Source organism: Ambystoma mexicanum, chromosome 10 (genome assembly GCF_040938575.1).
Source record: "Ambystoma mexicanum isolate Mex_15411 chromosome 10, UKY_AmexF1_1, whole genome shotgun sequence".
Lineage (NCBI taxonomy): Eukaryota > Metazoa > Chordata > Amphibia > Caudata > Ambystomatidae > Ambystoma > Ambystoma mexicanum.
The window spans coordinates 1,393,855,190-1,393,927,278 of NC_090932.1; positions in this window are offsets into that span (position 1 = coordinate 1,393,855,190).

Below are 72,089 nucleotides of genomic sequence, written 5' to 3' on the forward strand. Positions count from 1 at the left end.
GAAGATTTGGGTACCCCTCCACCCTTGGCCTCCCCTCTCCCGGATTAGGTTGTCTGGACTCAGGGAATTGGGGAAAGAAGGATGGATGATTTTGGGGCTGGAAATTGGGTGGATACCTGGGGAAAAAGTTCTGCCCAGGATTTGGTGAATTTTTGCCCTCCTGGGGGAAGTTAGGAGGGAAGTTCCCCGGGTCAGGTGCTTGGCTGGATCCGCCCCTTTGGCTGGAGGAGTCCACACATAACCCAGGGTTGGTTGATTTCCCTTGTAGCGGGGACTTACATAGTCAGGGGAGCGGGGGACCCCATTTGTGGGACTACCTCCTCGACTCACTGTCTGTGACTGGGCCGAGGGCCTTCTGGGCTGTGAATTATTTGGTGCAGGCAGGTTTTTAGGCCCCCCCATCTCCAAATCTAAAACGGGGGCAACCTTTACTTCCGCCACCTTGGCAACAGCAGGGGTGCTGTTGGTTTTGGGGTTTTTCTGCGCATTATTTTTATTTTTGATGGGCTTCTGCACCTCATAGATCCAGGTAGCCTGTTCAATGACCCAGTCTAAAGATCTTTTCTCATGAAAATCTCTCACGAGCTGGGTCATTATGTATTTGGGTAAGGCATGGAAAAACGTATTGAAAAATTCTCTGCTATCCGTGCGCACCCTTCTGGTGGTCAGCGCAAAAGCACGCTTTAATTCTTGCACAAACTCTTGTGGGGCCTGATCCTCCCCACATTGCAAATTGCAGGCTGCCTTGCGAGCCTCTTGAGAATTTCTGTGCACAGAAAAATGTTTCAAGATGGCCGCCCTGTATGTGGACCACCTTGAATGGTTTTGATCCTCCAGCCCTGCAAAGAAACTGGAGTATTCTGGTGAGAAGGTCCATTTGACGTACTGGATGCAGCTACTGCTCTCCTTCAAATGGAAAGTCTTCATCATTTGCTCATAGAGCTCCAAGTGTTCCCAAACTGAATACTTGTCGTTCTTATGATAAGGCGTGATGACTCTCCTTATTGCTTTTATTTGTTTCAATGGGTCCTTAAGCAAGGCGTTTTTTGCCTCATTGGCCTTTTTGGTTCAGGTCACCCTGGTCCATTCATCCTCTGACTCCGAAGCACTGCTCCCAGAGGTGCTCGTCTGATCTTCCAGGTTTTCCCGGATTCTGCGAGCCTGGGAATGGCTGGCAGAATGTGGGGACCTGGTCTCCTGTGTCCTGTAACGCTCAGAGGAGTCTTCAGATCCCTCCTTGCTGCCAAGATTTGATGGGTATCCCCCCCACTGACCTAACTGGGCAGAGGTTTTCAGGATGCCCTTAATGGGCCTGCTCTCCTGGGGTTCCCCACTAAATTGCACTGTGCTTGGGTGCCCATACCCGGATGCCCGTCTCTCCATTCCTGGGTGGTACTGGCCTATGAGCCCCATACTTTTGGCTTGATAGTAATCTGCCATTCCTGTGGCCCTGTGCTCATGCGCGCCAGGGGACATGGGGGTGGCAGAGTCCAGGGACTGGGAGAGATGAAGGCCTCTGGTACCAGGGCTCCTGAGGTTATGCTCAGGCGTTTCCCTTTCCCAGCGAACCTCGTCTCTATCAGCCCCTGCTCCCTGTTGCAATGCAAGAGCCTGCACTTTCAGTTCCTCAGTTAAGGCCTTACTAGACTCTATCAGTCTCTCCTGCATGGCTACCTGTTGCTGGAGCCTATCATTGTGCTGACAGAGAGCCTCATTTTCTCCCTGTGCCTCCTGGAGTACTGGGCCAGTCTCTGCTGCAGGAGGGTTACCTCCTCAGTCCCATCCCTACTGGCCTGCTCCTTTCTTGCCAGAGCCTCCTCCACCCTCCTGGTGTGATCTAGCAAGCCCTGATGCTCTTTTTGGAGGTCACCCAGCCCCTGGAGGGCCAAGTGATTTTCTTCAATTTTTCTTTTTAAATGGCAGACTTCCTGGCCTAAGGTATCCCTTTCCTGACCAAGAGCCTGCATTTGTGACGCCTTGTCGTCCCTCTGCCTTTGAAAGGCACCAGCTTTCTGGCGTTCTTCATCAAACCCTGCCTGGGTATCCAGGTCTTTCAAAATCAATTTATTGCTTTCCTCTTTCTCTCTGTCTAGTTGGATTTGCAGGGTGGCTACCTGCTCTGTGCATGCCCTGTTGAAATTGATCTGTTGCTCCAGCTTTTTCTGGCTCTGCAGTAAGGAGTCCAAGCTGTCTTGGTGCTCATTCTGCAAAGCCACAATTCTGGTATCCTGGTCTGTCTTTTCCTGTTGCAGTATATCCATGTCCTCTTTTATTTTACTGATATACTGCCTACTACCATTTTCTGACTCCTGGCTCCTCTGCAGCCTCTGCTCAGAAGAGACCAGGTCAGATTGGGCCTTTTCTAACGCCATCTGTTGCCTATTTGCCAGGTCTTGGCCTTCAGCACATTTGTCCTGCATGGCTCCCATATACAGATACAAATATGCCGCTATCCTGGCAATCTTATTGTGTTCATCTTTGGCCTTAGAAGCCATATATAATTCACTCAGGGCCACATGTAATGGACCCTGATCTCTCCATATATCTGACCCTGTTTCAGTGACCTGTTGCGCGATTGCCTGCAACCAGACCGTTTGGTCCTGATGAGTCCACTCACCTCTCACAAATAGCTTATGTAAGAAGTGCTCTCTGGCTATTTTCATATCTACCAAGGTCGTCATTCTGGAATTTGAGTTCCTTCCTGACTTACAGAAGTTTGTATTTTATTTTGCAAAACAGACTGTTTCCTTAGAGCGTTCCTTTGAGGGATGCTTTCACAGTGTAAAACAGCGTGGTGATCTAACCGGATATGTGTATCTGGTCAGGTGGCACACTGTATTAATCTGCACAAGTGGTAAATCTAACCCAGAAAATCCCAGACGAGCCCCCACTTTTGTAAGCGAAATTCAATCAATACTACAGCTAAGTCAATGCCTAGTCTGGGATGCTGAGGAAAACCCTTATTGATGTATTTTTATATCCAGTTCAGTACTCTGGATGACAACCGTTGTATAACACCCCCCTCTTAGAATCCTGCTGACCCCACTGAGCCAAGAAGTAGGTTTGTTTTGCAAATTAAAAGGTTTATTTGAAAATTTAAACAATATATATATATCCCACTTCTATAAATAAATTGATAATGGATATTACACTTGTGAATATGAGCAGTAGTCAGCAAGAGGTAACTTATGAATAGGAACAGAAGAATAAGGTGGGAAGGAATGCTTTATATGGTTCAAGGAAACACAAGGTGGAATAAAATGCAGTACAGAAATAACTTGTTATGATTTTAGCAAAAGGTAATATGATCACTTTTTCTTTTCACAATTCACTCCCGCCCTATGCAATACAAGAAATGGAAGGAGAGCACACAGTCTTCAAGAATCCCAACAAATCACACTTTATAATGCAATACACAGTTCCAGTTCCCCCAGCAAGCTTAGAGAAAACAGAGATGAGTTTTAAACACAGGCGAATTACTTTAATGTGGTTTGCAAGGAAGTGAAAAGGTGCTAAAATTGCTTTTAATTCCCTCTAGAGATTCAGGGTGAGTGAGAGATGCTTGTTGGTATTAGTTCAGGCTCACTTTAGCAATGCTCTATGAGTTATTACCAGGTTGCAAACGGATTTTAACAAAGGAAAGAATGGAGCTGCTATTTTGACAAGTGGAGAAATTGAGCCAAATCGCAAATCGCGGTAAATTTCGTGAGTGCGTAAATCGCGATTGCGGAAAAAGTATAGGGAGTAGGAAGTCGGTTCTAGGTTCATTGGAAAGCCTAGATTCTAAGCTTTCAGATGAAAGTTAAACGGTTCCGGAGATACGGAGGATTTAATAAATGTAGATTTTCGGATTTAAAGTAAAACTCAAAATGACAGGTGACAGCTTGCAGCTGCAGAATTGACAGGTGACTGTTGTGCAGCTTTAAAAATGACAGATGACACGATTTCTAGGAGGCTGTTCTAATTAGGTTAAAATAGCTTGAATTAGATTATTTTAACTAAGAGATTGGGTTCTGCACAGTTCTGGCGGATACTCACTCCTAATTTTGAAATGAATGGGCCTCGTCACGGATCTGGTCAACTGGACTGGACTTCGGTTCTCTCTGCTCGGCGGGTCAATCAGGCACCGGTTCTGCTCACAGCGGTCTGGGTCTCTCTGGATCTCTGGTCTAGTCTCTGGCAATTGTTCTTGGCAAAGAATTCAAACAGCTCGCCCGGCTTTGCAATAGTTTGCAAATTATTTTAAGGATGCTGAGGCCTGCTCAGAAGAGTTCTCAGTTTGTGGGCTTAGGCCCTTGCTTTAAGTTCTGAAGTAAAGTTCTGGTCTTTGGAGATTGATGGATGTGAAGTCTGGAGTCTCCCGGCATAGCGTCCCGCAGAAAATGGAATTGAATGTCCCTACCTGTCCCAGCAGTCTCTTTTTATGTGTTTTAAAAAGTGGGTGGAGAGGCTAGCATCCCTAAGCCTGCCCCTCTCTTGATTTGATAGGTCAATAGATTATTTGGTCCCTGATTTGGGAAGGGATAGTGTGTCAGAGTGATGTCATTTTTATGACCTGCAGAAATGACACTCCCCTGGTCAATGTGCACACAAATCTATTCCTGATCCAAATACATATTTCCCAGGTACACAGTTGTTTGACATCAGATACACACATCATATATTACTAAAGATAGTCCCTGTCCCGACTCTGGCGTTTCTAGGAGCTTGCATTCAAAAATGGCAACTTATTTTCGATTTTAGTGGGTTTTGCAACATTGGTTTTTCATCACAAATTATACAAAGGTACATTTCCCTTCCACATATATCCCAGTAACTTTCCATGTCTCTAGCTTAAACACATTGTCTACAATAATCATAATTAGCGGGGTTTCGCCCCAGAACATGGTACAAATTGGAGTTTGGACTCAAATCGGGAGGGCATTTTTCAAACTAAGACTCTCAAAGTTGTACATTCCTGTCATTTGGTTACAATAAGTTATCACTATTTCTATAAAATATATATTTGTTGCAATTCAACTCCCCAAAGTGTTTGGGTCTGCCTCCAGAAGTCTGGGTGGGTCAGTGATCACATGTCTCTCCTTGCTGGCAGAGGGCTGTTGACAAGAAACACTCAAAATTAACATACCCCATTCAACAGAAAGAGCCTTTTGTGTGGGCTCCAGCAGGCTGCCTGGAAGTCTCTCCTCAATCAATCAACAGGGTCATGTGATATCCTGCCTCCTGGTGTGGGAATCTCTGAGGTGTTAAGGTTTCCCAGCCTCTTGGCCTCTGGGAACAGCAGGTGGCTAAGATTTGAAATTAACCAACAAGCTTTGAAGTCCCTGCCCCTCTTGCAACTCCTAAATACAGTTTCCCTGTCAGAGTTTAGACCGCTAGCACCACCTTGGGGAATTTGTCGGTACTGCATCCATTTTTGAGTTGTCTTGAATTACTGCATTTCAATAGAGTGGTCTTTTGCTTGATAGTATTGGACCCTTGCTTAACATTGTTTTGATGGCATCCTTACAGTAGAGTGGTGATGTGGAACCCCCCACAAGAAGGTTGTATCTTTGGAATGGTCTCGTGCCAGATGCGCAGTTCTCCTATTCTGGCGTGAATGTGGGCGGCGATAGCTCATCCCCACATCCACCCAGTCTATTGATTTAGTTTGTTCTGGGATAGAATAATGGGCGGCGACAGCTCATCCCCACATCTACCCAGTCTATTGATTCAACATGGGTCAAAACCCTTGACAGTTATCAACCGTATGTGTGGATCCACAAGCAGTATGATTGAGTAGCAGGAACACTAAATGCGGAGGACACCATAAGTACCGAAAGATGTGCACATGTGAGAGAGAAACACAGAGACCCGTTTTCTACTTCTTTTACAGTCATCAGCTATACCGACGATGAAGGCCAATGTCTTTACGTTCTTTACATTCTTTGAGTCCTTAGAAATATTTTAAGATTTCGGAACTGATGGTTGGCCTGGATGGCAGCATGGAGCTGAGTTCCTAAGCTTGCTTTTCAATGAATCTTTCAAAAAATCTTTTATTGTGTCTAGTTAAAAGAACTTTTCACAAATAGTTAATAAAAACAATTAAAGCAAAATACATGAACAAATTTACATCCAAACAATGTAACTACTATTTAAACTACACACTAAAAGACTACACTGATCATTCATTAAAAACAGTCTAAGATTATATGTTTCTAAAAATTGTACATTCTTAGTGCCCGATTCATGGAATATTTGCCCGGTTCAAAGTGAATTTGCACTGCCGACACAAACCCTGATTCATGGAACTGTGCAAAATTTATTTTTGCCGTGCAAAGTCCGGGAAAAATCATTTTATACTGCAAAAATGACTATGCACTGACTTTTCCCGGACTTTGCACTGCAAGAATACACTTTAAACGGTTCCATGAATCAGGCTTTGTGTCGGCAGTGCAAAGTCACTTTTCAGCAGCGCAAATTCACTTTGAACCGGGCAAATATTCCATCAATCTGGCCCTTAAAATGTAAACTCGAACTCATATTCGTATAATACAGTGCCCCTCTCCTTTTTAAAGCCATGCCTCAAAGGCATATCAGACCCAACTCCAATCTGAGATATTCCATGGAAACAGGTGAGGGGATATTCAAGATTTTACACAAAAATGTCCCTTGTAATATGTTACACCATTTGAAATCCCTCAAAGGCACGGCCACAGGACCATAAAATATGTCAGGACAAAAACTCTGCTTATGAAGGGAGATGTTGCCTGCAAGACTGAAACCAGCAGCGCGCGTTGCAAAAAAATGTCAAAAACCACACTGAGGATGGCTACTTTCCCATTCTTTATTTCCACCAGCTCATCATAATCGGCCATCTTACTAATCTCAATACCTAGGCATGGATAACTTTCGACATACTCAATGATACCTGCTCTAGAAACCTGTGGGCTGTCCTCCTCAAAGGATGACATGAGCCCATGAAGAAGCTGAGAGTAATATTTCAACGAGCAACTACCAATGCCCACCTTAAAGGACATTTTCGAACCAGTCGAGTTCCTCGAGCGGCAGCCGACTGGAACGCTAACCTTGTCAAACCGCAGCCGCTTAAAAACATCTGAGACGTCGCGACCATTGCTTCAGAACCACGATCAGGACTGAGACAGTGTTTCCTGATCTTAAGCCATCATGTAGGCCAGCCTGCAGCCGTTCATCCAGCTTTGCTCGCCGAACCGCCTTGCCGCCTGATATCCGCAGCTTACTCCAGTCTCGAACTCTGTCCCAGAAACCTGCAAAGCGCCCTGAAGCCCTCTTGACTCTGTCGAGCACCAAGAACACCTATATCAACACGTACATTTTGGTTATGCTCACCTGGTCCTTCCCAGAAGGCCCCTACAGACATGTTAACACCTGTTGTTCCCTCTGTGCTGAAGCCAAGTAAACTTAAACTATTGTGGTTATTAACAATACCGCCTACTGTCCAGTCAGAACCCAGAATGCCTCTCTTTTCCTTCTTCGAAATGGTCTGCCCTCTGCATTCCTTTACAGGGTGGATGGTATTTTGTAGTGTTGCTAGAACTGTCTGTTGTAATATAAATAAAGTAGATATTTTTGATACAACCTTGACTGGACAGTGCCTATTTTTATTGGATAATAATTGTATTTTCGCTCTGTTACAACTAACCAATGATACAAGGAACTTTTTTGTAAACATGAATTAAAATGGATTGGCGCCAACACTTTGGCATAATGCATTGTGCGCAAACTTTAAAATATAACATTTCCAAAATCTCTGCACAACATTAGCAAGGACATTTGTGGCTGGGGCCCTAGAGCTTTTTAATTTCTGAATAACCTCCGAGACCCTTTCTCTATCAATAGATAGTGACCAAACACCTGCAACTCATTAGCAGGATATCCACAATCTTTAATATTCAAGTTCTCTAAGATAACATGCTATCAAGATTTCTCACTGTAAAGACTGGAGGGGGATATCTGTACTCATGCTCTCTATATGGCAAAGGAGAGGCACAGAGGACCCCAGCCAAGATTCTCTATCTGGTATAACGTGGGTGAGCAATCAAGGCCTAGCTTCTCAGGAGGTGATGCAGGCTGGTTCTTAAGTACAGTGTAGTCCCCAAGCACCCAGAAAGCAATGTCCACACCCTGTATTAGTGAAAACACAGTCTTTATATAATTAAGGTTCAAGGTTATATAGACAATCACAATAACTCACTTTGTGCTTAGTTAATCTACAATGGCAAATATATACACAGTTCTACGTGGTACCACAATTACGATCAGATTTCATTAAAGTGCATCAACTGTACTTTGGTCAAATGCCTCACAAATCAATTAATAAAGGGAACCAACAATAGACATAGGAGGAAAGCAGTTGGTTAGAACAATTGGCAGAATACTGAGACCCTACACCTAGGCTCAGTTCTGTATGAGGATCCCCCCACCTGGGTAACCTGTAAATAAAGATATAACACAAACCCAGTCCATATATTTTTCAACATGAGTCTTATTCCCTTCTAAATAGTTCTACAACCTGAATGTACCTGGAATACTAGGTTTCGATGTCGGGTCGTCAACGGATCCTTCTTGAGCGGCTACCTTTAAGGCAAGAGCCATGGATCATCGCAATTCCTCAAAGAAAGGGTGAACAATGGCATTGAGGCAGCAGCTTCGGTCCTGGCGGTGCTCGTCGATGATCGGTCGTGGACGTCCTGCAAAGATGAGGTGTGCAGGGCACCTCAGCATCGATAGTTCAGGACCGCAAAGAGTCTACAAAGATTTTTGGCCCAGCAAGGGCATTGAGTCGTCCGGTGTCTCTGCCGTCTTCAGGTGGTGGGAAACCCACCAGCGGATTCTCCTCGGCGCGTCAGCAGCCTCGACTTTCTCCGGTGGGACAAAGCGGTCGACAGTGTGGACAAGGGAGTCCTTCGTTTCAAGTGTTCTTAGGCAAAGGTGGAGCGTTGCGGCTTCAGTCGTCGGCAGCACGGCGTCAAGCGGTCCCCGCTTCTGAGCAACCCGACTCAATGGGCTTCCAGCGGTTACGGCGTTACCTCCAAACCATGGTCAACAATGATGGACGGCTGTCCGGTGCTTCTCTTCATTCCCCTCAGCGGTCCCCGTCTTCGGTCAGCAGCCTTTCGAGGGTCTAAATTCCAGGGAGCTTTGGCAAAGGTTAGCAGTGCACGATGGTCGCTCGTAGCTCAGGGAGAGGTCTCTTAACCAGGTCCTCTCTTGGATCGGTCTCAACGTCATGGTGGCTTTCAGATTGAGGTGAAGGTAACATCAGTCAACCTTCTTCTTCGGGCTCGGTGGTCGAGATCAAGCATCAAGTTTCAACTTCAGCTTCTGAGCGAATTCTAGCAGTGAGAGGCCCCCAGATATATTAGTTGGTCTCTCATTCATTCTGCTGGATCACACTCAGGCAACCAATCACTCAGAAGGGCATTCAGGCAGTCAGGCAGCCAATCAGGCATACAGTGCCTTCAGGCCATTCTCCTCCCTCTCAGACACTCAAAACAAGAAATGTGTATTGGGACAAGTACCCAGCCATTCAGCACTACACACTGCATTCATACCAGTTTCGGGCAGGGCTGTCTCAGTCTTTGTGTCACATACCAGAAACTAGACATCAACAACAAGAAGTGCATATTGGTCACGCACTGCATTCACCCAGGTCCCAACCCAAGGGTGTACCCACAACATACAGTCACTGGGAAGGCTCCAGCCAGTCTGGCCTGGACTTTCCCACAATACCATATATGGAACTCCCACCCAACAGCCAGTCAGGGGAAAGGACAGGGTCAGGGCTTCCCAGGACTTTGGGAACACAAGGTGACATGCAATAGAAAGAAAGAGGCCACAGGGGCCATCTTGTCTCCTATCAGGAATCAACTGATTCCAAAGGCAGGGCCTGGGTATCCCAAAATGGAGAATACTCAGAGCACCTGTCAAATTCAGCATGGAGCTGCCACCAGCCCATACCCTGCTCTGTGGGCCACACACAGGTGCCCAAAAACATACACTAGGGGCACAGGGTTGTACCCACACCCATGAGTGCCATAATGATATCCCAAGGGTCTGTACACCAAACGAAAAATAGGAAGAGCTGCACTGCCAGGGGTCCCACATGGACTCCAGGGCAGAAAACAATGCAGGACACATATGGAAAAGGACTACAGGACAAGGACAGGGAGGCCTTGTCCCTCCAATGCATTTCCAGCATCACACTCACTAATAGGATTGGTCACCAACTTATTCTTAGTGCCCTTGGTGGTACCCAGATCTCAGGAGAATAGCTCAGGGTCAATTTGCTCACGTTGGAAGCAAGACGATGCAGAGCAATACAGGTTCGATCCCCAGGTCCGTGCTTAGAAACCTCTGGGTATTAAGCGCATTAAAAATAACCAATTACAATTACAAAAGTTACTGTTTCTAAATACTGCGAATATCCTTTGCCATCGGGCATTTTTAATCAATTACTTCCACCACTTGACCCAGCTACGATATTTATTCTTGATTTTCTTAATATTCGCTACTGAATAAAGTAGGGGAAGTCTCTAATGTTTTGCATCCCTGATTTCCTTGCGCATATCGTGCTTAGCACCCCTTATTTTCTCATCAAAGGCTCTCTCATTTTCTTTAGTATCAGGAATTACATCATGGCCTTTACAAACCCCCATTTTGGCAGTCAAGCCCTTGAGCCAGCTCTCAATTTCATTTAGCATCAGCCCCTGTAGAAAAGTCAGGTGAGAATGATTAACCCACGAAACAAACTTCAAAATCCTTTTTATATTCTCTCCAGTCCAGTTTACATGGTTTCATGCATGATTTATGTAGATTTACTTCTACATAACCCACTAGAGGGGGCTTCTCCCCGAGTGTTCAAATTGGAGCATGAGAGACAGTAGGTCATGGTCGCTATACTCATTGGCGTGTATGTCTAATCCTCCCACATGTTGTATAAGGTTGGTGCTACCAAAAGATTAGTCCAAAGTTGCCTTATGTGTACCATTTTTCCAGTTGTAACTTCCTGGGCGATCACCTTTAGTTTGCCCATTTAGCATTATAAGTTCTGTAAGGGATCAAGATTAAGACTCGGATACAGTGGTATGGTAAGTCTGGTTTATAGAGTTTTATTAAGCACAAAATAGTATGAGGGGGTTGGGAAACCCTATCTATCCCAGATCCTAGGAGGGGTTTCCCTACCTGAACAAAAATAATGAACATCTGCATCAGGATGTTAAATCAAACAGCGTCCTCTGTCCAAACCCTGAACGGTCCCTTACAGCTAAACTCAGAATAATGTATACAAGGGGTATCTGCAAGCTATATGGATGTAGCTTTCTCTCAATGGTTCAAATCAACAAGTTCTAAAGTGTCCAAAACACAAGAAATACTGTTCCAACAGGTAAATGGGTCTTTCCTTCCCTAGATTTCCTTTGGTGTGTTAATGTTGCATTATCATAGTTCAAGAAGGGGAACTCTTCTCTTTCATATACACAACTTCTTCAGTATATTTGTCGCACTTCACTTTGTATATTCATCAAACTTCAAAGGCGTATGACACTTCCCTTCTCATTTAATGGCTCCTTCCTTTTATTCTGGTGTACTCCCCTGCCAGATTGCTTGCCACCCTCTCACCAATTTCCAAACAGGGTAGGGCTCTCCCCTTTTTGCAATTATTTACCACAGTTTCACAATATTATTCCCTTTGTTTGCCCTTCTACAAGGATGTCACACTCTTGACTCCAAAATATAGCCTTGCTTTCTCTCTTTACTCCTGGTTTACTTCCCTGCCAGGATGTGGCACTCTTGGTTGTAATTGTAATTGCTTATTTATAACACGCTTAATACCCAGAGGTTTCTAAGCGCGTACCTGGGGAACAAACCTGTGCAACTCCACACTGTCTTGTTTGCAAGGCGAGTGTGTTGTCCCTGAGCTATCTTCCTGAGACACAAATATAGCTTAACTTTCTTTCTTTACTCCTGGTTTACTCTCTTGCCAGGGTGTTTCACTCTTGTCCTTTGTGTATTTCCCCGATGCACTATGTACCTGGTTCACTAGCCTGCCTGGACTTTTCTAATCTGCAATCTCTTTCTTTTTCCTCCACAACATAACATTCTTCCAATATTGGGTCACCGGCCCTTTCTGAACAATTATTATATTAATCGCCTTTTTCAAGTATTGGGGTCCTAAGCCTTTTCCCACACTGTTCGGGTTAATATCAGTCTCTCTTCCACAGTACCAGATCATTGATCCTTTTGAGACATTGTCCGCTCATGTTTTAGACTTTTTCCACAGACACCGGGTTACAGCCCCTTTCTCATATCCATTCACATCTGTGTCTCCACTGGTTTCAATTACTCTGTTGGGGCTTTCAAGGATATGCAAGCCTCGCTGCTAAGCACTCCCGTGACCCACTCTCTTTCTTTGGGCTTACCGGCAATCTCCAGCATCCCTTGTGTTCTTCCATGCTTCTGGTATTCTCTGTAATGGTTCGGAGTGCGACCCGTTAGTCGCTCAACTCCTGCTTTCCTCTCTGCTGCTTCAGACAGCTCTGGCGGCCTCCCACACCAATGCAGCACACTTCCCCATGTCTGCTCTTCTATTTCGACACTCTCGTTAGCCTCTGTAATACTCTGCACAGAACGCTTGCTCTAAGTGTTTCAACAAGCACAAGCTGCGTTCTCCTGCAGTTTCCATCTCTTTTTGTGTGTCTGATCAGCTGCCTGTGTTTTGAACTTCCCGGTCCCCATGATTACTTTTCAAAGACTAGAGCGTTGTGTTTGCTTCCCGCCTCTAGTGATCAGCGTGCCTTCAACTCTGTGCAACTCTGTGTCTGTTTACAATGAGCGATGGAGTCCCTTGTGAAAGTAGTGAAAGCTAAATGAAAGTATTGTGATTAACCATCTGTGAGCAGCTTTGTGGGGGCTCATGTACTCTATGATGAATATAGTTCACTAGGATAGGCACTTAAGCACTACTAAAGCATTACTAAGCCACATTATAAGGCTAAGATTGTCAGCATTCAGTACACTCTTTGAATAAGCTATCAGTCCTATTTCCTAATGCAGCAGGCTGTAGGTCTAGTATGCGGTCTGGTTAACTCAGTGGGTGTATGCACCTATCCATGTTTTTGCTCATTACACTACAAGGGGTCATTTTGTTTAAACTACCCTTACCTCCCTGAAATTGGTCTTCCCCCACATGGTCCTCCCAAAGATAGCCGCTACCCAGGATCAGAGTCAGTTAGCTTTTTCCTTTCCCATGCCATCTAGGAGAAGCTTCCCTCCAGAAAGTCAGTGGCGGTATCGCTAGATCCGCCACAGTTTCCAATAATTCATATATTCCATCCAATATATTCCCTGACTCTTCCAAGCCTTCTGAACCAGCTCAGTCTTTCCAACCACATTTGTACAGGTCCCTTGAATTTTTTTGTCCATGCACCTTGCATTTAAGTCTCTACCCAGTACAATCATATAATTGGTTGATCCACCAATCCACCATGGCAGTGTTTCAGTGACACAATCAAAAATCTGATCTGTAAGCAAAGCACCAGGAGGGCCAGACCTGTTAATTACTAGCAATCACCTAAGCAACTTTTCAGAATCGATCTGCACTTCCACTGCCAGAAAATGTCCTACTCCCTCAACAAATTATTTTTAACACCAATTATTAAGACTCTGTTTGGGTGACCAATCGGGCCATAGAAGTGTGTTGTCAGCCATGTCTCTTGTAATAAAAAGATACTACTTTCAGTTATTATATCAAAAGATTTCTTTTTACTTAAAAGATGTTTATAACAATGGGTGTTCCATGAGCACATTTTGCAATTTTTTCAAGTAGCTCTCACTGGTAAAAATCCCAAAAGCCAATGCCATCCCCGCTCATTGCCATTTTTTCCCCCTTTCACTGGTTGCCATGCTTTTACCACCAGCAGCCGTTTTCTTCTGAGCGTCCACACAGTTTAGACAGCCTCGGAGCCTGTGGGGGGAGTCAAGCTAAATATAAAGATAATGTCCCAATTTTGGGATATTAGATTAGGGATACTTTATCTGCCATGTGGCAATGGATCATCAATGTTTTGCTGTCTCCAATATCTAATGGTTTAACAAACTCAAAATCGCAGGTATTTAAAACTTGTAAAGGAAGTATTTGATGCAATATCTGAATAAATCCAACCTATTTATTCTGCTGTTATGGTGACTGACTCCTTATAGTAAATAGCTTTCAATCAGGACTAGGACCTCCTTTTTCCTTAGAATCTTTTTATTGCAGACCACAGTCATTTGTTGTGCCACAAAGGGCAGTGGCTCCGGTTGCTGTTCACTTACTTCTGGTAACGATTCATTGCTTTTCACCCCCTCAACTAATTGCCCCCCGAAGCTTTCCTCCTCTACCCCTGGGGCTAATATGCAATTGAGTAACCAACTGGTAAGTGTACCAGTGGTTTCTCGTAAGCCGCTTCTTAGGTTGATTCTTTGTTTTCTTGAGGTTTTTAATTATTTTTTAGGCAAGGATTTAATTGTTGAATTCAAAGCATCAATGGCCTCTGTGTTCTTCCTCTAGTTTCCTTTTAGTTCTCCTACTCTTAACCGCTTTGACTGGCAATACTGTTTTTGTGTTTGATAGATTTCAGAGGTGTCACTTGTCTCGTCAATTACTTTGTTTGCACTCAAATAGTGATCTTTAGGTGTTTCCATAGTACCAATAGACTGTGGTGCACATTGCTCATTTGTAGGATTTACGCCATCATGATTCATGAGACACTGAGAGTATTTTGCACCAGTTATTTTCTCAAGGCGCAACATCGACTCACCATGGACTTTGAGGTCTTTGTGAATTCTCCCACAAAGTTTAAGTAAAATTTTAATGGAAAATTGGAGGGTTGCCATACCAGAAACAGCACAAATGTCAGCCTCGTTTTCTACACTTGAGCCTTCCACCTCTACATTTTCACTTTCAATACATACCTTGGGAGAAGATGACAATCTCTCAGTACTATTGTGGCCGGGTCACGTCTTCTGCCCTTCAGCATTTACCACATCGTTTGTTTGAATAATTGTTATCACTGCACTATTTCCAATAACGGATGCAGCTGCAATGTTATTTTGCAAGGAATAGCAGACTTCTAGAAATACGTTATTATCAATGTCTGTGTGGCTGGGGCTGTTAGAAGGATCTAGGGTCCTGGCATGAATCGATTTCTCCACATCCAGACCCTGCTTTGCCGACTCGTCCTTCTTTCTCCCCACCTTGGTCTGAAAAAACAGTGTTATTTTACCCTGAGGTTCCTGTTCATTGATTTCTGTCAAAGGGGCCAAAGACGCTTCAGCAGCACCTTGGGTCGTTCCTTGTCTTTCCAAGACAGCTGAACCAATCACAGAGGAGCTTCCACCTTTACAATATTGTTTCTTCTCCCTTAAATTGTAGGACTTAGATTTACTAGTCACCTTACCAGTCATGTAGACTTGTGCATTGTCAGGTTCTGAGCACCAACACGCGTGGGCATCATTTTAGGGGGGGGACAAGGGTGTTTTAGAGGGGGACCAACTTTTGTGTCACACCAGTTTGTCCCCCTCTTTTGACAGGGTCCCTGTTCCTTTAGATGTCATGTACCCCCCATCATTTTCAGCAAAGTTACTCCACTGCCAACACGTGCCCTAACTCTCTGTGTTTTACTCACTGACTCCGTGTTTTGCTCCTTTGCTGAACCAAGGCAATAAAATATATGTTGTGGCCTCCAGCCAGCACCTAAAGGTCGGCACGCCACAGAACGTAATTACACCCCGGATTTGGGGCTTTTAACACAGAGCCGTACCTAATAGGCTACTCTAAGCCCTTACCTCCGGCCACCCGATATATCAGCCTGAATCCTTGTTCAATACAAATGAATGAAAATAATTCAATTCAAATTTGTGTTTACAACATGGGACGTTCAAAAAACATTTCCGAGGCGTAAGGAGCTCATAATGGAGGGAAAATGCTTACCGGCGCATAAAAAGGATTCCAAAAAAGGCGGTTTGTAAATCTCAACAACGATGGACATTTTCCCGCATCTGCTTCATTCTCCGCAGTCGGCTGCAATCTATAATGTCCACCATACTTCTGTTCAAGGAAGAACTGCTCCACCTGTGGGCGGGGGCGCGGCTGCAACTGATCCCCACCCGCCCAGTCCTCTGAACTCTTTAACACTTCTTTTTATTTATTTATTTCCATTTATAAAGCGCACAACTGCCATAAGGCAGGTACAACTCTTTGCGCGCTTTGCGCCAGTTAAGGCTATTTGAAGTCGTTGCCTCTCTCACTGTTAAGGTGACAGTGCACCAGAGCGTCAAAATATGAACGTCCTTCACCAGCAAAGCACAGTCTCTACTGTAACACTTCCGACTGTAACACTACTCCTCTCTTCAGGAGTATTCAGTATGCAGAAAACGTGCTACTCCTCAGGTGACTTGTCTGCCTAAAAGACGAAAGATTACGGAAGAAATCACTAAGGCTGCCGGCTAGACAAGAGGAGAGGGAAAGCTCTTTCAGGTGGTCACTCATCTCACACAGGGACAGTGTTGTGTTAAGTCTAAATGGCTAGACTTCAATCGTCACAGCTGGGTTTAATGTTAAAATTACTGACTTAGAATGGAGAAAATGTATGAGTGAGGGCCAATACACAGTCACCTAAACTTGGCTCCAGAAATTAACCTTACCTTGAAGAGCACCAACGGATCCATTGGCCCAAAACACTCTAACTGACAGAGACATAGAGCTATTCTTGTGAGAATTCGGCATATTCAGGAGAAATAAATACTCAGGGGGGTTGAAAGGTAGAATACGTGATCTGGAAGGTAATCAAAATGATCATATTGTTTAGTGAAGACTTGGTGAACAAGGGGAAGATGTTCCTGCCATCAAAACAATATGCAAGAGAGAAACACCTGGAGTATTTCATCTCATACCATGGTACTTTTAAAATCAGATCTAATACACAGTGCGTAGTTTTACTTATCGAGAAATGGGACTGTTTAATTAACTATGAGGTTATGGGGTGAATGCATTAACCTTCTGTGATTGATCAGAAGCAAGGCTCAGACACAATGGTGGCATTGTCTTTGTGTATGTACTTTTATTAACTAAAGAAGGATTGGGAAAATTAATTTCTATCCCTCAAGCTAAAAGGTGTTTGCCCGCCTCAAAGAAAACTATTGAAACTGTCAGGAAGTCCGAAAAATAAAATGTTCAGTTGCACACCGTGTCCATAAACCACTGCCCCTAACACTAATAATTAAAAATAACTGTGTAAGGACGGTTCCTTTAAGGTGTTCAGTGTTCTTTGTGGTATCAATCCAAACAGAAAATGTCTCAGCCTTACTGGCGATAAAGTGATGGAAAATGATAACGTCTGATAACTCCAGGGGAGTCAGAGTTTTCCACCAAACCGCAGCTTCGAATTTAGAAAAGTATTGTCATGGAAATATTTTGCCTTTTCTTGGTAGTGTTTTTCACTTTTTTAAACCAACAGTATCTCTGGTCTAAGGGTACTATTCTCTTTCCCCTGATTGTGCATTGCTGCTCGTGGTAAACTTGGTTTACTATCCTGCCAAGTATTACCTATGATCTTTCCAATCCACTGGTACGAGGAAGAGTAACACTCTTCTCGTATGTTTCTTCACTCCTCCGCTATACTGGAAGTATCACCCCTTTTCAGCATCAGCAGCATTCCCTCTAGCCTCCCATGTTCGCTCCCTCCCCCGGCCAGTACCATTTTGTCCTGGTCCTTCTGTTTGTTCATCTGGTTGTCACCTGGGTTTGGGAGGATGGGCCGGGCACGTCTCTTCTGCGCCACTTTCTGCTGCTGATTACACCATTCGGTAAAGTTTCCCCTGGAAGGACTCTGCTTCCCACAGTTTGTTTGTTTGTTTGTTTGTTTGTTTATTTATTTGTATGGCACACCTTACCCAGGGGCAACAGGGCGCAGGCAAAAGATAATTCGAAGCTTACAATGTTGCAGAAATATACACTTTGAAGTAGTAATAAAAATAAACAGAATTACAGGAATAAGAAATAGTCTTCTGCCTTCGACCGGTAGCATGAACCATTCATTCTTCCGTTGAATCCTTCAATAGTCTACCTTTCCTTCCACCGTGCTGTTCTGTTAAATTTTGTTCTTTCCACTTCCACTGCTTTAACTACTGCTACTACTGCTGCTTCCCCACGTGCTGCTGCTGCTACTGCTTTGTAATTTTACCCTTTTTATCCTTCAACTGCTTTTGTTTACCAGAGGACAACTAGAACGTGGAAGGTGGTCTCATGCTGAATCCCTACATCCTCACAGGGCCTCCTCGTCTCAGTTATTCCATCATTACTCTCCATGAGACCTTACTTGAACTTCCACATCGCAGCAGTGCCCATACCCTATCCCTAATACCTATACCGTTTACACCAATCATCTGCCCTTAGGCTGCCAGCCTACGTACTGTCACACCACCTGGCCCTGTTGATACTTCCATACCCATGAGTCCCCCCACCCCTACTTGCTACACTATTGGCATAACTGTTTTACCCTACTGTCAACAGGTTCACTGTAACCACGAACCTCAGAAGGCTGTCTTTTCCTTTGTGTCTCCCTTGTCTCCTTCCTCCTCCTCTTCATGTAACTAAGTAAGCCTGCTTGTAACAGCGTCACGATGCTCGCGGGCTGTGTGCGTGCTTTATAAATGTAAAAAATAAATAAATAAGGGAAACAGGCTCCAGTTTAGCAGGGAAAGAATGGGCAAAGGTTGTGGGACCTTCATAACAATACTCTGTTTCTATCATGTACTACGGGTTTCTACTGTCACGAAAAGAGGGGAGCTCGTCAGATTTGTCACACTTCACCCATTCAGCATGCCTGCTTTAAAATGTCGTCTTTGCAGTTAGCTTGCTTGAGCTGATTACCTTGTCACTTCCGTGTCAGTTTCAATGGCCCAGAGTGATAAGCCAAAGCAAAAAAATATTTCTAATGTAGTTTACGGCTTGGCTTACCAATGTCATCATTTTGAAAATGTTTTGTTAGCAGAGTGGGAGACAGGGTGATTAATCAGTTTCCTCTTCATCCTTCCTGTTCCTCTTGCAATACCTCTTCATTGAATGCAGACGTGCAGATTTTCATGCAGACGTACAACAAATAGATTGCTTTGACATCTGCCTGCTTTTAGCCCCTGCTGATTCAGAAGTATCCCATTGGAATCCATATTAATGCTGTATGCAAAAGAAAAGCACTGGCATTTTTAAGGGGGCAGTGCTGAGATGATAGATGATGGCGTAAGAGCGAGGTGTAATGCTGGTAGGCCTCCTTTTGTCGCTTTGCCCCCTTTCCGTGCTGGCACAAAGTAGAGGAAGGGCACAGAAGGCAAATCAAATCTCTGCCATGCTCACCTCCTCTGTCTTGTAGGAGCACTACTTTTTACACCTGCATGACATTTTATTTAGGAGTTAAACGAATGGAGTCCGATGGAATCCACTTTGCTTTTGCACCGGATCCAAAACAGGTGGATTCCAAGGTAATCCATCATTAAATGCTGCCTTCAAAGCAAATTTGCAGGCAACGTTTACGTCTTAATGGCATAGAAAGGATAATGAAAAGAGAGAAAGCAAGTTCGCCTTGATTTAAACTTTCCTTCCCCCCTCCGCCTCATTATGTTTTCAGTTTCATGCCAGTGATCACACAGCATGTAATCGCTAACGTTGTTGGTCCCCTGCTTACAATTTAAATTTAGTGCAAAATGAGTCTGAAAGGAGAAGGTGATTTTCCCTGTTTTTCACTCCGTTTTGCAAAAGTCGAAAAATGCATGCAGGTGACCGAACAGGACATAAGTGGTAATGGTAGCTGTCCCATACATGCAATTAGCATTTTTTGTTGAATGACCCCCTAAGTGTTTTGGCCTGTGTTTAGACTTTCTTACTTTCTACTTCCTTTTTGGGAGATTTTTCCATTTTCGGAGGCAGTTAAGGGCTGTTTATATTTGATAAGTTATAACCATAGATTTATATTGCAACAAAATGGCGCCACTGCATAGTCGATTGCTGAGCGTTGGAGGTGCCTTCCCCCTTCATACAGATTGTGCATGCCAATGACCAAGAGATGCAGAAGCCACTGAATTCTTCATGCCATGGCGGCTGCTCCATGTGTGTAGTCTTTGCGCGGGTACACAGATGCCTAGACCCTGCAGGACTTGATGGACTCTGAAGTGAAGATGGCTGGTACTCCTACTGGGGTGTTGCACTGCCATTTGGATTCAGTGGGGGCATATGGAGGCATACAGCGGAGATGGATGTTGTGCCCTCACAGGAATATTGCAGTGTTGACTCGACCTAGTGAGGAATGCATAGTGCTCAGGAAGGATGTCTTTGATCACCTTTGCAGGGAAATGCAAGGCCACTGGGACCCTTCAGGAACTGCTGGGATGGAGTGGGCAAAGTTTAGGAGTGCACTGATTTTTTTTTTTATTTTAATGATTTTTATTGGGATATATAGAACAATAATAAAGTCATTGTTTAGAAACATAATGCAGTGATCCATTAGTTCATCTATTGACAAAAGATAACCAGAGAAAGAGAAGTTCTAAAGAACAAGTAAAAGGATGCACTGTAATCCTATTTTGCTAATATATTACTTTAACTATGATGTGTTACAAATAAATATGAGAAATATGGAACTATATATTTTGTGGAAGTAATTTCAATCCGGCACTTCACCTAAGTCAATGCCTAGCGTGGGGTGCACAACTGAAACCCTTATTTATTTGTGTCTATAAGTTCTTTTATTCTGAATGATGCACCACTTATATCACGCCCCTCTCTTTTAACCCCATCCCCGTGCCCCCCCATTCCCCCCCCCCCGGTCACACTGAACCAGGAATCAGGCTGGTTTGCAAAGTTAAAATATTTATTTTATGTATTGCACAATATATATATATATATATATATATATATATATATATATATATATATATATATATCACTATTTTAATATTTTAGTGACTATACAATGACCACCAATAGGGTCATGTCACACTAACAATCTCTTTAATCACAAGGAGCAATGATGGGAAAAAATAACGCAGCACAGAAATAATACTTCTGTGTGTGTTCAATCAAATGGTAATGTGATTACTATTTCCCCTGCACACCCCTTAATCCCCCCTATATGCAATATAAAGAGCTAGAAAGAGAGAGAACAGGTTTCAGGAATGCAGAATTCAACAAAATATATCAATCCCAATTTCCCCCAGCAAACACCAGAGAAAAACAGAATTGATTGGCAAACTTGTCAAAAATGGTTTTAAAGTTGGCTTGAATGTAATGGGTAAAACACTGAAAATGGTTTAGTTCACTGAAATTATTTAAATCCTAATGGAAGACACTTTGTATGGGTTCAGACCAGCACTAGCGATAATTTCAGAATACTAAGCAATTTGAAAACTTAATTTTGAGGTCGGGTGCAATGAAAAGCTATTATACAAGTTATAGATTTTAGCCAAACGAAAAATTTGCGGCAAACTTTTTCGCCCGCGGTAAACCTGATTGCGGAAAAACTATAAGGAGTTGAGATGCAGTTTGGGGTTCATTGGAAAGCTTAGGATGTTAGCTTCAAATAGACAAAATCTTGTTGAAATATGAAGAAGTTCTGAACATTTTCGTGGAATTTTTTTTTTTCAGATAGAGGCAAAATGTAAAACAAGAATGCGCTTTTAAAATACAAACAAGATTTCTTCATGCTAGGGATGGACTATGAAGATACAAACTACACGACAGCACAACCACCAGACCAGGACGTCACCGATCAGGTTTTTGCATGCCAAGACGCTTGCCCTCTTCAGATGAAATATATCAGTGCAAAGATGATTTTAACAATATTATGACAGAAGGATTATAGTATAAGAGAAAGAGTTTAGGCAAGACAAAGGGGATTTCTAGCAATACAGTTCTGGATATAGTTATATTTGATTTGGATAGGGATGACAATGGACAGTACCTAGGATAGTGACAATCCTATACTATGGATACTCACTGTTAGGGAGAATTCTCTCTTTAGGCTGAATTTCCTAACCTAGTGAGTCCCCCAGCAGCTTTGCTGGATTTCTGGAGTTTGTTTTTTTCTCCTGCCAAGAGTGAGACTATGGGGTCCTTTACTCCATAGGGTCTCATGTGTTTTTACTATGTGTGTTACACAGCACCCTCCGTGCAGTGACACAGGGGTGTCATAGTGACACCCCACCATAGACTCCATACCCTGGGACTGACTACTGTCCCCCAGGGCATGTAAAGTCACCATTGACTTTACTAGTCCCAAATTATTAACAGAAACCAGTACAAACCATCATATTGTGGACGTACTGGTCGGGGCAATTCGATTGCCCCGGGGTCTATTAGTCGAGGGGGCACGTCTCCATCCCCCCTGATCCAGTTTTGGCTGGTGGCAGTGGAAACTACTTTTTATATTCGACCGCAAATATATTCCTATGGGATTTTCCCATTGTTCGAGGCTACCAACTTTAATTATTTAATTCTCATAGCCTCGAACATACCGCCGGTTTATTTATTTAATATTAATTCGCTGGTTGGTATTTTTTGCCAGGACTCGATTCTAAAATGGCGTTTGTGTTCTCTTCTGTGACTCCAACCGAAGTCGAGCCCTTTGTTCCACTTTTTGGCGGGCTTCTCCACAGAAGCCTCCAAAAGTGGTGCCACTCTGTCTGGGTACCACAGGGGGTGTGGGAGGGAGTTTAGGCACCCTGGACTGAGTTACCTTGGTCACTCAAGTCGCACTCTTGTGTGATTGGCCCAAGTGGTGAGCAGGCCGGTTCACCACTTAGCATGTTTGATTGACAGCTAGGCTGAGTGAATGGGGGTGTGCTGCATAAAAGCAGGGCTTTGGGGATTGGAACTTCAGAAGTCGCCACAGGACCTGAGAATCCGACGAGGGAGAAGCTGAGCCGACCTACCACGACGACACCACCGGTGGAGCCCTGCGGAACTGACTCACCACTTCCCGACGACAGAGAAGATCTCCAGGCTGGAGAGGCTTCTTCCCCTGACTGGTGGGCACAACCAGTTTACCCTCTCTTCGCACCCCAGACCGGCTTGTGGTCGAATTGTCCGTGCCAAGCACCCCGGCAACCGGATAGCCACTTACCACTGGATCGCAAATTAAAGGATCGCTCCTTTTACCTGAGAAACTCCGCGGCTGGTTTCTTCCCTGGCAGTGCAACGGACTCCTGTCTTCCTCCCTGACGAGATCCTCTCTTCCCCCGGACGAAGCACCGACTTGCATCCGCTGCCAGGAACAACTGCCCCCGCTAGAGGATTCTCACCACTTTAAGGTACTGTGTCCGCCAGGCCTCCCTTTCTAAAGATTGCTACAAGGTAATAATAACCCCTTAACATTCTGGACTGGGCTGGCCGCCTTGACCTTCTAACTGGTCCCTTTCTTTGGTCCAACTCTTTTTGAACCTTTTCAAGACTTTTTGTGCACTGCAACCATGTGACCTTGGACACATTTCGTTTGATCCTCTTAAAGTGGATCCAGCCTACTGAACTCTAACTTCACGGTTTTACTTTGCCTTCCTCCCTTGTTGTGTTCTTGTAAAAGTGTTGGGACCTGTTTCAATTTATTCTCTGCTTTTCTCTCCCTTTTAAAACAAATTATTAGAGTGCCATCCGCGTTAAGCGCTCACCGCTGTCTGAAAATAAGTGGGGCTTTACTTAAGACTTGTCTAATATTCTTCTAAGGGAGTGAATATCTTTTAGTGACTGTGTTTTTGAATTGCTTACTATTAGTGCCTGTGTGTTTTTCTAGATGTGGTTTTAAATAAATAATTATATCTCTTTTACACCAAGCCCTGGTCAGTGTTTACTTGTTCTACTGTGTTCTTTTGACCTATTGTGAATGCTCTGTATACTGCCTTACTCTTCTTGAGGTAAGTCTGACTGCTCAGCCACAGCTACCAAGTGAATCTGTGTGGTACAGACTGCTACCAGACGAGATTTGTAAAGAAAGCACTGTATTACTACTGTCACACCTAGCGGCACATGGCCATAAAGCTAGTTTGAAGAAATTTCAATATAATCGAAAGGTGGCCTATTTGGGTTACCTACTTTCGAAAGAAGGGAGAAGGCTGACGCCAGAACGCATAGAAAGTATGCCTATTCCAAAGACACAGAAAGGAGTCAGAGCCATAATAGGCATGGCTTCATATTGCCAACAATGGATTGGTAATTTTGCGTTAATTGTGAAACCGATGGTGAATTTGACTAGAAAGGATGCGGTTATGCCATTACAATGGGATGAGGAATGTCAAAAAGCATTTGATCAATTGAAAACTGCATTATGTTCGGCTCCAGTTTTGGGCATGCCGAATTATGAGAAGGTTTTTAGACTGTTTGTGTGTGAAAGTGAAGGATGTGCATTGGCGGTTTTGACACAGGAACAAGGTGGAAGAAATAGGCCATGCAGTTATTTTTCTTCTGCGCTGGACCCTGTAGCACGCGCCCTACCACAATGTTTACGATCTGTCACGGCGGCTGCTGCATCAGTGAAACAAACGGAATGGATGGTATTGGGGCACACTTTAATTCTGATGGTGCCACATGCCATAGACGTTCTATTAAATAGGACACAGACGCAACACCTCACCTCTGCTAGATTGACAAGATATGAGATTATCTTGTTCGCGCCCCATATCCAAATTATGAGGTGTAGCGCTTTGAATCCTGCAGAATTAATGCCACTACCCATAAAAGAAATTGGGGAGAATGAATCACCCCCCCACGATTGCTTAATGGTTACTGAGGAAGAAACCAAGGGGAGAGATGATTTAAGTGATACCCCACAGAAAGAGCCAGATGGAGAGTTATTTTGTGACGGCCTATGTTTTAAATTACCTGACGACACGACAACTGCCGCATATGCTATCACTACCCTAGAGAGCGTTGTAGAGAGCAAAATAATCCTTTGGCGTTTTTATCAACCTCTGGTTCTGCTCATGGACGGAGAAGGAACTAGAGGTGTAGAGGAGAGAAGCATGAGAATTATGCAAGTCGGAGAATTCAAGACTCGTGGCTCCTCAGTGCGATCAAAAAAGTACATGTGTCTGGAACCAGAGCGGACAAGCTGGGCCACATGGTACTAAGGCAATAAGATAACTGATCCAAGGTCCTCTGAGCATTATGAGAAAGGACAAGTGATCGTGCCTAAAAATAAATAAGCAAATCCAGGCTAAAAAGGACTGGCAGAACTGAACTGTGACAATTCCGTTGAACTTATTGACATCAGAGCAAGTGCAACGAAGAGAGACATCCACGACGAACTGTAATAAGGAAGAAGGACGATGAGAAACATGTCAGGACTGGTTCCAGCCTCCTCCTGTACCACTGCTGAGAATGAGTCAATTATAAAGACTGTAAGCTTAAGAAAAACGCATGGTAAAAAGAATTGTATCCTGGCACTGACAATAATTATGTGCTTTATGAGCGTGGTAGCACCAATAATGACAGCCCTAATATTATCGTATGTGGAATCGATACACCCATTAGAAATGTTTTTACCAATAGCTAATATATCCACTACTGAAAGCCCGGTTCAGGTGATTACTTATACCCTGCCCCCAATGGAAGAAAGACACAGGGAAGGTTTTGGGAATAACACCTTGTTATTAATTATGAACGTGACACATGCAATTCTGAAGAAAACAAATTGCTGAGTTTGTGCCCATTTACCACAGCATGCTGGGAAAGGAATAGGTTGGTATGTACAGCCATTACCATTAAGTTCTGCATGTAGTGCATCTTTAGGTGCAATGTTCTATGGGAAATGGAATGAGAGTAGTACGGGTCAATTAGATAGAACCAACATTAATGAGTTTGAGGAAATAATAATGAAGCCTTTGGGTTGTTCCATATTCCATAAAGCACAAGTAATGGCCCCAGAGCCCACGAGGAAAAGTATGCGGAAGATAATACGACAAAATAGATGAGATTGATTGTCCCCACCAGAAAAACATCTGTAATGACGTTTCGTGTAAGAACAGATAGGGACAAAGATGCAATCCCCCCATCTTACACGGTAAATTATAGCCCAAGAACTGTCCCTTTTTGTCTAAAAAAGAAAGGCTCCTTTTCAGTCGGAACATACACTGGATGCATGAATACAGTGGTATTGAAATGGGAAATAGAACCAGTATATGTGGGAGATCCAGTTTATTTTATATGTGGAGAGAAAGCATATCCTTGGTTGCCCAGAAACTGGGGAGGTACATGTTACCTAGGTCTACTGTTCCCAGGAGTATTCCTCTTAGAAACAGCAGACATGGCCAGACTATCCAGAGCTAGAGTCAAAAGGACTAGTGAGGGTGTTTTGATAGCAACTGATGTAGCAAAATCATTCATTCCATTCTTGGGGCAGATAGTGAACTCCTATAATATAAGGCAGCTGTCCAGAATACTAAAAAATACCATAAACACAACAACAGATGTACTATTTAACATGGCGTTGGAAGAAAGAGGAATCAGGTTAATGACGCTGCAAAATAGAATGGCTCTCGATGTGATCCTGGTTGATCGTGGGGGAATTTGCAAAATAGTGGGATCGGCGTGTTGTGTATATGTAGATGACTATTCCCCTACGATCTTTGAAGCGATAAAGAAAATGCATGCCATAAGTTCCGAACTCCCTACTGGAGAATGAAGCTGGGGAATAGGGTCTTGGTTTTGGGAAATACTGCATTCTTGGGGATGGAAGTTGATTTCGATATTAGTAGTGGTGTTTGGAATATTCATAACGTGCTGTTGTTGCATACATTGCCTACCAATAGTTTGCGCTGAGGTAACTGAGGGATGTACGGAGGGATGTTTGCATATGATGACAAGGAAAAAACAAACTCATGGTCGAGCTGAGCAAGACACAGATGAGATGAAAACAGTAAAAGAGTTGATGGCTATAGATATTGATGAAGATGATGATGTTTACGATAGTATGCAAAATTCAAACATAAGTACTTCAGACTCATCATCATTAGAGGAGGTTTAAATAAATAGATGAGACATTTGGCATACGGCCAAAGGAGGGTTTGTCAGTCTAGAAAAATGGATACCTCTACTGTCTGACCGCAAACGTATCTTGATGGCCGTGGGCCAACCGTCTCATGCACGATATGACAGAATATAGGTTTCTGAGTTTGCCAATGAACGGCCATTTTGATGTAACAAGAATCGCCATTTTGTTTTCTAACCATTGCTCTACCCATTGCTCATTGCTTTCTGTTCTTATTGCTTCGCAGTACATTTTCTGCTTAGCCTGCTCGACTGTAAAACATTGTTGTCAGCACGTAAAAGGACAAGGCCGCAGGGCCGCGAGGATAACAAGAGTTCGTTGAAACACAACGTAGGCAGCGCCAGGAAGAATGCCCGGCTCCCTCCTAATGGGAGACACTTTGTATGGGTTCAGACCAACACTACCAATGATTTCAGAATACTTAGCAATTTGAAACCTTAATTTTGAGGTTGGGTGCAAAGAAAAGCTATTTTACACGTTATAGATTTTAGCCAAACGAAAAATTCGCGGCAAACTTTTTTGCCCGCGGTAGCATGATTGCGGAAAAACTATAAGCAGTTGAGATGCAGTTTTGGGTTCATTGGCAAGCTTAGGATGTTAGCTTCAAATAGACACTTAAGTTTCGTTGAAAAATGAAGAAGTTATGAACATTTTCGTGGAGGTTGTTTTTTTCAGATAGAGGCAAAATGTAAAACAAGAATGCGCTTTTAAAATACAAACAAGATTTCTTCATGCTAGGGATGGACTATGAAGATACAAACTACACGACAGCACAACCACCAGACCAGGATGTCACCGATCAGGTTTTTGCATGCTGAGACGCTTGCCCTCTTCAGATGAAATATATCAGTGCAGAGATGATTTTAACAATATTATGACAGAAGGATTATAGGATAAGAGAGAGAGTTCAGGCAAGACAAAAGGGATTTCTAGCAATACAGTTCTGGATATAGTTATATTTGATTTGGATAGGTATGACAATTGACAGTACATAGGCTGGTGACAATCCTATACTATGGATACTCACTACCAATGTTTTGAATGGAACCATCAGGGATTCTGGTCAAGGATTTTTCTGGAACAGACTGTTGGGCACACCGGACTGGACGGGTCAGCGATCAGCAAGGCCCTCTGGACACCGCACGGCAGGACTGGACAGCAAGGCGCTCTGGTCTACACTGCACAGCACGACTGAACTGGATCTGCAATGGCTTTCTGGTCTGCACAGCACGGCACCAGACAGGGTTTAATCTGCCCATCTGATTATGGAGATGATTCTTTGGCAGGCAAGCAGTTACAGTACAGCCTGGCTGCTTCTTTGTTTTCCCCTTTAATTTTAGGGATTGGTTCTGGAAATTAGGCCCAGCTGAAAGTGGTTCAGCTATGCTCTGAGCCTTTCTGCTTGCAAAGTTTCTGTAGTCTGGAACAAGGAGTATGGATGGATCTCCATCAGAGTGCTTTGCCAAATTCGGGGTGGTGGGTGGATCAGTGTGTTTTTCTAGGTCCTCAGTTGTCTCTATTTATGTGTTTCATAAAGGGGTGGGTAAGCTGAATTATCCTAGGTGCAACCCTTAGGTAGTCTATTGGCTAAAGTCTGCTCCCTCTCTTGATTGGAGGAGAAAACAGAGTGTCATCATGATGATGAGGTTTATGAGACAGGGAAAACCTCCCCTTTGCCTTTTGCACATAAAATCTCTTTTTGATATAATACATCTTTACATGTGTACAATCTTTATACCAATAACATACATAGATCACACATTTTGTGGAGCAAACCCTCTTCCAATCCTCGTTGCGGTGGGATCTTGGGTCTGGATTTGACAGATTTTCGCACCTTTGTCCGGGACACAACATCTGATTTGTCTAGAATTTTGTACATATTTGCGCATGATATCTGGGCATAATCGTATGAAGTTTTGTGCTTCTGACATGAATACAATTGCTACAAAACCAGAATTTTCACTGTTCTTTCTCAGAACATCGTACAGAGTTCTGCCTCCTTTTAAAATGTGCACAAATAAATCACATTCACAATGCTGCTAGTTCTCCAATTTTTACAAATGTGCACTGTCCTTTATCAGTCTTTTCCAAAAATATGCTTTCTGTCCATTGAGAATCAACAAAAAGGTCTATCCCCGCCTCCAAAGGTTTCATTAGCTCAAGAGCAATCCCTGCCTTCTTCCTCTGGCAGAGGCCACTGTTGACACAATCTGCATACCCTTTCAGCCAAGGAAGGTTCATTGTCTCTCCCAGGAACAGCAGCCCAAAATCTCCTCCCCTCTTAATCAACACCTGAATGTGAGTTCCTGTCCTTTGGTGGGAAGCAGGAGAGATGCCTTTTGTTAGGGGAAAGCTGGGGAAAACTGGTTTGATGACTCTGAGTTCAGCTAAATCCACTGTCAATTTATAACATTTTTCTTAATTTAACATAAAACTTGCAATTTTTAATCAAGCAGCTAGAACTCTGATTCCAGTTCATGGAGATTACATTGTTACAACCTATGTTCCTCTTAATGACAGGTCACTTATATTTAAGACATTAGATCTTAATGGTGCAAATTTGCAGTTTAAATGCAGTCTTTTGAAACAGTCACAGGTGGCCGCTGGTACTGTGCCCAGAGTTTGACAGATCTTCACAGGCAAGCACACTTTTTACTGTGGATATTTTGATGATAGATTCCACTTTTACTGATATTGTGGTTTCATATTGATTCCTTAAATGAAGTGGCGGGTAACAACCAGCAAAAATATTGCGTATTTTCTGATGTTTTGGACTGGCATTCTGTATTTTCAGCAACCAAATGAAAGGGGTTTAAGCGCAATTTCTGGGTTTCTTTCAAGAAAGCACTGCCTTTCATGCAGTTTCCATTTTTCCTCTGTAGGCATCCCAGTGACAGGATTCAGCAGTGAGGTCTCATTCCCACTACTGACATCAGGCAAAGCAGATTTGGCAGCCATCTTTTCCGGTTTCAAAGCGCAATTTTTCATAGGTTTTGGCGTGCATAGGGCTTTCGCTGCCATTTTGCTGATTCTGGTGCCACCAGCACACAGGGATGTCGCAGGGCAGAGCCTAGTGGGTTAAAACATCCCACATTAGCATTGAAAGATACTGCATTAAGATTGTTTAAATAGGGGAGGGACATACATGAGACAAACATGAGACAAACACAGAACGTACAAGAAACAAAAGGGAGAGGGGGAGCATGAGGAGCAGATTAAAGAAGATATGGCACTTTAACATAAAATAAAATATATTCAAAATGGCATTATAAATTATATACAAATAGTAATATACAAAGAACATCTGAGGAGTGTGAGAGACATGAAGAGGTCACATTCCATGTGTGGCAACAATAAAGTGATCCAAATAGCGATGAAAAAGGACCATATAGCTTTGTATTTGGGAATAGAGTTTAGATTGTTTGCCATGCACAGTTCCATCCTTTGTGTGTGACATATGTTATTCCACCAGCTTCTGATGCACAAGGAACGAGAGTCTTTCCAATTGGCAGTTATGCTCTTCAAATCTATACTGATAAAGAGATCAAAGAGTTTGGTAGCTTCCGGTGGTAAGAAGGTGGTTAAAGCAAGACTTCACAGGACAATTTGTATGAAAGAAAGTCGGATGTCAGTGAAAAATATAGATTCAAGATATTTCCGTACTTGTTGCCAGAACTTGAAGGTATAGGGACACTTAAAAAACATATGCTTGTAAGAGGCAGAAGCAACTCCACATGTCCAACAATTACCATTGCTACCTATCTTAGATAAAGATACTTTAGCAGGTGTGATGAATGCTCTATCTATAAATAAAAAGAAATGTTGAGAGCTATTCGCTGATGAAGAGATACGTTTAGTTTTGGAGAAAAGGATAGACCAGGGGTCTCCAACCTTCAGGTTAGCTAGAGCTACTTGTAGTGGTGGCCAACAGTGGAGAGCTACTAGCGGGCGATATCAGGGTGGGGATATTTATAAACCTCTGAATGTTTACCAATATGATTTTGGCCCGATTATTTCCTCTCTATAAACAGATGGAATAACATATGCCTTCACGATTATATTAAGAACTTCAAAACCTCTTTGTTGCATTATTATTTATTAGTAGCTGTCTCAAAAAGACAGATATTTGTTGGACTAACACACAAATATCCTGTAATTTGTGTGCCCCAACCTTTGCCTTTTATGCAGGCTTTCTACATGCTAGGCACACTATTGTTTTCCAAATGTGCATTTCACACTTCCATAAAAAAACAACAGTAATTTCCAAATTGAAAAATGCTGCTTGCGTTCACTAGTTTTCTTTTAAGTGTTTTTTTTGTCAGACACCACACATACTCTGTTATTTGTGTGCCCCCCTGTGTTTTAGCACAGGTTATATTTATAAAGATGTTATATGCTTGTCAAACTGGTTAATCACAAATGAATGCTTCTGATGTGCCGACAGCAGTTTTTAGGAAATTAAACTGTGGGTTCATGGGTGCAAACATTTGATTTTCACTACAGGCGTAGAAATATCCCCACCTCCTCCCTGAATATAAGCAAGCAAACAGCCCAACCCACTGGCCAAACACATTTTATAGCACTTTTTGTTCATAAAGGCATTACAACAAGTCATACCATTAACAACCTGTAGTTTTGAATATATAACATCTCAGCATCGATCTGTCAACCTGCTTAGCTACCCTGTTAGGCTTCTACTGTACAACATGTCTATGGATCGCTTAATGTACTAAAAGTGGGTGTACCTGTGTCATGGAAGTGATGTAAAGTGGAAATGTACAGTGTGGAATTTGGAAAGAAGCCACATGAAAGAAATTGCACGATTTTTTAAATATTATTTTGAACATTTCCAGGTGAGTGGCAGTGCTACTATGATATTTCCATTGCATGGTCACATGATCCTGATCCTGCCCCAGCCCCGCCGACATCTCTGGCAAACAAGAGCAGCTTGCTAAAGAAAGACAGTGTCGTGGGGGCGCAACTGTGGTACTACAGGCGGCCTGCAGAAGCAGAACGTGATACTGACATCTGTCAGTGAATATTCAAGCAGCTCCACGTGTCACAGCAGCCAAGCTCCCTCCCGCAATTTGGACGACCAGGGTTTGGATCCTGAACACGCAAAATAGCTGCAAAACACAGCAATAAATAATTTAATTTAAGAAAGTGTTTATTTTTCTGTATCTCTAGCGAAGGCGACTGAAGAGGCTCAGGCGAGCTACTAATCACCTGCGATCGACCGTTTGGCGACCTCTGGGATAGACCATGTTTGATCATCTAAAATGTGCCCAAAGTCATCCTCCCACTTAGAGCGCACAGTACACACCTTTAAGGATGCTATAAGGATGTTGTAGAATTTTGAAGCCTTAATGTCTAAAAGCATTGTTAGCTGTAGTAGTCTAAAGGCATCAGAGTTTAATATGTCATTAGAAGAACTATGAAGAGCGTCCAAGCAGGAGTTGACTAATTTGTTGTAGAAATTGAAATCTGTGTTAGGAATGGAAAATTGGTGTTTGAGTTGTTGAAATGATAGAATAGAGGTTCCATCTATAATTTGTTGTATAAATCTGTACCCTTTTTCAACCAGGATTTTCTGTTCATGGCTCTGTTATTGATCAGGATCTTTTTATTGTGCCATGATAAAGGGGAGAGGCATTTTTCTTGACATTTTTTGTGAGGAAAGAGAAAGAATTGAAGGGCGGATATAGTAGCTCTGATAGGGTCTGAGATGGCCAAAGAGGAATGATTAAATACATATATAAGGTCAGTTATTTCTAAGGGATGAACCAACTGTTTCTCTATGGTACACCATGTGGGAATGTCTGATAATTTGGGACATGCAAACCAACATCTAGATTGTTTCAGGAGAAAAGCAGTGTGATATAATTTGAAATCAGGAAACTTAACCCCTCCTTTATCGTAGGGCGCTTTCAATTTGATCAAGGCAATTGTTTTGCTTTTACCCTCCCCCAGAGGAACTTTAGTAGAATAGAGTAAATAGAATTTAAAAAGGAAGGGGACATTGGAACACACAGAAGTTGCAGTTGGTATAAGATTATTGGTCACAATATCATCTTGATCGTATCGAGTTGTCCCCACCAGGAAAGATACAGGGGAGACCATCTGGAGGTTAGCTATTTTAATCTATCCAATAAGGATTGGGTATTAATCTGGATTGTAGGTGCAAAATGCATACCTAGATACTTTATAGAGGAACTACACCATTTAAAACCAAAGGAATCTATGTCATGTTTAAGACAGTAGGGATTGAGGGGCATGATTTCGGATTTGTCTTTGTTAAGTTTGTAATCTGATACTAGACTAAATTGAGTAAGTAGGTAGGTGTAATTTAGGATTCTTAATGAGAATAAGGATGTCATCTGCATATGCAGCAATTTTTATATGAGGTGTACCACCAGATATACCCAGAATACTTTTGTTAGATCTAATTAGTTCTAATAGCGGTTCTAATGATAGAATGTATAGGATGGGTGAGAAGGGGGAACCCTGCCTGGTACCTCTGCAGAGTGAAAAGAATGGGGAAGTTAGACCATTAATACATATTGTATTAATGGATATTAAAATATCCTTTAAGAAAATACTGTGCCTCCTGTCATACTTTTCAAAGCTTATGTATGAAATAATATTGACAGTATATGACTGTGTCATGTGATTTTCCCAACGTCGTGTGGAGAAATAGTTCGTTGAGGATATATAATGTTAAGGAGCTTCTGTACCTTTAAGAGTTCTGAATCCTTAAAGGAACGTTATCCGGAAGTTCATTTTTCTTTTTTTCTTTTTTTTTTTGCTTACTTGCAGAGACTTTAAAGCATGAGCCAGCGGCGGTAGTATTGTGAGGGAAGAAGAGCCAACCAGGCCCCAGACGGCGCGTTGCAGTAGGCTCAACGCTGTAGTTCTCCTCACGAAGGGCAGACACCTGTGGCTGCAGTCTCCAAGGACGGAACGCCAGGGTTCGCCGAACGAAGAAGAGAGGGCTGAGCAGCATCGGAAATGCAGCCGGAGAGCGGAGCAACAACCAATTGTGGAATATTGAAGAGAGGTAAGTGATAAAAAGCTTATAATAATGGGATAATGCCGAATTTAGTGACCTGTGGGACGGAGTGGTGAGACTACACATGCATCTGCTATGGCGTCAGGGCAGGCCCCCCCCCTTCTGCACTGAATTCTTACTGTGTTGATTTGGTAAGATATACGTTTTTGACTTGATTGTGTCTTTTTCTGTGTGCCTGTGCAATCTGTGGATAAGGGATTCTCTTGCAAATGGCTTAAAAGTGCTATACTGTTATAAACATGTTCAGGATAAAGAGATATATTACAGATGTTACGTACTGCATGCTAGGTCCATTGCGGGGGTCATTATATTACTTCTTTTCATGCACTAACACAGTGTGGTTGGTGTGTAATCCATGTGGTTTCAAGTGCCTAAGTGGATTTATGCGGGTCCTTTTCGGTTCCTGGAAGGATGGAGACCACAGAGCTGGGCGCAAGGATGGAATAACTTTTATTCATTTACTTTTTGGTAGGAAACAATTGTATAGTTTGATATGGACGGGATAGAGTGCAGAAGGAGGTGATGGGTGGCCAAGGTTGAAGGGGAGAAGGTCGGGAAGGATATCAGAGACATACAAATACATGTCCCTATGTTGTTTACTCACATTTGCTTGTGAACCTTCATTATATATAGACTGCCCTAACCAATGGCAGTGTCCTGCTGACTTTTGTTGAATTTTTTGTATGAGGAGTGAGGTGAAGTGATGCATTGTGTGTTTGTAGAGGGGTTGGGACCCTTAGTGCCTGTAAGACAAATATTGATGTATACTTTTGGGGGAACATTTTGGGTGTTGTTATTTTTTGGGTGTTGTAAGTTATCCGCACAAGACATATATGAGATTGTTCATAGAGGAGCGGGAATAGTGGATAAAGGTTCAAGGGGGGCTGGAGGGGGTTCATCCATGTCAAAAAAGAACATTTCTGGGCTACATTGTTGGCATCACGGATCAGGTTGTGGCTTGGTTGACCTCCTTCTGCTTGGACCAACCCGCCTAGGTACAACTAGGCTCCTTTCTCTCCACCACCTCTCTCTCCACATGTGGCATCCCCCAGGGCTCTAGCCTCTCACCCTGGTTCTTCATTGTCTATCTGGCCCCTTTGGCCCACCTGATTTCCCCCTTCTCCTCTAACTTCCAGTGTTTTGCAGATGACACTCAGCTCTCTTTCAGGCTACCCTTGTCTTTCTCTCCTTCCTTGCTCATTCCTGATTGTCTATCCTCTATTCAGGGATGGTATGCCTCCAACGATCTCTGCCTTAATGCCAGTAAAACAGAGATTCCTCTCATTGCGACCCATGCTCCCGCTTTCCCGCTCTCACTCTGGCGGACCTCCTTAGGCCCCCTTCCCTCACCCTCTTGTGAGGCTAAAAACGGTGGTGTCATCTTCGACTCCACTCTCTCCTTCTCTCCTCAAATCACAGACCTTGCCAAGAAGGCCCACTTCCAGCTGCAACTCCTCAGATGTATTCTCCCTTTCCTCACCTTCCCCCAGAAGCTCACTGTCTCCAGAGCTATGGTTCTCTCCATGCTGGACTACTGCAACAGCCTCTTTCTTAATCTTCCTAATTCTGCTCTTTGCCCCCTTCAGCTAATCCAGAACAGGACTGCAAGATTTATCCTTGGCCTCAAGCCCAAGGACCACATCTCTCCAGCTCTGCAATCTATCCACTGGCTCCTGGTGGCTGTTAGGATCAAGTTCAAGACCCTCTGCATCACCCACAAGGCTGGGGCCATGGTCTTCACTACATCCAAATCTCTCTTCCTAAAAACCTTCCGTCTAGAGCCCTCTGCTCATCTACTTCTAACTCTCTGCGGGTCAGACGCTTCTCCAAGCACAGAGTGGGGACTAGATCTCAGTACTCTACAGGTGCCTCTCTCTAGAATGGCCTCCTCGCCTATCTCATAATTGAGCCGGACCTCCTTAAGTTCCAGAAGCTTCTCAAGACCTTCCTTTTCTCCTCTTCTTTCTCGCTCCCTCTCCCCTACTAATATACCCTCCTGCCCTGCCTGACTGGTTTCTCAGTGCCCTCAGAGTCTTACAGGGCACCATGCCCCTCTTTACCCAGTCCTCCTGCACTGCCTCCTGCCCTACCTCACAATGCCAGGCTGGGACTGCACCCTTGTAGTCCCATGCCTTCCTTGCACTTAACTCAGAGCCCTGCTGCCTGATTGCACTTCCCACTGCACTCTTTCGACTGCACTTCTCGTTACGTACTTGCACGATCCACACTTCACAAGACCTAGTAGGATTGTTTGTCTTATCTTGTTCTCTGTTCCCCCTTTCCGTGTCTTGTTGCGCCTAGAAACAATTTTGTATAGGCACATTTTACAGACCAAATCAATCAATCAATGAGGCAGAACACATATAAAAAAAGTACTTTCTGCAATATGGGGAGAAGGCTAGAAAACCTCGGGCACAGTCAAGGTGGATGCTGTATTTGGAAGATGATGCAGCAATGATTCTGAAGAGTAACTCAGATATTTCTGAGAGTTTTTACATTTTTTTATGAACCATAATGTAAGGAGGAAACGGCCGGGTCAAATGATGCAATAAGGGACTATCTGGATATTCGCACACAGGGATGGGTGCTCAGCCAATCAGGTGGCTGGAACAGTGGGCGAGAATACACAATTCCCACCAGCTGTTCCAGCCACCTAAGGCCTGTCCCTGGGTGATGATTTTTTTTCCCTTTTCTTTCTAATGTGGGGAGGCAACAGGGAGCCTCTCTTGTTGCCTCCCCAACCCCCAAAATTACATGATCCCCCTTCCCATCCCCCCACTTACCTGCGGGAACGGATCCTTGCACTCCAGTCGGAGCTCCTTTGGCCTCCACCATTGAAATGGAAAAGGGACTAGGTCCCTTTTTCGGATGACGGTAGGCATTTTGTAATATATTTTCCATGGCCACCGTCATCTGAAAGGCGACCTAGTCTTTTTTCTATTTCATTGGTGGTAGCCATATTTTTTACATTTTTAATTTTTCCCTGGAGGGAGATGGGCTTGCGGTGTGCTGATCTCTAGTCGGGAGGAAAAAAAATGAAAACTATCCACACTCCGGAAAATCCCGGGGTGGAAATAGCTTTCATGCCCGGCTGGGTGGCCGGCATGGGCTTTAACAGATTGCGGCCCGAGCTACCAAAGCTCAGGCTGGTAGACCATTAAAGCCCATGTCTGCCCCCCAGCCGGAAAAACCTGAAAGCTATAGTATGTGCCTTGATATTCTGTCATTGGAGGAGGAACAGGGATTGGAGATGAAAGTATCACAGACAGGGATTTGGGAGGTCTTACATGGGCTTATCACTGGGCAGTCACTTGGACCTGATGGATTCCCGCTTTAAGTTTTGTATGAGGGCCGAGTCCTACTTAACGCAAATGATGTGGGCAGTGTATAATAAGATTCTTGTTAACAGGGTTAAACCGCCTGTGATGGAAAAGGCAAAATTTGTAATTCTTATGGAAGACATGGTTAGGCTCAGGTGTGGATATTATTGACCAATATTATTATTATTTTGCAATCTTAAAATGATGACAAGAATTATGGCTAACAACATTGCAATTCAAATGTCCAAATGTGTGCACCATTCTCAGGGCAGGTTTATTAAGGGAAAACACAACCCATAAAACATTAGAGTCTCTCTGGAGCTGCTGAAACCTAACGGTAAATTAGTCAATGTAATGATAGCTGTGTGTTTAGAGGGGGGGACAGGCATTTTACAGGGAAAATTGGGCTTTCCTGGTGGAATGCCTGACCGATCTTGGGTTTCCCCAATGTTTTGTGGAGCTTGTTAGAATGACATTTGCCAAATATGAGAGCACAGGTTGTACAAAATGGTTGTTTTGGGAGATTTTTAAAAATAGAGGGGAATGAGACATGTATGATCTCTGTGCTTGCTATTGTATAACCTGTCCTTGGATCCTTTACCAATGGCACTTCATGAGGAGATGCCCTTTGGGTACAGATGAAGCAAGCGTTATCCCTCTCCAGTTATTTTTCTCATAAACCTGTTGACTATATACTGGAACTTCTAAGGTTCGTCCATTGTTAAGGGGATGTTTCATGATACAAATTACATGTTGGTAAGACTGAGGCTCTCAACCAAAAAAGTGATGGGTGGAAGGTTTTGAATGAATCTGAACCACTGGTATTCCTCTGGGCAACCTTCCAACACTACTGTTTTTTGATCCCATCTGTGCCATTGCAAAAGGGGTCCAGCCATATGCAAATCAGGCAGGTGCTACCACCAATGTGTTAAGGATTCCAATCAGGCTTCACACACCAGACCAGGACCCTTGCCCTTAGCCTAGGATGTAGCGCTCAATTAGAATACTTTTTCTTTATTTCCTAGAATTCAGATTGAGCTGGCACCCAACCCATCTCACACCCACATTTACAAATACCACGGGTCACAATGGACCATGAACTAGGCCAGTTGGCGGCAATACAATATTTATTTATTTTAAATTCAAAGAAAATCACACAATTTTAATATTGGGCAGCAATCACCAATGGGGTGATAATTACAATGTAAATTTTTGAAATACACTTGGTTGATCTTCTACTAAAACATATCCAAAGCACAGATGAATAAGAGCAATTTTACTGTTCGGGTAGATAGGACCCGGGTTAAGATTTCCCCCTGCAATGCTCCCTCAAACCCCAACAAATTTTTGAGTGGATAGAAAGGAGCAGCAAGGAGTCAGGGATACTAGGCAGCGACCTTCCCTCACGAAATAGGAGGCAAAAACCTTTGCAATTGCGTAAATGACACTCGGAATTGGTAAATAATAGATTTAAATGTGCGGTTGAATAAATGAGGTAAATATGAGTTCTCACAGTATCAGGGATGTATTTACACTAACAACTACAAAGCAAGGTACCAACAAATGGTGTATCATTAAAAAATCAACTTTGAGGTGACAACACAGTGCAGCCAGAATCACACACACAGAATTTGCATTTGCTAAATTACACAGGTTTAAATGTCAAAAACGGTTTGAAAGACGGGCAAAATAGACAGAATCGGAATGCAGGTTTTAGGCTGGGTGATAGATGCACATCACAGGGATAATAGGCAAGTGAAGGAGTGACTCTAGCTGGATAACTGGATGAGATTTTTAAGGTGAAAGGACATTTGGTTTTAAAAATAAAAGCAGTTAAAAGAGAAAATCGCTTTAAAAAGGAAAGGACGAATCTTACAAAAACTAGATTTAATGGCAAGATTGTTAAAGAAAGACACCGTATGCTCCAAGGTTAATTTGCAAGGTTAACCTTTTTACCCCGCGTTCAGCTATATGTGGGAATTAATTAAATTATTCAAAATATGACTAAGGACGTATGCAAGACAGAAATGAATGGAAGACTTGCACTAACACTAGGAAATCAAGAAACAGAATACACAGAGGATTCAGACTATCTTCAACAAGTTATCAACAAGTTATCAGGGTATGGATGGGATTACTTAGAAGGTGGAACAAAGACCAGGTATCCAGTTGGGGTATACTATGTGTTACTATGGGATGGGGTAATACTCACAATCAGTGCTTGAGTTTGGGATTTTGGGACAGCCAACCGGGTTTCTGGACTCTAGGGATCTGGTCACGGCACCATGGCGGGACTCTCCTAGCAGAAAACAGCTGGGCCTGTCTGGCCACAGCACAGCGGCATGCAGGTAGAGGGACAAAAAGCTGGTCTGGCCACAGGATACTCTCCAAAAAGGGTACCACAGCTTTTCCCCGTTCCTCCCTAAGTTAGTGGGATTTTGGTATGGGGTTTAGTTCTGAAGGGTGGTTCTGCCTGGATAGGAGGGCCTGGATCAACTATCCCTTTCCTGGCAGTTGAGTCTGGAATCTTGCAGGATGAATATAACATGTCTGTATACGTAGGCGCTGGAAAATTCAGAAGAGAGTGTCCTTTGTCTCTGTGAGCTCCCTCTTTTTATAAGGTGGATGACATCACAGGATTATACGGTGGGGCAGGCTTAGGCTGGGCATGCCTCGAACAACTGGATTGGTCAGGGGTGATTGTTACCGCCTTGCTCTCAGCCAGATGGTTTTCAGGGGCATGACATCAGATTTAAGATGTGTGCTTTACAATGCATAGGATCATCCCACAGTTACTTTTGCTAAAACCAGTTATGGCACAAACATGCACCTTTTTACAATTGTGCGATTTTGAAATGTGCATAGGCACTTTACATATTTCACACATAGCATGGCAGTCCAACTCCCAAGTTTGTAGGACTTTGTTTCATCCTTCTAATAATTTTTTGTGATTTTCAGTGAGAAATATTTTACCTAAAATTCTATAACGTTATACATGTGTACATATTATCATAAGGCATGTTAGTATTGAATTTCAAAGTGGCACTATAGGCCTCATTACGAGGTGGGCGAAATAGGTTTAACGGCGCCGGTAATGGTGCCAGTGCCAGTAAACTCATTCCGCCCTATTACGAGGTTCCCTTGCGGGACCCGCTCTGAACGTCTGGTCAGACCAGATGTCCTTTGTGGGTCCCGCAAGGGGACCAGGGAGCTAATAACGTGCTAGTTATTAACAGGCCCGTTATTAGCTCCCTCCCCATTCCCATTGAGCCCTATGGGGGATCAAATGGGAATGGGGATGGGTTTTTTGAATGGGCAATTACCGGGTCCTCCAAGGTTGGAATGGCCCAGTAATTCCTCATTCAAGGAACCCGGACCCGATTTTGGAGGCAGCCATGCCCTTAGTAAGGGCATGGCTGCTTCCAAACTCGTAATAAGGCCCTATATGCACTTTCCTCAGAATATTCAATTTTCTGCCATTTCCATCCCCAATATGCTAATGAAGACTACCATGTCTTAATTTAAAGGCACAAAAATTGCATTTAAACTGTGAAACTGTGAACAGTCTTAAAGTTTATTAATTAAATAGTCTTTTGAGCGAGATGGCCAGCATTGTCTCCCAAATAAGGGCATAACTTCCAGGTCTGCTCTGGAGTTGGCTTTCAAGGCCCCCAGATGAAGTGGAGAGAAGGTGTTATTTGCAATTTCACACCTACGTGTCCTGCAAATCGATTGTAACAGGCCCAAGCCCAGACAAAAAGTCTGAAGAACGTGTGATATGCTTCCTCTTAGTCCATTCAGAGTTTCCAAGGGGGTGGTCCCTTTTGGGGGAAGGCAACTCCTCTTCCCAGCAAACAAATGTCCCTTGAAGCCAAGCAGGAACACCTGTTTTGCTGGTTCCCCAGTACAGCAAATGCATTTTTTAAAAGAAAACATTTCTTGAGCCAAAAAGCAAGGCTGTTGAAATAAAGCATTATATTCGATTTCAAGCAAAACCCCCCTTACATTTCTAGGCAAGGACAGGTCCTTATTCAACATTACACTTTTAAACAGACAATTTTCTTGTTTGCGAAAAGCAACCATTTTTACACATGGTTAATTCGGCTGGGATGTCACTTTCAAATGCAGCCTTCTTACATCCATTTCTGAATCTTTCCAAAGCCCCAGTCATGTTTCCAATGCACAAGCATCTGTCAAAATAAAGATCCCTTGAAACTGACATATGCACAGCGAGATATGGTTTCATTTGAAGAGTTTATCTGGGATATTTTGTGGCAAAAAGTCAAGTGTTTTTCCGTATGGCTGGGAGTACAGTTGTTTGTGATTTCACAGATTTTTCCTGAGACAGCCTGTCATTTAGTGAGAAATGCTATCTTTAGATGGGGCACAACATGAATGTGGCTCAGCATAGCTGGGTCTCTCTGGATCAGGACTGTGTATTGTTGAACAGATGAAAAAGGGCATCAGGGCGGCATCACTTTAAATGTAAAATATTTCCTTTTTCAATGGGAAATTCTGAGCTAGCAGCAAAGCAGCACTGCTTTTCAACTCTCTTCTTTGTTGCACATCAGGAAACACAAGGCGATAGTGCTCAACAGTGCCAGTGCAGCCATTTTGCTGGTAACTGCTGAAGTTCAGATTGGCGATGGAGGGGAATTCTGCTGGGTGCGTAAATGTACGTGCATATGTTGGTAAAACTGAGGCTGTCCCTGATTCGCGTTCATACCATAAGGGTTATCTTGAGTGCTGTGACTTCAGGTGGTGAAAGGATGGGCTCAGGTACCTTGTCAATGATATGAGAAGGAATGTAATAGTGGAGATACACTGCAACTTGTTCCAAGTCATAAAAAGAGGTAGCTGGACATTAATTGTAAGTTATATTTAGCCTGTGGAGGAATGTGGACATCTTAAAGATGAATATCCACACCAGAGCCTAATCATGTCTTCCATAAGATGAATATCCTCCTGAGAGTGCAATATGTTTAGATGTATCCCATACAGGATTAGTAAACACATGTTAAAGGTGCTTCACAAAGAGATTAGTTGTTTCGCATGTGTCAGGATGGGACAGATATGTTATTATTGACAATACTAAGGCAGTTGATAGATAGAGGGGGTGTTGGATTCCCAGACATCAGCCTAAACAATGAGGTCTTTATGGTGAGCGAAATCTCTGCAACTCCTGGCTGTGGAGAAACAGAGGCAAGGACGTGCAAGTAAAAGTGGGATTCTATACACATTGAACATAAAGGAGATAGATATGATGGAAGAACCTTTTTCTGGGAAGGTGGCACCTAGTAGCAAGAGAAGCTGCATTTCGGTTCAGCTTTGGGAAGGAGTCTGCAACTTGTGGCTTGCCATTTTTTTAAGCCTGCAATTTTCATGATCCCTCACTATTTACTATGCTGGCTGGGGCTGGTGGGAGTTGTAGTCCAGAATATCTGGAGAGTCAAAGATTGTAGACCCATGACTGAAGGCTTTGTGGAAACTGAGACAGGAAGGGATGGGCTAGAACTGATCTACAATTTGGGGGATTCAGGTTTTCAAAGTTAATCTTAAAAATACTTTCAAAGTCATAGATCCTTTGTTTTAACTCCTCAGTGAATCTGCTCTGGCATGATGTGAACTGCTGAGTTTTGAATTCCTTTGATACACGTATAAACTGGACCAGTTGGAGGCAAGGAGTTATGGCATGCTGATGGACTGCTTAACAGATACTTTTACTATGGGATCCTGCCCAGAATAGGAACGTCTTGCTGTGTTATCCCTATTCGGTGTCATCATGGTAAAGACTGGCTGAATTTAAAGCTTGTTAGGAATGGCAGAGGTAGAGATGATGGGGGGTGCGGCAGGAAAAAAGGACCCTTGAATGAGAAAGGGAGCTAGGATAGAAGGAGGTGAAGCACATATTGAAAGGAAACGTGTGGTTCTCCACAGACCAGATTTTGGTGAATATCTAACAGAGAACTCCTTTTCATAAATTGTGGACACTGGTCTAGCTGTATGAGTGTGGCCTTGAGGAAATATAGCCTGTTCGCCCTGCGATACAGATATTGGGCCTCATTACAAGTCTGGCGGTAACCTTGCTGGTGCAACCAGCGGGTTGCCCCCGGACTTGCAATATTTACCGGTGCCTAGCTTGCTGGAAATACTGGGGGATAATGACCCCAGCGATCCGGGAAGTCAGGAGCCAGTAAATGTTAATCCCCATTCGAGTCCCATAGGACTCAATGGGAATGAGGACCACAGAAGCACTGGCACCATTAATAACGGTCCCAGTGCTTCTGTGAAACTCTGCGTGCAGGTGCCGTTCCAGCCACCAGGTCTGAACCTGGCAGGCGGGACGGCACCCGCCCGCAGAGTCGTCCTGTGCCGGTCTGGTAACAATGGTACTGGTAGGCTTACCGGCACTGTTGTTACTGGACCGGCATGGTCGTAATGATGCCCATTGTTATGTTTTCTCATTTTTTGGGGATTGTCACAGGGCCGTCAGTTTCTGGCAGGGAATTTTGAGGCGAGTGCAAACTGTTACATGATCACATTGGCTTGCCTTCATTGGTGGTGACTCTGCTATGAGATAAGGACATCTGGAGCTTGAACTCGGTCCAGAGGGAATTGGTGGTGCACACTTTTGGGTTAGGGAGGTAACTGATTCTGAGTGAATGAAAATAGATACTGCTCACAAAGTGATATACTGGGAAGTAGAGGTTGTCACATAGAGCACATAAAAAGAGGTGATATTTTGAAGAAGGGAGGTCATTTGGAAATTTGAGAAGATATGGGAAGGTTTTTTGAGTTCAATGAATGGTCAACTTTTGGCAAATGAATTGGATAAGAGATGTAGAAGAAACAGATATAGTGATATATGGGTTTCTGCACTTATTTAAAATTTCTTATCAATCCGGTAGGATGCGTGCATTCAAGCAGTAATGCTATATTACCTTTAAAACAAACTAGCATAGCAGCACTGGAAGGTTGTTATATTTCTTAACCCCTGGATATTTGTCTGATTCAATTGAGGTTTTCCTTTTCATGTTATCAAAGATGTAGCTACCTGAGATATGTGGCCATTACCTCCATCAGCGACTATTATTATTCCTTTCAAGAATTCACCCTGGCTAATGATCTTTATTGATTACCAGCATCCTATGGCTAGAAAGTCTTAGGTCGGCACACTAATTGTAATTAATTAACCAAAGATCATCATCATTATGGATATATTTGATGGAATATTGCTATTCATGTTTGACTGCTGCTCTGATGTTTCAGCCTTTCTTGGTATTATCAGAACACCCTGATCAGAAGAGATGCAGTCTCAGTTGATCACAATACCAAGGTGATTAAGGTGATTTCAGAGGCATATTCTTCTTTACCACCGTGTCATGCATTAGGGAATCTGGCACAGGGGGAGCTTAGCTAGAGTGCTGTAATCCTTTGAACCTCGACACACACTAATGCCTTCAAAAATCAATGCCAGCGCACAGGCACAGCCGAAACAACATGGAAAAGGTTTGTGCTGGGGTTACCAGTATATTATTTCCTATAAGCCCGCAATATGATTCAGGACTTCAGAGAATATGCCAGACATTAGGAAAAAAATCACAAGGGAAGTAAGAGACAAGGCTTTCTTAGCATTGATACTGTAAGTTTACCTTCAATAGTTGATGGTGGGACTTACATACAGGTGGTTCTCTCTAGCCTAAGAACATGCTTTATCTAAAGCATGTTTTACAATTTATTAATACCTATTAAAGTTATATTTATTTATGTTTCCTCTGTTCGTTTGGAGCGATGTGCTATATGCATTGCTCTATGTTATCGATAAGGTTTCCAGAACAATTTGATGCAGTTTTAAATATGTGTTTTTGATCAGTAAGTGTCAAAAACGAAGGTAAAGGTGGGCACTACGATATAACTCATACGTTGAACATTGAAAGTTGCTCAATCTAGAAAAGCTTTCGCCTGGGGCTACCAGTTATAAAGAGGTCCTGTGGCATAAGGACCAAACAATCATGGAACAAAGAGATAGAGTAAAAATGTTCTATCAGGAACTGGTGCTCGCAGTTGGCCCTAAAGAGGGCTGCACATTCGGAAGATAATGTATCAAATAGTTTGTCCACAACTTATATAGTAATAAATTATCGCCGTCAATTATGGTGATTTATAGAAATGTTTATTCACATCCCTTTTTCGTAGCTCTTTTTGAATATTATTCTGTCATATTCAATGAGGCTGCACCAAATCAGGTTAGGATCATATGTACAGATGCCAATGCATTTCGGTTACAAAAAACCTTCATCAGGGCGGTACATTGATTCAGTGATCTAGCTACATTAACCAACATTTCAGTAATTGAAAAAACAAAAATGCTTCCCAGTTGTTAGAAGTATTTTGGCAGTAGTTTTGGTTGGTGGTATTATTGGTTGGTGATATGTTGGTATTTCAAGGAATACTGGTGAGCCTTTCTTCAGAGTATCGGCTAATAATTGTTTTTATACCGGGGCCACTAACGATAAGAAAAGACTGGACTTATTACACTCTAAATGATGAATTTATGTACTTGCTGTATTTTATTTACAGTACCACATTATGCCCTTTTGGCAGTATCTCAGAGTGCATTTGCCATGTAAACCAAACATGAACATTCATTCAGAGCCTCTTAGAAGAGGACAATTTACAGTGACTGTCTTTGCTTTGCATTTTACCACCTGTGGTACAGTGAAATACCACCTCTGGTAAAATGCAATTACCACCTACTTCACCCTGCATGACAACACAAGAAACCAGGGCACATAAATAAAAACCAGAGCTGACTTGTTTCTTTGCAAGCAATTTATATGGAATTGAGATTCATGAGTAAAATAACACAGTACATGTAATGCACTAAAGGGATATGTGACTTTGTTTACCTGCCCATACTGAATTCACACTCTGTTAAAATAACACAATGCATTTACAATTCCAGTAGCAATATTTAACACACGTTTTGATCTCTCCAACCCCAGGCGATGATCTCTCTAGAAGTTCAGAGAATTACTGTAGCCCTCTTTCCCATCTCTAACTTGGCAGAGAATACTATGCAATTACCTTGAGCCACTTAGCTTTGGAAGTGATAACTTCTATTCTTTGCAATTATTATCCACCTTGGGAAACACACCTCACTTCACTATAATGGGGAGTGAACAGACTTTGGGATGCCTGATATGTAGAAACCCATGCAAAATCAATATTTACCTTTGTGATCTCAAGGCTACACGCACCACAATTATACTTTCCATGCTCACCTAGAAGAAGTGTGGTTCAGCGTGTGCCTTGACACAGCAAGATGAAGGATTCCCCATCAGGTGGGCTGCTGCGAAACACCCCCATGGTGAACATCTGGACAGCACTCACATTGGATGTTCCTTTCTCTGCCTTCTCCCCTTTGTGCTTAGGATAGCTCACAAAACCTTTTCCCCAGCCTCACTGTCACCACTTGTCGCCTACTCTCAGGGTCAGGCAGAGGTTAAGAGTGCCTGAGACTGCAAACTTTTCTGAGACAACTACCAGCTCAGGAGCCCGAGAGAAAGAGCGAGTCTCTTCCTGGCAGCCTTTTTTAAGCTCTCTCCCCAAGCCTGCCAATGTATATAAGCTGCGCCTATATGAAATGTAAGAGTGCCAGCCTTTTCTGTGATGTAACATATCAGTCAGAACCACCTCCCTTGAAAATCAGCCAACTCTCTCTAAAATTCTGACCGTGTTCACCCTGACTGCTTGGGATGGTAGCAACAGAAGAAAATAGCAACATCTCAGTGGTGTTTCTTGCTATAAAAGTCTTTTAAACAATAAACTAGTTTTGAGCAAAAAGGATTTCACATTCCACAATTCTGACTTGTCACTTCTTCATTCAACACAGTGCAGCCTTAATTCTGCATGTTTTATTTATTGCATTTCCAAGCTAACATTGCAAAGCCCCAGTTGCCTTGCATATTGAGTTTATCAATCTGCACCAAGCTTATATAAGAGTCATGAACTGACTTGCTCTGAATATTAGTAGGGGTATTAGTGGTTAGCATATGTAAGTTTCATGTTTTTTTCAGTGCAACACAGCCCACAACCGTGGTGTAGGGGTGCAAAGTGATAACATCCTGTTATGCACTGCCAAATTCAAAACCTTCATTTTTTTGGCATGTGTTCTATGCATTCCCAATAGTGACATCTACTAGTTTCAGCTTGAGTCTCACACCTGAGTCTCACACTCTTTCTCACTATGGGAATAAATCTTTTATCCTTATTGAAATGCGGAGCCCTAGCAAAAATTTGGAATCACCTTTGAAATTTGGAGTCACCTCTCCCTCTCAGGTTATGATATGATATGATATGGTATTTGTAACCCGCCTATACACAGGTGTTTCAAGGCGCGACGAGGCAGGGAGGGAGGGAAAACAAGGGGAAGACAGACAAACGATCCTACTAGGCCAAGTGTCATTCAGATCGCGCAAGTGCAGAGGTAGGGGGAAAAGGAGAAAGTGCAGGGGGAGGAGGTGGGGGGGAAAGTGCAGTACAAGGTAAGTAGTGTAATAAATATTAAATAATAAATAATATATAAAAAGGGCCAGCTGGTGGCAAGTGCGAGGTAAGTGCAGAGCAAGTGCTGGGAAGTGCAGGGAAGGGGGCTGTAGGGATACAGTGACAGTCCCACAGTGCAGGGGGAGCCAGGGAGGCAGTGCAAGTGGAGAGTGGCTGGGTCCTGGACCGAGGTCGCTGAGAGTGGCCGAGATGCAAGTTTAGTGCAGAATTCAGTGGGGAGTTAAGCAGGTTTAGCAGGGGAGAGGGAGAGAGAAGGCAGAAGCGAAGAGGAAGGTTTTGAGGTGCTTCCGGAACCGGAGATGGTTCTCCTCAAGTTTCAGGGAGGCAGGAAGGCTGTTCCAGAGGGAGGCCCCTGCTGCGGAGAGAGATCTACCCCCAGCTCGTTGCTTAGAGAAGCGGCTGACCATGAGGGAGTTGGAGACGGATGAGCGAAGGGCTCGTGAAGGAAGATATTTAGGAAGAGAGAGTTGAAGGTATTTAGGCCCCAGACCCCAGAAGGCCTTGTGGACAATGCAGAGGGTTTTGAACTTAATCCTCGCAGCCACTGGGAGCCAGTGAAGAGATTTCAGTCCTGGAGAGATACGGTCCCTGGGCTTGAGGCCAAGGACAAGTCTCGCAGTTCTGTTATATCCGAGGGTACAGGAAAAATAGTTTAGCCTTGTGTTGCAAACGTGATCCCAAGCCTTCCTCTAACTCACAAATATCACTTGGTGTCCTCTTGCCCCCCCACCTCTAGCCTATTGGTATGTGCATGTTTTATTACCTGCAAATGGCTTTTTATGCAATTTATTTTTCCCATAACCGGGGGTATAACCTGGGGTACAACTGTGACTATCTCTTGCATCTAGAAAAACACCCTAAACACCTGGCTACTGAATGCATATGGGCAGATATAGCTATTTATTTTGGAGAAGGGGCACCCCCTTATCCATCAAATATTTAAGCAAGTAATGGACAAAATAACCTAAATCACAAAAGGATAGCGACTCAACATTTTGTGCCCAAGTTTTTTCAAACCTGCTTCAAATCTGTCCAGCGGTTTTGGCTGTGCGACCGAGCAGAGATTAACATTTTTTGTCAATGGGAAACTGAACATGCAGTAGGCCGAAAGTGCTCTTTTTGGTTTTCTTAATAGATTTTTATTGTTAAAAAGATCTTTCCCAAAGTTTTCATTCAGGGGAAGGGAGAGGTGGGGTCGTACGAAGTTGTCAGCAACATTTCAGGAAAATCCGCCACACGAGTCAAATTTATTAGCAATTTATTTTGGGGATTTCAGACTTTCCTCCTATACAATACTATGAAAGCAACACATCAGTTTTGTTATATTGAAAAACATTTTTTAATATACCTGGTGTCATTTTTGAAAAATAATTCTTTGTACAGTGGATGTTTTTAGTTCCATGATATATTGTCAATACACATATTATACAAAACACTCAACATTTGATTCTTAACCCTTTATTGTAGAATCTTCCTCAGGTGTGCATATATATCTTTTCTAACCATAAACACAAGTTACTTTAGAGGAGTTAACCCATTTCTGAGTAATATAGTAATTTAGAAAATGTTTATTGATGGTGTGCGGTGTATCCGGAAGGCTCGAAGAACTAAGCAGAGGCTTTCCTTTTGTGGATGAACAAACAGAATAGATACTTTAAATTAACTTATAATATCAGTGCTAGTGAGATACATTTTTCGGATATTAGTTTGCTTCATGAAGAAGGACATCTACAGATAAAACAGTATCACAAACCAACATATAGAAACACATTGAGCCTCATTGTGAGTGTGGCGTTCCGGTAAAAACTGTGCCGGTAAGCGTATCGGCACCCTTGTTAACAGACCGGCACACTCCAAGTTCTGTGAGCAGCTGCCGTCCCACCGGCCAAGCCACAAGTCAGTGGGAGAGACGGCAGCCGCTCACAGACTTTGACAACAAGACCCAGCACTGTTGCACACAGTGCTGGTGCTTCTGTCCTACCCATTCCCATTGAGTCCAATGGGACTCGAATGGGGTGTAACATTTTCCAGCGCCTGGCTTCACGGACTGACGGGGCTGTAATTCCCGGCAATTCCCTAAAGCCAGGTGCCGGAAAAAAAACACAACTCCGGCAGCAGCCTCCCATTTTTACCGGCACGGCTACCTCCAGAGTTGTAATGAAGCCCATTTTTGCATTGTCAAAATCACCACGCTAAACACCTTTGGGAAAATGTGCCATTTGGGCAATTTCTCAGGCTGAAACATAATACGCCCCCTCTTAGATGTTCCACCCCGGCCTCCTGCCCAATTGCTCCTACCTAGCACCCAACATCTCCGATTGATATGTAATTAACATCGGCCACTCCTCCACGGGTCCCATCCCTGCTGACAACCCTATCTATCTAATTTCAGATCGGCTATCCAGCCCCCCTGGCGCCCTTATCTGGGAGGACCAGCTTACAGAAGTTGATATCCACCCTTTAACTCAATTGGGTAAGACTCTGCTTCCTCTACAGTTACCCAACTAGGCTTCCTTAACAACTTCTTTTGGCCCTTGACTCAACTAATTGACTCTCCTTTTCCTTTCTCTCCCTTGGTACATTGTCTCTTACTTTGTCTCAATTGACTTCACACTGTAACTATACATCTTGTCATGCCTAAATGTAACCTTCAATTGCTATATGTTCTGCCCTTTCACTTACCCCGTCACCACCACTCATGATCACGGGTTTTGCTAAAATTACTAATCTATTATCACAATGTGCTTCCTTTCCTCATGACTGGAACAAATTATTAAATACATGCATATTGAATGGAATATATATGTTATATATAAACAATGGGTATCACTATGTCACTTCACGGTGCACATCACAACATCACCAAATCACAGCCTTGAAAAAGACTGGTTGAAACGCGCGTCGGCTGTGTAGCGAGTTACCATGTCAAAAACTTGTCATTCATTTCTACAATGATGTTTTCTTTGGTGTTAACTAACCAAAAATAAACAAATTAATGACTATGGCCCTCACTACGACCCTGGCGGAGGACCATGGTGCAATTTGCACCATGGTCCATGGCGCAGAGCTGCCAACTCCGCCATGGGGGTTGGCGGACTTACCGCCCCATTCCGAGCTTGGCGGGGCGGTAAGTCCCCAATCCCCATTTACCCTTCCCCATTCCCATTTTTGCCCCATAGGGTATAATGGGAGTGGGGAAGGCGTTAATTACGCCACCGTAAATTACGGTGGCGTAATTAACAACAGGTCCCGTAGCGCCATGGATTTTTCCGCCCGGAAAAACCAGGCGTAAAAACCACCATGGCGCTACGGGAACTCGTAGTAAGGCGGAAAGGTACGCCATGCATTACGCTGGCGTAAAACCCTTTCCGCCAGGGTCGTAATGAGGGCCTATGACTTGACTGGACCATATAATTGATCTAATCGCTCAACAAGCGACCATTGGCCCACCATACCCTATCAGCGCCCAACTTATCCAGAGTTTGTCATCCCTACAACTCTTACATATTAATAGGAACCCCAGAGTTGGTTCCTCAACAAACCAGGATCAAGGCTGCTGGTCGGATTCGGCAACAAGATAAGAGGAGGTGTGCAGGAGAAAGGGAGTCCCGCCTCGATCAACTCCACCTCTGCTAAAACTACAATTTAGGGACCAGATCCCCGCAGCACCCTAGCCAAAATGGCAGATTATTTAGAATCAAGAAAAACTGATACCAAGAATCTCTTCGCCGCAAAAGGATCCACAGTGCATGCATTTCCGGCCACTCCAAGGGTGCCGGATAACCTCAGGCAACAATTTGTAAAATTGGAAAGACTTTGTACCAAGGAAATCAATAAATTCTGGGAGAGATTTACCCTCCAAGCTTACCTGGAACAAGAGAAAATCCCAAGGGGTTTAAGAATTATCATTTTACCGGACTTTACAGACCCTGAGGACGCCGACCTGGTGGCCAAATGGGAAGAAAACCTCATCATGGGTTCCAAAATAATGATGGAACTACTCCTAGAACATGTTGATAGAGCACATGGGAGATTAGTGCTACAGATAGATCAACTAAAAAATGACATCGAATCCAACAATGCGCCCACAGCAACTAAAGAAAAAACTATTAAATCATGTACGAAATATTGCGAAATCATCAAGACGAAGTAAAAATCAGAAAATGTAGAAAATTTGCAAGGGATGAAAGAGACTGCCAAGACAATAGAGTTTTCACCTTCCAACCAAAGTTTGACAATATAAAAGGAAGTAACTCCAAAGGGAGTTCCCCAACCAGCTCTCCGCCAACATCAGACGCAGGCAGTGAACCAGAACAAGAAACTGAAGAAAATGAAGACTGTGACCAGGCACCCGATACGCCACAAGCAGAAACCGAAAGGTCAGCACCCCACGTAGAGAAGGAAGGGGCTGCATCAAGATTGTCCAGACAACATGAACTTAGCAGAAGCATTGGCAACAATTTTCTGAACGAGATCCAACGCTACAGGAAAGAAAACCAAGTCCCACAACAGCAACAACAACAACGAAATAACAAACAAGTCCATTTTTTAGACCCTACCCGGGGAAATATCCCACCAAGATTAGAGCCAAGAGAGGCAAGAGAGCGGAGGCTAAGAGACGCCCAAGAAGAACAAGAAAGTGCTATCAGACTAACAAGATCACAAACACAGCTACACCAACGAATGCCAAGATAACATACTTAGTGACGAATCTCTCCAAACACATCCTCTCAGAGCATGACTCAGAAATCCTAAATAAAGGTCTCTCCTTCGCTCCAGCAAAACAAACCAACTATGTGAATACCCAGATCGACCTATTTAAATACATCAGGAAACTCAAACTCAAGAAATTTTTCTCAAAACAAGTCAAGTGGAAACAACCCAAACCTGTACCAGCACCACTGAGCACCATAGATATGGAACATCTTGAGTGTACCCAGCTCCTGACAACCCTGGACCACTCACCCAACAAGGAAACACAGACCATGCACCAGACCAAGCAAGAACTGAATATTGAAGAAAGCAACTTGAAAATACCAGAAATGAAACCAAAATCCAAATTCACTCCCAATCTACAAGGGGACAATGCAATAGACATTTTCAGCCTGGCGGTCACAAGAGACCTCCAAGAGTTACAGGATCGCATTAGGATGAAGCATTCAAGAAGAGAGGATAACATTACCAGTCAAGAACGACTCGCACTCAAGAGATTACAAGATAACCACCAAATCATAATCAAGGAAGCTGATAAAGGGGGCGTGGTCATAATGGACAGACCTAACTACGTAAAAATGTCCCTCACCCATTTGACTACACCTGGTTGTTATGATACCATAAGTAAGAATCCAACAAATGAAGTGCGAAGGGAAGCCAGTAGCCTGCTGACTAAATGGCACAAGCGCGGACTCTTGTCAGATGATGAAATGAAATACCTACACCTACCTCACCCTAGGATGCCGACAATCTACTTCTTGCCTAGAATCCACAAGATATTTGACCCCATACCAGAAGGATGCCCAATACTGAGTGGAATAGGATGGGTAACGGAACCTTTGAATAAATACATCAACAACATCCTGGAACCTGAGATTCAAAAGATACCAACCTTCCTACGTGACACAATGCACACCTTACTAATTCTGCAGGATATCGTGTGGAACCAAGACTACACCCTGGTAACTCTGGATGTTAAAGCCCTATACACATCCATAGACCACGGACTAGCCTTAAAGGCCATTGATTTTGCTTTCACAAAAGCATCAGCCTCATTCTGGTCACATTTGGAACTAACAAAATAATTTCTAGAATTCTCACTGAGCAATACGATCTTCCTATTTGACCAACAATACTACAGGTAAACAAAAGGCATAGCCATGGGTGCAACATATGCACCTCCAATGGCCAACTTATTTATGCACCATTATGAACAAGTACACGCCTTCACCAACCATGACTTCAACAAACTAATCCACACTTGGATACGATACATTGACGACATCCTGATGATCTGGCATGGCACAGATGAAGAACTTGAAACATTTAAACGCTACTTGAATGAGAACAATTTTGGGATTAAACTAACGGGAACCTCAAGCAAGGTGAGCATTGACTTCCTGGATATCACTATCACGCCAGCTGGCACAGAACTAATGACCTCAACCTATAGAAAACCGACAGAAGTCAACTCAGTCTTGCATGCATCCAGCTGCCACAAAAGATCGGTAATCAATAATATCCCCAAAGGTAAATTCCTCTGAGCCAAAAGGAACTGCAGCACCCGGCCATCATAAGGAAATGAATGTGCAACACTTAGCAGACGCTTTTATGAGAGGGGATACCCGGATCAATCAATACAAGCAGCCATAGACATGGCTAACAGTAGAGAACGCAGCACGCTTTTGACTCCGAAGGTACCCACCAGGAAACAGGTAACAAATGACAGCCCAATAAGATACATTACCCAGTTCTGCAGTGATAGCCATCAAGTACAGAAGATCCTGAAGAGACATTGGCATATCTTATCAATAGATAAAGATATCAAGGCATGGATCCCAGACAAGCCAATCCTAACCTATACCAAGGCCAGAACACTCAAAAACATCCTTAGCCCATCATTCATGGCGCCTATTCCAATAACTGATGGCAACTGGCTCACCAGCAACAAACCAGTGGGCTTCTCCAATTGTGGAAACTGCTCCATGTGCAAATTCACTACAACGACCAAGACTTTGACTTTCAGTACCAGTGACACACATTCAATCAGAGAATACATCAACTGTAGATCCAAATTTGTGGTTTATGCTATTAACTGTGAATCTAATCGCAAATATATTGGGAGTACTAAGAGAGAGCTCAGAACAAGGATTAGGGAACATCTCAATTCCCTACATTCCCAGGACACCATATATCCACTGGCATTACACTGGCAGGAAGTACACCAGTGGGACAACAAGGAAGACATCACCTTCGTGGGACTGGAGAAAATATCAACCGACATAAGGGGCGGAGATAGAGAACTACAACTATGCCAGAAAGAAGCCAAACTGATATGCAAATATCGCGCCGTTACTTTTGGATTAAACAGTGACCATGATTTCCATGTTTTCCTGTAAATCAGCAGCACACAAACCTGTGAGAGTTTCTGGCCACACATGCATTATGAATACAATTGTGGTAATTTCTTTCCATGTACCGATCCTGTTCAGGCTCAGTGTGGGTAAATCCCCTACATTCCATTTTCACCCCTCTGACGTAAACCATGACAGGTCCCATCCCGTGGGACGGCCATTTTAGATCAATCACACTGCTTGATTAACCAACCAATCCGCATCATGCTCTTATAAATTCCCGCAAGTAGGGCTGATCCACAGCACACGGATTCCCGAGAACGCTTGCACGCAACAAACTCGCCAGACCCGGCCAACGGTAAGCCTCTCAGCATACGCCCCCTTTTAGACATCCCTCCCCGGCCTCCTGCCCAATTGCTACTACCTAGCACCCCACATCTCTGATTGATATGTAATTAACATCGGCCACTCGTCCACGGGTCCCATCCCTGCAGACAACCCTATCTATCTAATTTCAGATCGGCTATCCAGCCCCCCTGGCGCCCTTATCTGGGAGGACCAGCTTACAGCAATTGATGTCCACCCTTTAACTCAATTGGGTAAGACTCCGCTTCCTCTACAGTTACCCAACTAGGCTGTTTTACCAACTTCTTTTGGCCCTTGCCTCAACTAATTGACTCTCCTTTTCCTTTCTCTCCCTTGGTACATTGTCTCTTACTTTGTCTCAATTGACTTCACACTGTAACTATACATCTTGTCATGCATAAATGTAACCTTCAATTGCTATATGTTCTGCCCTGTCACTTACCCCGTCACCACCACTCATGATCATGGGTTTTGCTAAAATTACTAATCTATTATCACAATGTGCTTCCTTTCCTCATGACTGGAAAAAATTATTAAATACATGCATATTGAATGGAATATATATGTTATAAATAAACAATGGGTATCACTATGTCACTTCACTGTGCACATCACAACATCACCAAATCACAGCCTTGAAAAAGACTTAGGTTGAAACGCGCGTCGGCTGTGTAGCGAGTTACCATGTCAAAAACTTGTCATTGATTTCTACAATGATGTTTTCTTTGGTGTTAACTAACCAAAAATAAACAAATTAATGACTATGACCTGACTGGACAATATAATTGATCTAATCGCTCAACAAGCGACCATTGGGCCACCATACCCTATCAGCGCCCAACTGATCCAGAGTTTGTCATCCCCACAACTAATAGTAGGACCATTGAGATTTTTTAACAAGAAGCAGAAGATCTGAGACCAAAACTATAAGTAAGAGGATAGTCCTGCAAATTGGTAAAAAGGGCAGTCAAGCAGGCTTTCAATAACAACAGAGCAGCTTTACTAGAACCCAGACCCAGGAAGGGAGAACTTATTAATTTGGTGTTTGTTATTTAATTCACAACTTTATCTTATACAATAAAAAACATCATTAATAGAAAGTTGAGGATATTTGATAAACCGGATAGAAATATTGAACTCAATAGAGGAATGACATAATGAGTTTTGTGTTGAGTAAGCTCTGGTGTGTTGTTTTTAAATATAAGGTAATGAGATTGTTATATGTATTTAAAATGGGCATATATATAGCCCAGGCAGTAACAGTGATGCAAATAAAGTTTCTGTGCCACTGAATAATGTGTACTCACCGTGTATCTCGCTGAGAAGTTTGGATGAATTGCGACAAAGATAGTTAGATCTTTTCTTTCGCTGCAACTGTTCTTTTCTTTCATTTCCAGGAAGGATGGGGCCAGCAATGGGTTTCTGGTAGACAAATCAGAATTTAAAACCGCCATTGATGCGGATGAGTCCAGTGTCCTCCGTTGGAGATGCTCTTTTGGTATTACAAGCAGTTCTGGGTGCAAGGTAGCGAGTGAAAACTAGCCCCTCTATGATGGTGGGAGGTGCAAGTATGCTTACTGACCACACACCCAGTAGTAGTCCATCACTGCTGCTGTCTCTTTCTTGAGGACTGGAATGAGCAAGGTCTTGTTAGAACATTCATCGGCCCCCACAGAAACAGTCCCTTCATTGTAAAAGTCCATAGATCTCCTGTTCATGGGTGTCTCCATTGTCTCTATCCACATCCGTTTTGCAATATGATCAGTCCAGAATGGTGTCCGATACACTTCAGACACCATTTGTTTTTGCAGTCCAGAATGGTGCACAAGCTGTATTCACTTGGGCCAGGACCTTGTCTTCAAACCCTATGAATCCTTCTGCCATGCAACTCAGCATTGTTTTGTGCCACTTTTTCGCCACATATTTGGGTCCTTTTTCCACCAAATATGGCCTCGGCAGACACTGGATACTGTTTGGATTGTTGTTGCACTGCAGTTGGTCAGGATCCGATACTTCGAGCCTTACACTGTGTGCCTGAAAAGTGCCTTGTATCCTAGATAGCGCTAGGCACACAGCCTCTAGAATGGGCAATTCTACCCACAGTGCTCATGTCCGTGTACCAGCTATTGGACAGTTCTGGGCGGCGCACATCCTCTATAGCATCCATGCCAAGCACATGATAGGTGTCATACTTTGCCCTTTTCAATTGTCTTTTCAATCTATTACTGCTTTTTATATAACCATCAACAATCCTACAAGTACTATGTCATTAGTGCAGCTGGCCTCATGGATAAAATTGGGAAAACATACAGACCTGACAATAGCATCTAATAATCCAGATTCAGTGGGTGTGTCTGCAACATAACGGTTACTGTTGGCATGTAAGGTAGCATTTGTACTTGTACTATTAAATACATTATCAATAGTCATGTTTTGATAAACATCCCACCCCCTTTATATGTGGACCCCATATAAAAACAGCTCCTAAATAAATGCCTAATGCAAGCATACAAATTGCAAACTAGCTGGCGATATAATTCAGGGCACATAACTATGAATACGGAAATCTCTACCCAATATCATTATTAACATTTGCTTCATATATAGGGAATCGTTTGAGAGTGCTGGTACCATCTTCTGCTGTTTCTGAAAAGCAATCATATTATTCAAAGAAAGATATAATCGTGGAGACACAAGAAAAAAGAGACAGAGAGAGAGAGAGAGAGAGAAAGAAAGAGAGATAAAGAGGGAGAGAGAGATGGAGAGACAGAGAAAGGTAAAGAGAGAGAAAGAGATAAGGAAAGAAAGATAGAGTGTTGCCAAACAGGAGGAAGTTAATATTTCTCAGTACACTATTAATCCAGGATATTGGGCATAGGAAGTCACTATGGTGTGTTCAGGGGTGCTCTCTGGACATCCATAGGTAAATCCAGTAGAGCAGCTCCTTAATTTTGACAGCAAGGGGAGTGGAGAAGATGACCCGAAATGACCCGTCATACCTTCTGTCGTTCCACCTGTGGACGAAGTTCTGCATGTAGATTGGGTCTCCTTGGATTAACGGATGAGTGGGTGAGGAATCCGATGGTGCAGCAGCTGCGGTGCCTGGTGTTTCCTCTGATCTTGGTGGTGCAATCTGTCAAGAGATGAGGTTAATGGCCTGTGTTAGGGTGCTCAAGTAACTGTGAAATTCTTCTCCTAACACAGATACGGCTCTGTGTGTATCTGATGCTCTTCTAGCAGGAGACAGGGGTGGTTGCGACAACCAGTGACCACCTCATGTGGTGATAAATGGTGGTCTTTGCCGGGCTGTGCACACAAACTGAAAAGTGCTAACAGCAAGCAGTGCACCCAGTGTTTCATTAACATAATGTAAAGCTTGGAAAGTTTACTCTTGAGCAGGCCATTGGCCCTCTCCACTACTTCGTTGGCCTGGGTGGTAAATGATGCACATTCGATGTTTAATGCCAATCAATGTTGCAATTTCTTTCAATAACTCGTTGAAAAACCGTGTGCCGTTATTTGACCTTATCACTTACCCCATTGAGAGAAAACCTTGTGCACTAAAAAATCCAGCTGCACATTTGGCTGCACATTTAGCATTGGCATAGGCACAAGGTCCCGCCTCCACCCATCGGGAGAAGGCACAGATGACAACAATTAAATATCGGGAACCATTGCACCTCTCACCGATATCCGCACAGTCGATATGCAACTCGTGACTGGTAAGTAGGGCCGGGCAGAGTTCCTTCTATTGTTTGAAATGTCATCCCTGTGCTGTAACTCTGACATGTAGTGCAGCAGATAACAGAACTAGGCAAGTGCTCTCTTCTTGAATGTCTGCAACAATATGCTTCTTAGAGACATGTGATGGATGATGAAACTGGTCAAACACTACTATCAATAACTTGTGTGGCATAACTGCTTTTTGCGGTGCTTCCTGTCTATGTAATATGTCAGTAGGGGATTGTTAACACCCTCTTTTTAACCACAGTTGCTTTTCCTCCTCGGGGGCCCGTCCCTGTAACTCAATTATTTGTGCAGTTGGGAGAGGCTGCTTGCTGTTGGGCGTTAGCACAGGATATTCCACCGGTTGAGTTAATGAGAGAGATGCTGCTATGTTGGCCACTGTGTCGGCGGCGGCATTTCTGAGAGGGACCTCATCTGTGTTATCGCTGTGTGCAGCACATTTTATGACTGCCCCTGTGGATGCTTGTGATAGTGTGAAAATGTTGAACTGAACAGCCCTCCTGAACCCTCTCATTTTCCAACACGCAAGACTGGCATGCTGTTGTAGTGATGTATCCTGAATCGGAATAGATGGTCACGTGGCACCCGCGTAATGCTTGTAGCGCCTCCATGAGTGCTATCTGCTCCACCGCCTGTCCTGAAAAGTGTATGGGTAATCTTTTTTAACTAATATTTCAAATTCACCGTCCATCAGGCATATCACAGCCACCCAGTGTGTCTCAAGCCTGTTCTCTGGTCAATTATTGCTGACCCATCGATGAAGAGGACACCCCCCTGAAGTTGGCTGTCTAATGTTGTCCTCCTCCCCCTCGTATGATACACAATCATGTCGGACCATGTCTTCGTCTGTGCATTTTTTAGCTCAAATGTAGCAGTGTTTACTCTTTTGCATCGTACAATGTGTATGTTTGGGCTGGACAATAGTATCTCATAGGCAGACACTGTTTGTGTAGTCACAGTGAATTTTGATCTTTCCAGGTTAGCAAACACTGCATGTTCCACGTATAAAGTGACGAAGCGCCCCATTACTATGGTGGAGTTTTTTTCAATTGTAAATGCTGCAGCAACAGGTCATGCAAAACAGGGCAGTAAGAGTAGTACTGGGTCTTTCTCGCAAAGACCATGTCACTGTGGCCAGGCGAGCGCTTCATTGGTTGCCTATCGAAGCACTGGTCATCTTTAGGGTTCTCATATGACATTTAAGTGCAGACAAGGGTCAATGCCTTCATATATACAGGTCTCTATCAAGGACAAAGTCAATTGCAGAGGGCTAAGATCAAGTGGACAAAATCTGCCTGTCCACTTGAGATGTCAGACATCGAAAGTCGTGAAGGAAGCTTTCCATTTGGTTACTTCTAAATTATGGTATCAACTACCCAATAATTTAAGATTCATGAGTTCATTTTCGGCCTTTAAGAACGACCTAAATACACATCTGTTTTCCTAGTCCGTTAGTCTCCACTCAGGTGCATGCTATAGGATGCTTCTACTCACCATGCTGGTGAGCTAACTGTTTCTTATAATCTGTACGTTCATTTGTTTGCGCCTTCATGCCTGAGGGTCCACAGTGCGCAATATAAATGCTGTAAAGTAAAGTAAAGCAGCAAGTGCCTGCCCGCATGCAAATTGTGCCTGCATTACTGAGTCTAATGTGCCGCTGTAGTAGGCCAGTGGCTTGTGGCCCATTGTGTTCCTTTGTGTCAGTACTGCAGTCATGAGTTAACCGTTAGAGTGATAAAATAAGTACATTTCCTGAGTGTAGTCTGGGGTCGCTAACACTGTGGCTGTTGATATTACCACTTTTAGTGCTTTGAACTCAGTGAGCATGTCCTCTGTCCAGACAATGTAGTTGTCAGTCTTTTGGGCTTATTTGAGGCCCTGCAGAAGTGGTTCAGTGTACGCTGCATAGCCCAGTATCCAGGCCATAAAATATTGATGTCTTCCTTTGTGCATTTTTCAGTCAAAAATAAAGCAGGTATTACTGATTAATTCTAAACCTTCCAGCCATCACCTCTTTTGTTTTGCTACTTTCTCCTTTACAGATAGTGGGATGGTATGTGCTACCCCAGGAATGTGCGCCATGAGAAGCAATGGTGATCAAATGTGTACAAGGGGGGGTTGCGGGATTCGCATGGATCCACACATGTTCATGTATGGGATCTTTGTGCTTCTTGAGGCTATACCCCAGATTGGCAAAGGTTGCTAGTGTGTGCCAGCTGATTTAATTGTTTGCCCTGTGGTGTCGCCTTAGTTGGTGGCGGGAAAAATACTGTCCCTAGATTTCCACGGTCTGGTGATTTTGGCAAAACAAATGGCTGTTTTAGGGACTGACCCTGATGGGTGCGAGTGGCACACAGTGCATTGTGTTGATGCCATGGTACCCCTGAGGGAGGTTACTGATGCAGAGTTATTTGAGGACCAACCAGACAATGGTAAGATTGTACTGGCTATTTGTATTCCCAGTGAAATTATGGTGCAATACCGGAAAGTAGAATGCCCCCTCATGGCCCTTGCAACCCCACCCCACATTTATGGTGAAAACCTGGAACACGTACCTGAATGACTTTGGACCACAAATTCCCATGATCTAGGTCTGTTACAAGGAGTGACCCTGGTGTGAATAACACTGAAACGGGATGCTGTTCTGCCCCGAGTGCGACACTATGCCCTATCAAGGGAGGCAGAGGAAGGGATTAGGGACACCATCACTGCACTACTAAACCAGGGGATAATAGTGCCTTCCACCTCCTCATGCAACACTGCCATCTATCCTATAAAAAAGGCAACGGGAACAGTTGTAGGATGATTCAGGATTTGAAACCACTAAATTACGTGGTACTGAAAGAATTTCCTGTGGTTCCAAATCCCTGCGTCAATACTTTGTAACATCCCCAAGGAGGTGACCTATTTTACTGTGGTGGATCTTTCTTCTCCATTCCACTGCACCCTGACTCACAATACCCCAATGTGTTTACACATGGGGGAATGAGGTTCGCACACACTAGATTGCCTCAAGGGTACTGTGAGTCCCCCAGTATTTTTAACATAGTATTACATGCAGAATTGGGAAACATTCAGGTGCCTAGCACCATTATCCAATGTGTGGACGATCTGCTGGTGTGCACTGACAATGAACACCAGTGCAGGAAAGAAACACTTTTACAACTTTTGGACCACAAAGGGTACAAGGGTACAAGCTTGAGAAGGCCAAATTACAGTATTTCTTGCAGGAAGTATTGTACTTGTGGCAATTAATACCTGTGAATGGAAAAAGAATAATACCTGTTTGTGCTGCATCGGTGAAGGAGATGCATACATTTCTGAGCTTGTGTAAATATTGTAGGGCCTGGATACTGGATTTTTGTATGGGCCCACGTCCAAGCATACCCATCCCACTCGGTGTAAATATCGAAAAACAAAAGAGGTCCTGTGCCTGCTCGGCTTAGAGACCCAAGCTACTCCTCACTGATGAGGCCAAACAAGGCCGAAACATGTTTCTGGTCTTGTGTAGAAGGGATGTGACCAAGGAGTTCGGCCTGGACTGCCCCTTTAGGGGTGGAACCAAGCCTGATATGCATATGGTCTTTCCCCTTTTGTAATGGCTTGGCAGGTGAAGAACAATGGTCTGGAGGGTTGGCCAGAGCAATACCATAGGTTAGGATTAATTCCAAACCTTCCAGCCATCACCTCTTTTTATTTGTCATGTTCAGCTTGCTAAGCAAGTCACGGCAGAGCAAATTCTTTGGGAAACTTTCAGAATATAACAGACGGGCCTGTACCACTTTCCCCCCTATTTTAATGTCTAGCTCATTAGTTTATGGAACCGTGGTGACAACCCTAGAGAAGCCCTGCATTTGAAGAGTTTCACCTGAGAGCAGACATTTCTCTCACATATGCATGATTCAGTGGCACCTGTGTCAATCATGAAGATGAAGTGTTTGTTTCCTATCTCAGTGCCCACCAAGGGTTCCTCATCAGGTTGGACTGTCATGGGTAGTACTGGGCACGCAAGAGCTTTCTGTGGGCTTTCCTAGTCAGGGTATGTGGTAGTCCCTGGGAGCCTGAAAGGGTTTGTCCCCATCATACTCGCTCCTCCATAAGGTATGACGGTGCCGTTTGGCACCATGTTAGCTGTTGGCATTATACTCCCGTACACGTCATGCTGTTGGGGAACTGGTGGCTTTAGCATTTGTGGGTTATGCCTTTGTGCGCCTGGTGGTTGAGGTGGCAGTTGGGTATATGCTTGATGTATTTCATAGGGAATGGATGTCATCCTCAGTGTTGGTACCTGTGGTTGGGCCTGGGATGGTGGATGATAATTGGTATAGGAGCCGTATCCTGCACCCTGCCTGCTTTTACACTCCCTTGCAAAATGTCCCCACTTTCCACAGCTCCAACATTGTGAAGGACGCATGCCTGCTCCCCGAGGTCCCAAAACCCCTAAATCTCCCCCTTCTTCCTCTGAAGCCATCCTGCCTGCACTGTGGACTTCCTCTCTGCCACTGTGCATAGGGGCATTGAGGTCCACCTCCCCCTGTCCTTGTTATACACCTGGCCACAATGCTGCTATTTTCACCACTGGCAGTGGCGATGTTTTCTCTGCCACCTCTGTGTGCGTGTTTGAGGCTGGCCCCTTTTACTGCTATTTTTGGTAACTTTTTCTGTTCTAGTTTCGCTTCCTCAGCCTGCAACCGCTGTGCTGTTTCCTTCTCGTGCTCCTTTATTCTGTTACAGTGGTGTATTATTATCACCTGAATCTCTCTCCACCCTTTTACTTCAATGCCCACTACCTTCTCGAGCACTTTCTGCACGTCCTTGGGTCAGCCGCTTTTGATAACAAAATAGAAAAAAGGAACTGATTAATCCCCCTGGTCCCCAGTCTCCGCCCACCACATCTCTTGCAGCTTAATAACGTACTGCGCTGGGTCTTCATCTTCACCCATAGTGTACTTCATGATAGATTGTTAGTATGGGGTATCAGTGTACGTTCGCTGCAGCGTCTCCCACTCATGTGCCCTAAGATTGTTAAAAGGTGCCCATTGTGTGATCATCATCTAATTTCACCCCCTTGATATCCCACCTTGACCCATATGCCCCCGGCCTTAACTTCAACAGTTGCCACCAACAAGCTTTTCATACCCCCCCACCGCTAAAGGGATTGTGTTTTAAATACATACATCCACTTCCAGGTGCCTGTAGTATGGAGTTGGAGTGCCTTGATCAAATTGTTTTTATCTATCTGTTTCCAGAGTACATAATGCTCCATACCGGACCCTTGTCATCACAGTGGCATCTGCGGGCCTGAACTTCTGCCTTCCTTCTGTCCATCCTTCCCTTTCTTCCTAGCCAATGCTACTCAGCCAAACATGCTCCTTGTATTTTCATTCCAATGACTCTATACCCACAGAGTTATCTCTGGCGCCCGTTGCTCCTTCTCTTCATCATCCTCAAACTCGTCTATTGTGTCCGACTCATCCTCCCTCAAAACTCTGTGGCCCTCATTACGACCCTGGCGGAAATCGAAAAACGATGGCGGAAATGCAATACCGCCATCGAATAGCGCTCGGTGCGACTATGACCCGTCACCGCAAAGTACGATGCCATTAGCGACACCGTAGTGAACGCCAACGCTAACTGCACCAAGTACGCGCGCGCGCGCCATGCCAAACCGTAAATACCACCATGGCGCAACGGTACGCGAATTCCGACCCTAGCGGACATGTACCTAACGCCATCAAGCACGGCGGAAAGTACCATTCCGCCATGGCGAGAAGTACGGCATCGCGAATCAACCGTAAACGGCCCCACTGAGTGCCTGTACACCGCTCCCTGCCCACAAAGTACAACTCCCCGTAGGTGCAATGAAGTCACAATGCAACCAGTGAAATGTACAAGTCACCCATGCATGCCAACGAACAAAAGAATCACAAGAGGGGCCAATGGGAGCTGCAGGGCACAGATGGCACGAATACAGAAGCCATCCCAATGGACATGACCACAGTCCCCCACCAAGAAACGCACGCAAACACAGGCACCTGTGACCAGCAATATTCCGAAAATCACATCATTCCACCAGTCCACCTGGCTGACGGGCATCTGTTACACAAAACCCAATCCCCCGCCCCTGAGCATGACAACATTCAAACAGTCATATTGGCAGCCCCCATCCCTGACCTCACTGGGCTTCGTAGGCAAACGCGCCCAGCACAGTACCACGCAACTAAACTCCGAAGCTGGAACCCAATGCAGATCTCCTCACAATACATCGCTCCCCAAATAGGAATATGCCACATCACTTGCAAAGAAGAACGCTACACGGCCCATATCAGAATAGAAATTTAATGCACAACAAAATCACCAAGCCCATACAGCCATTAGGCCATGAACTCCAAAACACATTTCACCATTGTGGGCTGCATCCGCAAGAAATGCCCAGCTACTACTTGTGTGACGCCCTGTTCCATCATGGTACACAGAGCCACATTCACGTACGAAAAGGCAACATGGAAGCACACAGAACCGCAGGGCCGTCCCAATGGGGAGGCACTAGTCCAGCTGAAAGGCCAAAATGTTGCTCCGAGCCACTAGTACTGCGTAAGGGCATGTGGCCCATTGGCGATCGTCCCATAAGATCGTAATGCTGCTCCACTGATTAACACGAAGCAGCAGGTGTCGGGAGTAAAAGCCATCTGCAGGAGTGGCATACAGATGGCAGTGGCAAAAGGGGAGGAGATACCTGTCAACCAAAAGAAAAGAAAAAGAACAGAATGGCCATCAGAACTACATTCGAACAACTCACTTCAATGATCACACTAAATCCACAGCCATATGCATGCTAGCCCACTCCAAAGGATCATCACCACCCCAAAACCACTTGCGACTCATAACCATCTATATCGAGGTGCAAACACCATCACAAACGAGTGTACCTGTGCATGCGTCTGTGAAAACAGAATCCATCAGATGGGATGTTAACGTGCATGGACACAAGTGTCTGAAGGCGCGTCGAGACAGGGAGGGCTCAACAAGGCCAGATAGACTATGGTCCCACTATGGCAGCCCTGCATCACATAGCGCAGGGGAGGCGGACAGATTCCAAGAAGCCCTGTACATGGCAAACTCTGTATCAAATCATCTGCCCATGCATCCATTCATCATTCCCTCATCCCGGTATAAAACCGCCTGAATATTTACTCACATAACATTAGAAATATCCATTGAGTCTGTGCGTTATGCAGCCTGCAAAATCCACAGTGCCCCAGCCCGGAATTCCAGTGTAGTGAAGTAACATGTATTTGGGAACGTCCGGCCTCATCGCCCACGTCGCTATTGCGCATCCCAAACTATTCATATCAATCATTGCATCCTCGCCATGGCCCCTGTCTCAAGGACATTGAACAATAGAACGTTATATTTGCAGTCAGACCTGTGGGCATCTCCTCGCCGCTAGCTGAAAACCGAAAGCGCCGCCCTTCGAATTCCTCATTTGCAACATCACGTCGAAAAGGCATCTGTGGCTGTTTGAAATCACAAATTAATCCATCTAGTGCGGCTGTGTGTGAAAATGGCAACTGCCTTCACCCACAAATGGGACGCCCCGCCCGTCGGTGCAACTCGGTACAGTGATGCATGAGGGCCCACCGTTACTCGAGTACTACGTTCCACTGACCCTTCACAAGTCTGTTCGCGACTGCAAAGATTGTATGTGAAACAATGGGACCATAGCCGAATGTACATATCAACCAATGTTACACGGCCATCGGGTACAAATACATGATTGCAATAGCAAGATGCCATTACTCGAATTGCAGCGTTGTGTGCGGGACGTGCTCGGCCAAAGGGGAGAGCAGCTTGCACAGGTGGAATGAATCACCACAGGTGGAGGCCATACAGCCTGAAAACACATAAATTGCACACCCAGTCTCCTCCCACAACCACACCCACTCCGAAATGCTACCGGCAGGACTCGCGATGTTGGCCCTGGGGGACCTGATAGCACTGCAAGTACTCCAACTCCAAGAAGAAGACGAACACCAACTACAACCGGCCGCACGGAGGAGACGCAGGAGGAGGACGAGGCCAAGGCAGGGCCAGCAAGGGCCGCCAGCACAGCCACTACCACCACGCAGGCAGCCCGCAATCCCACGCCTCCGAGCACATCCGTTCAACCTCACTGATGAGCAGATCCACACCCTCTACCGTTTGGACCGGGACACCATAGCCGCCATTGTGGACATGACACAGGCTACCCTGTCAGCATGATAGATAGCCCAACCGCCATCCCACCCCTACTGAAGGTGGTGTCTGTACTCCACTTCCTGGCCACAGGCACCTACCAGCACACAGTCAGACAGTTGCATGGCATTTCTCAGCCACTGTTCTCACGGACACTATTGCAAGTGCTCGATGCCCTCCTGCAGCACGCAGACGACTACATCTCTCTACCACGCTCGGAGCAGGAAATTACCAACACAAAAGTGGGATTCCATGCACTTTCCGGCATACCGGGTTGCATTGGTGCCATCGACTGCACCCATGTGGAATTGGTCGTCCCACATGCCATGGAGGCCCAGTACCGCAACCGAAAACAATTCCATTCCCTGAATGTACAAATGGTGTGTGACTCCAACAGGATCATTACACATTGTTGTGCCCGATTCCCTGGATCAACCCATGATTCTATGGTCTTGAGGAACTCTACAATACCACGCTACATGGAGCGACACGCAGGGAACAGATCCTGGCTACTCGGTGAGTCTCATTTCATGCATGATGATGTGGGGTATGTGATTCGGCAATGACCTGGCAGGAAGGGGGGCGGCGGGGGTGTGCGTACGTAGCAATGGCATTCCACATCATACGTTTATCGTCCACATACAGGTGATGCTGGATATCCACTGAAGAGATGGCTCCTCACACCAGTCCGGAACCCACGGGACCAGCATGAGGAGGACTACAACCATGCCCACTCACGTACCCGTGTAGTCATTGAACAGGCATTCGGCCTACTGAAGACTCGTTTCCGCTGCCTCAGCAGGTCTGGCGGGGCACTCCTGTACCGCCATGGGAAGGTTGCAAAGATGGTGATGGCATGTGTCATGCTCCACAACATGTGCGTACGTAGAAATGTGCCCATGCCCCCTGACGCAGAACTGCAAGCACCTGAAGATGGTCATGATGAGGGTGGGGATGTGGCAGCACCTCAAGGAGTCTGCGAGGCACCGGAGGGCCGTGACATTCGTCAGCATCTCATTGATGCATGCTTCTAGCACTCACGCCTGGTGGCTGATACATGGACACGGTACTCGTGGCACTGTGTGTGTCTGGTACATGCACAATATGGACTGTACGCCTATGATGGCCTAGTACACAAAGATCATTGTCCACACATCTCATTGGTTGATCGTGCATTGTTTATGGCATATGTGATATCATGTTGAACACCCTATCGACCCGCCACCCAAGTGAGCCCAACACACCCCCTCCACCCTCCTACCTCCCCCCCGAACACCAGTGTCCAAAGATGCTCATTGTCAGTGGGCAGACGCTATTGCAAGCCCCCTCTGCGGGTATCAGGGGCACCCCTGCCTGTGGAGCGCAGGTTCCTCCCAGATCTACGTTGGGGGCTGCCCTGGACGGAACTTGCAACGGATGATGTCTCTGCCTGCTCACGTCCATGCATGTCCCTAAGGGTTTGTGAGAGCTCAGTGAGCACACGGCGCACTGCGGCAAGTTCGGCACATACGTCTTTGGACGTCGCATGCAGTTCCCCCCTCAGGCTCTCGGTGCTTCTCTCCATTTGGACTCTCAGGCTCTCGGTGCTACTCTCCATTGGACTCTCAGGCTCTCGGTGCTACTCTCCATTTGTACTCTCAGGCTCTCGGTGCTACTCTCCATTTGTGCCCTTAGTGTCTCTGTACTTCTCTCCATTTCTGCCCTAAGTGTCTCAGTTGATGTTTCTATGTCTGCCTTAGTGCCCCCACATTCATCGGCATGGTCCTTGAGGAGCGTGGCCAGTTGCTGCTGTTGCACGATTAACTGGTCGAGGGACTGTTGCCTCTGCTGGGCCATGGCCATTTGCGGTGGTGTCACAGAGGGGCTGGTGACCTCATGTTGCCTTGCCACAGGGCTTGTGGGGGATGGCCAGTCGTCGTCTTGTGGGTGCCCCTGCGTGGTATCCTCATGGTGTACGGGATGGGACAGACAGGGGGATTGGGACAGGTCATGGATGGATCTGACTTCGACATCCCCGTTTTCTGTGTCGGAGCATGCTGCCATCAATGGGGTGTCACCTATGGTGCTGCTGCCACCAGAGGCAGTGCCTTCTGTGGCATCCATTGGGGGGACCTGTGGTGGTGGTGTTGTGGGCATGCTGGCTGCTGGGGTGCCTGTTGATGTTCCCTCCTCTGTGCTGCCACCTGATTTGTGCTGCTGCCGTGTCTTGATCCGTGCAGCTGAGGTGGAGGGTCTTTGGCCGTTGGTCTTGGCCCTCTTTGCAGGTGTGCTGGTAGGGGTGTCCTGATGCTCGTCGTTTGGATCGGACCCTGTGGTGGAGTAAAGGAGGGCGAGGGTTATTAATGGGTCTGTGGGAATTGGAATGGCATTGTATCACATGCATTGGGGTGGTACCTGAGGGTGATTTGGGTCGGGGCCTTGGAGGTGCTTTCATTTGTGTGTGGAGTGAGGGTGCAGTTGTTTGGCAGCCTGCAGTTAGGGTGTGCCTGCTGCACGTCTAGTGGGTGTTTTAGGGGTTTTTAATTATTTATGTATTTATTGTGAGTTTTAAAGTGCGCTATCAGGCCAATGTGTGTGGACGTTCTCCTGGACATGTGTTTCTGTTGCACTATGGGGACACATGGTACTTCACATGATTGGAAATTGTGGATTTAGCATTGTTTTATTTGGGCCACCTACCTGATTCTTCGGATGTCTGCACTCCTTTCTCCATCCCTCCGACTCCCTCTATGCTCTCCATTCCAATGGTGGAGGCACAGATTTCTTCCCAGGGGGTCAACTTGATGGGTGATTCAGGACCTCCCCCGGTGGCTGTGGCAATGTTGCGGTTGGCAGAAAGTATGCTACGGACGCGTATCCGCAGGTCGTCCCATCGCTTTCTGCATTGCTGTGGGTTGCGGGGTGCGGTCCCCACCGCACTTACACGCTGTGCCACCAGGGCCCATATGGCCTTCTTGTTCGCAAGTGCCGTCCTGGTCATTTGCGTGGAGAAGACGACGGCAGCATTCTCCTGGAGGGTCTCTGTTAGCACGGTGAGTTCCTCACGGGAGAAGTGGACCTGCCGCTTGCGGTCGCACGCTTTCTTCGCTACTTTTCCCATTTTTCTTGGTTTCGCTAGGGTGGATGACGGGTTGGGGTGTGTCTCAGGGTAGTGTTTTTAGTGGTTGTGTGGATTTTGTGGTTTTATAGGTGTACGGCGGGATGTTTCCCGTTCCGGGCCCATGTTTTTACTTCCGTTTCCATATATTTACGGTCACCGTACTTTCCGGTTGGCGCTCACTGCGGTGTCCGCTAAGATGGGTGGCGGTATTGCACCTAGGGCGCCGTACGGCGGCGGTGTGGGCCGTTTTGGGGTCATTTCCGCCATCGCGGACTTTGCACTTCCGCCATGCCGTGGTGCTCGTGCCCGATGGGTCGGAATGGGCCGCACTTTGCTCCTTCGTGCAATGGCGGAAACGCTATTTACGCTGTGGCGGTCCGGTCAGTCACTTTCCGCCAGGGTCGTAATGAGGGCCAGTATCTATTTTGGACATTGCTGTTCCATATCCTGTGCTCCCTGCTTGCCTGCCCTCACTCTCCTTCATCTTAACACACACATCCTTTATTGCCGTATTATCCAATCTAAAAAAAATGGCCCCCGCACTCCATTCATCTAGTCCACTCCCTTTTACTCTTTCCTCCATCTGTGCTGTTCTTAATCATGCCAACTCTACTCCACACCTCCTCTAATTCCTTCTGCCCCTTATAGTTTGGAGGTGGGCTAGTAGTTGGGGTAGGAACATACAGTGGTGGTGGGGCAGTGGCTGAGGTGGGCACATAGCTCAGGTTAGTGTAGCCCATTGGTGGGCGAGCCGATAATGGATACAGTCCCTTATGTTCTGTTGAGATCTCACCCCCCTGTGTTATTGTAGTTCCTCTAGGGATATCTCGCACCCCTCCCTCATCAGGGTCCTCTATGTCCTCAATCATTTTACAGAGATCTAAAGTCTCTTTCTTCTTCTGCAGTTGTTTTCCTTTGTACTTCACTGCTAAAAATGTACCCATGTGTTCTAGCACTCCCTTATTATGGGTACCGTGCTCTGGCCAGGAGTGGGGCATCCCCCCTCGTATCTCTACCACCCATGGCTTGTGGTACTTCTCAATCTTGTCCCTGTATAGTGGCAATGCACTATACATGTATTCTAGCGGAGTCCCTCCTCCCATTTTGGGGAATAGCTTGCTCAAATCTCCGAAGCATATTCTTGCATGCTGTAGTTGTCAAAGTCAAAACCAGTTTTCTGTCCCCCTCCTCCCTTTCGCCCCCAGTCAAAAGTCCCCCTTCGCTTCACTCATACTCAATAGCACACCATGCTCACTCAATATACTTAAAATACCATACTAACAACGACCCACTTGGGGCCTTCACTCATTACAAATTAAAATCACAATACATTAGAACAACACTAAAACAACAAATACTACTATATCGGAGCCCACTAATTATGCAGAGCTCCTATTTTGTATTTTTATTTTTTTATTTAATTGTTTTTTTAACGCGCCTAATACAATACCTGAGTTCGGTTTCTAAGCGCGGATGGGACTGGTTGCTGCAGGTGGGTGCGCCCCCTTCGGAGAAGCATCCTGGAAGCCT